Source organism: Miscanthus floridulus, chromosome 6, assembly GCF_019320115.1.
Source record: "Miscanthus floridulus cultivar M001 chromosome 6, ASM1932011v1, whole genome shotgun sequence".
Classification (NCBI taxonomy): Eukaryota; Viridiplantae; Streptophyta; class Magnoliopsida; order Poales; family Poaceae; genus Miscanthus; species Miscanthus floridulus.
In genome coordinates this window covers 132,473,583-132,544,358 of record NC_089585.1, presented here as the reverse complement: position 1 = coordinate 132,544,358, position 70,776 = coordinate 132,473,583, and the positions used below count along the sequence as shown (strand labels likewise).

The 70,776-nt window shown below is 46.5% G+C and overlaps 5 protein-coding genes and 2 pseudogenes across 6 annotated transcripts; 4 read left to right on the top strand and 3 right to left on the bottom strand.

The window, feature by feature from the left end:
- The first annotated feature begins 6,651 nt into the window (after positions 1-6,651).
- On the top strand, positions 6,652-8,385 carry LOC136459680 (uncharacterized; annotated as a pseudogene).
- A 2,838-nt stretch (positions 8,386-11,223) lies between these two features.
- Positions 11,224-12,475, top strand: LOC136461265 (formin-like protein 5). The gene is made up of 2 exons (XM_066460632.1): positions 11,224-11,862; positions 12,284-12,475. The coding sequence occupies exons 1-2, from the start codon at positions 11,224-11,226 to the stop codon at positions 12,473-12,475; spliced, it is 831 nt and encodes a 276-aa protein (XP_066316729.1).
- A 4,661-nt stretch (positions 12,476-17,136) lies between these two features.
- LOC136461264 (male-cone protein 1-like) lies at positions 17,137-17,460 on the bottom strand. The gene has a single exon (XM_066460631.1). It carries the CDS (start codon positions 17,458-17,460, stop codon positions 17,137-17,139), a length of 324 nt encoding a protein of 107 aa, XP_066316728.1.
- A 3,556-nt stretch (positions 17,461-21,016) lies between these two features.
- LOC136459679 (uncharacterized) lies at positions 21,017-22,686 on the top strand. Its single transcript, XM_066459520.1, has 4 exons — positions 21,017-21,270; positions 21,696-21,878; positions 22,021-22,179; positions 22,523-22,686. The coding sequence occupies exons 1-4, from the start codon at positions 21,265-21,267 to the stop codon at positions 22,577-22,579; spliced, it is 405 nt and encodes a 134-aa protein (XP_066315617.1). The 5' UTR covers positions 21,017-21,264; the 3' UTR covers positions 22,580-22,686.
- Positions 22,687-30,560: 7,874 nt separating this feature from the next.
- On the bottom strand, positions 30,561-31,823 carry LOC136461263 (uncharacterized). The gene is made up of 3 exons (XM_066460630.1): positions 31,521-31,823; positions 31,070-31,421; positions 30,561-30,916 (listed from the first exon to the last, which is right to left on the bottom strand). The coding sequence occupies exons 1-3, from the start codon at positions 31,821-31,823 to the stop codon at positions 30,561-30,563; spliced, it is 1,011 nt and encodes a 336-aa protein (XP_066316727.1).
- A 10,471-nt stretch (positions 31,824-42,294) lies between these two features.
- On the top strand, positions 42,295-56,639 carry LOC136459678 (glycine-rich RNA-binding protein 4, mitochondrial-like). Of its 2 annotated transcripts, none has more exons than XR_010760248.1 (5): positions 42,295-42,573; positions 42,678-42,746; positions 42,868-45,011; positions 46,180-46,286; positions 46,363-46,389. XR_010760248.1 is itself a non-coding variant. In XM_066459519.1 (5 exons), the coding sequence occupies exons 1-5, from the start codon at positions 42,414-42,416 to the stop codon at positions 55,894-55,896; spliced, it is 429 nt and encodes a 142-aa protein (XP_066315616.1). In that variant the 5' UTR covers positions 42,295-42,413; the 3' UTR covers positions 55,897-56,639. The 2 variants fall into 2 exon arrangements, 1 of the variants encoding a protein (XP_066315616.1); XM_066459519.1 differs by lacking the exon at positions 42,868-45,011 and adding an exon at positions 55,888-56,639 and having other exon boundaries at positions 46,363-46,446.
- On the bottom strand, positions 53,434-55,741 carry LOC136457310 (protein NRT1/ PTR FAMILY 2.13-like; annotated as a pseudogene).
- Positions 56,640-70,776: the final 14,137 nt, after the last annotated feature.

Below are 70,776 nucleotides of genomic sequence, written 5' to 3'. Positions count from 1 at the left end.
GGTGCCCTGATTGCAAGCAATAGAACGAGACAGAGAGAGAGAGGGCCAGGGCAGGCAGGGCATCGGTGGGCACTTGGACGGGTGACAGATCCATCACACTTTAGGGAGCACGTACCTGCATCTTGGCCTGAACAAGCAGGAGAACAATGGTGACGGGGACGAGGCCGCGGATGCCGCCGCCGTCGATGCTCACAACATGATGAGCCTGGCCTCCTATGGTGAAGATAATGCTACGACCAGAGACGAACCGGCCAAGGAGATTGGATATGACCGAGAGTGGCAACTGTTAGGGCGGTAGATGGATTCGTGAGAGGGAAAATTTAGTGGGAAATATTTTCAGTCAATATTTTAGGAGGAAAGCTAAGCTTCCACGCCTCTTGATTCTGGATTTCTGGTGCTTATCCGTGCGCACGAAGTTGAAACACGTACATATAAAAAATAAAAAAACATACAGATCAAATTAGTTTGGCCTAAGAAAATATGCAAGTTAAATCCAAGAGTGTCTACACATTCTAGCACAATTTTAAGAAAAATTAATTCATTTAATAGATTCATCTGAATCAATTTTCCATTATTTTACATATCCGATCAGTATCAGCAGTAAAAAATTGATGGACATCCCATACAAATCCTTATATATCTAAAAAACATATAGTTTTCAAATAAAATATCTAAAAAATATATACTACTAGATTTCGCTATCTAAAAGTTACTTTATGAGTAATGACTACGTATATCGGTTTTTGTGATAATATTAATAATATGTACCAATTTAGTCTATTTTAAAGCAATGACTCATATTAATTTTAATATTAACATTAATTCATAAATGAAATTTATTTTTATATAACTAATCACATCAATTTAATGTGGCCAATTATATTACTTTTTATTTTTATTAATAAGACAAATATTAATAAAAATTAGTTTCTTGATACTTGGCATTCAACTTAAAAGTAAACAATAAGGGAGTTCCTATTTAAGGTGCTTGAATTTTTGGGCAACAGCAAGGACCCTCGACTAAGTCTTGAAGGGTTGGTTCTTTCGCTGATGTGCCCTGTCGCGTAATGTGGACCCTCGGCTGTGGATACCGGTGCGGCCACCTCAAGAATGCCCCTAGCGAAGGTAACATTGATTCCCTATCCTTGTAGGACCAAGCGCTACCTGCGAGGGCTTGACAGCCAAAGGGGACCCACGTGACGCCAACTCCACTGCACGGAGGAAGACGGAAAACCATGGTACCCACAAGCAGAGCTCCAAACGACACTAGAGTAGTTGGGATGATGGGGTGGAATGTTCGTAAGACGCTGCAAAGTGACGTCTGATTAACCTAGTTTTTGTTTTAAAATGAAAATGACATGATTTTGAATGACTTCAACTTCGGCTCGACTCGTTTAGCTCGGTTTGAACTACCTGTAATAATTGAACGAATAATTAGTACCTATATGTCAGTCAAGCTTCAGACCATATACAAAAAAACCAATCATACCCTAAGATATCCATACAACTACTTTGCTCAGGTATCCTACATAGAGCAAACTCGGTCGAAACATAACGCAACTAAAAAGTAGACTAAACAACTCTTACCAAAGTTTTAAGGAGTGTGCACATGTGTTGTGAGCATTGACGTCTATTAGGGCTAGATAAAAAGCTTGTTGAGCTAGTTCAATGATTCATTTTAAAACTGATCCGATTGAACTTTTTCTTTTCAAGTTCCAAATTAGTTCTTTTGAATGAAATTTAATTTTAGCTTGTCTCGTTAAGCTTGTTTGGAATTGGATATCCAAGAAGAGCTTTGTTATGGTACCTGCAAACGACTGTGACTCTGTGAGTTATTCATCTAGGCCCTCTTTGGCGTAGCTCCTGGAGGCTCCGCCTCCTCCGCCGTGACACTGTAGCATGAGCCGTTTCGGAAATCGAGGCAGAAAATGAACTGGGAAGAGCCAGAGCCGGTGAAGCCACGATTTCGGGCTCCTCCGGCTCTGTGCTACAGTAGCTTAGAAAATGAACAGGCAGTATGGACACATCACAAATTCATCAATGCGGTAAACAAATTGATATACATTGTTTTGACTAGTTTAGATACACATACACCTGCCAACATTACTTTGGCAGGTGGTGCTCGACTGGTTGTCAACATTGATGCACCGAGACTGTCTGTTGGCTTAATATTAGAAGCGAATTAAACCCATGGTTTGGCAAATGGACTTTAATGGGCTCAACCCACATGTGAGACATTGGTTTAATTTGGTGTAGGGGGCATGTGTTACAGCTAGGGATGAGTTGGTTTTACATCGAGTGGATGAATGGATTGGTATGGATTAAATAGCATAGCATGGTGGACATGGTTCGGTGTGGTTTTGGTTTGGACCTCAGCCAATTCTTAGAGCTAGGGTGTTGTGAATATTTGTTTAGGCATAATAATAGTTTTGAAAGTTGTCTTTGGGAAAAGATGAAGGCAACATATCAGGTGCAAACCAATCAACTTGTGCAAACTTGGAAACTACCGATCAGGACCACTAGATGCTGATCCAATGGATGAGGTGAGGGGGCTTAAGCGCAAAAAAGGCCGGCTGGTGGGGGGCTTAAGCGCAAAAAAAATCTCACCTCACCCTATCCATTGAATCAGCATCTAGTGGTCATGATTTGTAGTTTTTAAGTTTGCACAGATTGGTTGGTTTGCACCTGATATGTTGCCAAAGATGAAAGATACATCTAGCTCTGGTATGTACGCTAATTTAAGAAGTGAGATTTTTAATTCTTCTCTAAATATTGTAAGCTAATATTAATAATATTTTTGCAGTGCTTCTTCTCTTAATCATTGACTTATCATTGTTGTGGTTATATTGCTAGGTCATACGGAAGTACTTAGAACAAGATAATGGACATATGGCTGTTTACTTGAACATTATTTGACATTTTAAGCTACCCAATATATTTTTCCCATGTTAAGAGATGAAAAGAATCCGCTTGAATCCACTTCATGTCCACTCTTGTTCACTTTTACTCCGTACTTGCAGCTACATTGACATAGTTATTTATAGTAATTATGGCACAACATAAATTGAAATTGTCTTAGTTTTAGATGCTTTATTATTATTTTTCCAATTATAGTATAGCAACATTCTTACAATAGTCCTTTGTTTCTATCATTGCAGATTAATATTTTGTCACCTTGTTCCAGAGATCAAGTATGATGGATGCATGGTCGTGTAGTTGAACAACATACATGGATACTTATTTAGTCTCGAACTCTATGAATTCATATGCTATATGTAAATGGTCTACGTGATGGTTCATAGTATTCTTGATATCACCTAAAAAACACACTGAAGGGGGTCTCCAAATCACCTCATTCTTTTGTGAAGGCATTTTTTTTTGAAATTGCCTCAACTATTGTTCTTAGACTAACAAGTTGGTTCTTAGACACTGAAATTCCTTTTTTTTAATTTAGACATTTCAGAACATTAGTTCCGCTCAATTACGACCTTCTTAATTGCCTACCCGTTCTTACTCTAGTGTCATGTGAGGACCACGATGTGATGGCCTATTAGCTATGAAGACACTGCACACACAATGTGACGTCCTTGCAGCTTAGGAATTGGATGTTCATATGTATATATTTCTTTGTAACACTTCAATGGTAACATTATTTTATGTTACTATAGGGTGCATATTTGTCACATATTTCATGTGTTCCATTAATGTGTTACACTATAGTACCACTATTGTAACACTTTACTTGTAACATTAATTTTGTGTTACTATAATTGTTATTAGTAACACATTTTTATAAAACAAGTCATTTATGTTACAATCCATATTTGTAACACATACTTTTATGTTACTATGAAATATCTTTGAAACATATCAATGAATATGTTACAAGAATATGTTATAATATCCTTGTTTTGTAGTACTGCTCCCTCAGCACGGTATTACTCCCTCTCTATCCACAAGTATGTGATTGTGAACGCTTCACCTTGAGTTCGTTCAGAATAGAGAAACCTGCAGGTAGTTATAAGTTGTAAAATGAAAACAAAACGGGGACTTTTTCAGCATATTCGCTGGTTGGTTTCTGGACTGATAAATCTGACTAATGCTAGTTTGTTGTGAGAGAAAAACACTATTAGCTGGCTGATAAACTCTGACTAAAACCAGGCTGTTTTTATGCAACGACTAACAGTACGCTAAACAGCAGTCGAGCACATTATGATGGCCCCGTCTCACAGTGCGGAAGAACGACCCAATCATCGACGACATTATTAATTATATTATATATGCAACGATACAAGCATATGCATTATATTAGAGTGAGTGCTAGTTTTATTACTCAATAATACCAGCTTTTGTTCCTTCATCCTTTTCTAAAAAAATTAAAGTTTAAGCTATCTTATGCATTATATTAGGCCATTTGCCCTATATATAATATTGTTGGATTCATCACAATTCTACTACTCATGTCTGTATGTAGAAGACACTACTGCGTCAACCAACCTCTAGGCGGCCATGTCAACACGTCAACATTCATCATGTTTCGGACCTCCTCAAATAAGCTATGAAACCATCATTTTGCTGATTTGTTGATCTCAGACATGCTGTCTATGCTACTCTACCGCACTGCTGTCAACAATGGCATGACCATATTTATTTCCACTTGTACGGTGCGTTCGGCTGGCTGGCTGGGCTGGGGCTGGCTGGCCGGCGCACTCACATAAACACTGTTCATATAAACAGTGTTTTCAGGCAGAACAGTGTTTTTCTCTCACAACAATCAGCCGGGACAGTATTTTGGCTTATTTTTCAGTCCTGCCGAACAGCCTCGTAATCAGCTTCTCGCAAAGAAAAAAAGAAGAATGCCCATTGCGTTGCTTGTGAGCTTCTTAAATCACATAAGCAATCTAGGGAATAGGTCCCGTTCGGCTTACCATATATTCGGCTTGTTCGGTTTCTTTTTTCAGCCGGAACAGTATTTTTCTCTCACAATAATTCAGTCAGAACAGTGTTTTTTAGCCAGTTTCAGCCAAAATTCTGTCAGCCGAACGGGGCCATTGTAGCGCAGGATCCTTGTAATACTGTTTTTTGGTACTCATGCTTAATGAATTCCATGCCTTAGCACGTTCGAGAGAAAAAAAATATCAACCAAATTCCTCTAGTAAATTCAATCCACGACCATTAAAATCAGAACACTCTTTCTTTCAAAAAAAATCAGAACACTCTAGTTGGATTTCCCCCTCCGATGTTAATTGTGATACAAAACTTTCTAGTCACAATCATGGAGAACACATCAACTTGGAAAAGCTTAGAGCTACGACGATCCGGAGTTGAAAATAGCAACTTGCGGCGCGGTGGAAAGGGGTTAAAAGACGAGACGAGACACCGTGGCCGAGCCCCGAGCTAGCGAGCCAGTGGAACGGTTATGGGAAGGGTTCGTAAACTAACCACGCAGGCGTAAAGAACAACCGCGAAGGCGGAAGCCTCCTTCGGGCGGTGGAGGAGCCTTGGAGTTGGAGCGTACTCCATGCCCGGGACGCACGTGACGTGAGACGGGACACTCTGCCGTGCCAGACTGCCAGGTGCGTGCGAGGTGTCAATCCAGCGCCGCTCATGTCTCTTGCGAGTTGCGACGAACGGACCTGTGAGCGTCCGACGTGTCCGGGCATGAGCCGCTGGACAGGACTGCCACGGGACCGACGTGTCAGTAGTGAGCGTTCGCCACGTTACTCTCAGGCACGCCGGTGTAGAGAGACAAAGCCGCATGTTCTCGTCAGTGCCGGCAGTAGGGTAGGGCAGGAGGTGCAACTGCCGAAGTCCCAAGTGAAGGAGGGGTCCGCCCAGTATATAAGTTTCTAGGTTTTATAGTCTATTAGACATTAGTAATAAACTAATAAGAAGAGAGACATAGAACTGGATAGACGGTTCAAAAAGACAACATCGATATTTTTTCCTAGTTTCTTTTCCCCACGACCCTTGGGTAGAGAGGAGGCGAGGAGTCACGCTACACACAGCACACTCTAATCGTGAGTTCGCGACATGCGCCTTACACACGCGGAGCTGGCGAGCCGCGCCGCCGCGAAGAGCTAGACTACTGGAGACACGGACACGGCGCATGAGGACGGCGACCAGGCAGGGCTCCACGACGACAACATCTTAATTCTTGGCTTCTTACGAATTGCGATTACCGATCAGTTGTTTATGTCCAAGATATTTTTTTCTTTTTTATTTTTAATCCAAATTAATTATTTATATAGTATTCTAGACTTCTAGTACTTTGTGCCCATATAGTCATATTTTTTTTAATTTAGGTGTTAGAATTTTAGAATGTCGCCTTTGAAACATTTGTCATGGGTGAGAAAAAAAACGAATATATTGTTTTTTAATCTACATTGTTTCTCTATAATTATCATACATCTATAAATATATTGCTTAATCTATATTATTTCTCGATAATTATCAGACATGTTAAATTAAAAATATATTATTAAATTTGTTTTCGCTTTATAAATAAAATTAGTGTCTATATATATCATAAAATTTTATACATGGAAAAGGGCGCGTTGCGACGAGATCGCGAGAGCCCTTAAAATCCTATCACCGGCACCGGTTCTCGTCCCCTCGTCTCATCTCCACTCGTCGTCGATCCCTCGAGCTCTTCGATCACCTTCAGCTCCGGATCTGGAAGGCCGAGGCCGAGCAGTCGCATCTTGCATGGTAGTAAAAGAGAAACAGGGCTTTCGAGTCTCCGCCGGAGCTTCTTGGTGAGTGCGAGAGTTCGGGACCTGTAAGCCTCGAGGAGACATCATATCAGACATGGATGGGTTGCCTAGAGAGCTGTGCCTCAACATCTTCCGCCTCCTGGATCACCAGTCCCTCGCCTCTGCTCCCCAAGGTTTGACGCCTCGTCGCAACCCCACATGGAATTGGACGCAATTTCAGTTTCTCTGTAATTCTGAACTTCCCGTAGTGGTCTGAATTCTGAATGTCCAATTTAAGACGGACCCATAACTAACAAATCATAGTATTTGGTTTCCGATGACAATTCAGATTTTGATTGTGTATCTCTGTAGACTTGTTCCAAGTCTTATCTTAGATTGTCAGATCGGATCGGTCGTATATCCTGTGTTGTGTTGCGTACATGCTGCTGTAGCCTGAAAAAAAAACGTTCCAGGCGTACATGCTGCTCATACAGTAGTTTGTTCGGCCCGTTCTGGTCTGAAATTTGGCTGAAACTGGCTGAAAAATACTATTCCGGTTAAATTGTTGTGAGAAAAAAAACTATAACTGAAACGGGGTTCGTTCTAGTGAGTCACGCATACCAATAATAACTAACTGCGACGATGCTGCTCCTGGCTTCAGTTTGCAGGAAATGGAGGGCATTGACCGTGGACAATGAACTGTGACGCAAGCTGTTCAACGACAGGTGGGGAGCGGACGCCGCAGCGTTCTACGCGCCGGACGGCTCCAAGTCTTCATCGTGCAGGACCGATCTCACCGATGTGTTCCCAAGTTCCGATGTTGCCAATTGGCAATGGCCTCATGCTACTGCTGTCGAGCAACAGTTCAGCCGCTCAGGCACAAGCAGGTCCTGCATCTCCTTTCTCATCAGGGGTATCTAAAGATATGATTCCTTAAAGAGTCGCCGGCCAGCCAGTGTGGCCACGTCGGCCGCTTTTCGTGGCCGTCCGATCGGCCGCGCGGACGGCCCAGATAGGACGAGCCGCGGTCATTTTTCGAAAAAACCCTTCTGCTTTTCGGAAATCAACCCGCGCTCCAGATTCTCTCTCAGGATATTTTGCAAAAAACTCCTCGGATTATTCGAAAATCAACCCGCAGTCCAGAACGGATGGCTTCCGGATTTTTTGCAAAAAAACCCTTACCTTTTTCGAAAATCAGCCCGTGCTCCACGAAACCTCTCAGCTTTTTTTGCGAAAACCTCCTCGGATTTTTCTCAAATCAGCATACAGGCCAACTTTGATTATATCTTTTTTTCCCCCAAAAAAATACGTATGGCCAATGCACCGCGCGCATGGGCGCGCCCGAAGGATAGTCAGGATCATCAGGGAAGGCAAGGACTACTACTGCCTGATCTACCAGGGCGAGATACAGAGGTACCTGGGCTCCCGCCAGGACAAGGACACGGATGGTGACTGCGGCAAGAACGTCCTGCCGCGGACGAGCATCGGCAGATATCGGACGCCAAACATGTAAGGCCTGAACATGTGCTACCCTTGTGCCCCTGATCATCAGCACATTGTTCCACGCTTGTATGACTCTTGTTAATTTGCATAGCTCGTGCATAGTGTCGCTATACTACATGTATGTATAGTGTCTCACCATCAATTCATGTAAGTTGAAACTTGAAAATCATGTTTACATCCACCTGAAAGTATAATTCAAGTAGGGTCTTTTAGAGGGCAAACCTGCACTTTTCTGGCAGAGCCGGTTCGGACATGACAAAGGAGATGTTACCTTGTTTATGAGATTGAATATGAACCTATTAGATCAGAGAATACAAAATGTTGGGGAACTCAGCAACAAGTAAAAAAAAAAATGTGTACACTAATAGAAGTGGTTAGCTACCCAAATTTGTTGGTGACTTTGTCAATAGTTCAATATCGAGATTTTTTTGCTCGGTCTTTTGGAGGTGTTCATTAGAAGTAGAGTGTGTGTGAACATGTTTATAGAGGTGAGCATGTGTAGAATGTACGAATGTCAGTACATGTTTATAGAGGTGAGCATGTGTGGAATGTACGAATGTCAGTACGTTGGGGGGTGTCTAAATCACACACCAAGGCTAGCATGTCCAAGGGGGTTGCAAAACAATCTGCACGTAGCAAGAACGTGAGCGTGATCAACGAAACCGATCGAGAGACCAGTTACGCTGATGTTGAGCCCGTTCTCCTATTCTTGGCTGAAAAGACTCTCGAACTTCTCTCGGGAAGACCCGTTGGGGAGGAGCACGTGAAGGATGCTATAGGACCAGCAAGCCCGCCTAGGAATGCCGACAAATCTCGCCGGGAGACGTGCCGAACAGTAGGATGGGTTAGAAAAGGGGTAAAAGGGTTGGTAGATTGATTTTGTGTCGATTGAATAGTTGAGAACTCGGCCATGTACCCCTTATTTTATAAGGAGTACGGTGGCCTCGTTCTGTTGAAAAATCAACGTGGTACTATTATTATGTCGCTTTATAGTATTTTTCTTAAATTTGATCAAAACTAATCATAGGCCTCTTAAAATTGACACGGACTCAATTTAAGTGTCATCATATGAACCGAGTTGGGCGGATGTTCCGATCGGCTAAAAGGAGAGAGTCAGCCGATATACCTAATTGGCAAACAACGCCCGGCTCACCATCTTCTTGGCCACCAACACATATATGACATGCATAATTTGTTTTTTTTTGGAGATGCCTACAATTCACCCTGGGACATTTTGGGTGTCAACAGATTCATAAAGAAAAACAATTGTGTTAAATAAATCACTTGTCATGTCATGTCAGCTCGTACTACGTTCTACCGTGGCACAGCGAGAAAAGTCAAGTCCACTTGTCGTACGCACACGGCTGGAAGCCGAGGAGAAGACGAGAGGCTGCAGCTGCTTGTCCTTCACCTGTGCAGCACGGCCTGGGGCGGAGTTTCAGACAAACCACCTTCCTCCTGGAGTCCACACGGCGAATGCCCAAAATTCAGGTCCTCCTTCGCTTCCACCAAGCATTTGTCCATGATTTTGGCTGTGTTATTTAGTTTGCTACAGAACTTATCAACCTCTCACATTTACTTGCCAAAGCTATTGTAATTTTTTTGTCTAACTTTTGCTTGCAAAATCTTTAGCATGATAAATTTTAGTTGCAAACCAAGTAGATCCTCGCTATTCTACCTCCGCCTTAGAAGAATAATGTAATTATAGTCTACTCGGTATCAATCATCTCATCTATTGTTTGTTTGATCAAAACATCAATATTTATGTATAAAAATATACTTTATGATGAATATAATAATAGCTATTTAGCATTATAAATATTGATACTTTTTTTTATAAAATTGGTTTGATTTAAGATGAATAGACTTGATAACATGTTAGAATTGCATTCTTTTTTTTTATGGAGAAAGTACTTGTAACACTCTTGGTGTTACGAGCTTGTTTAGCACTACGATTTAGGCCTAAGAAAAATCTTCGAAGCGAGTTTTCTTGGATTTTGGATTTAAAATATACTTGAGGCGATAAACGAATCTTGTGTGACTCAGTTTAGTGGACTCACATAAACGCCGAGGTGAAATTATTCAGCGCGTAGAGATATTTAGGAATGTCTGACAATAATTCTAACAAATAAATAGCGAACGGTTTGTTCTATTAGATTACGCAGGAAAAGCAACTTTTATAAATAAAATAAAATCTATTAATAAATAGAACGATATATATATATATAGCCTTGGTCTAGTCACATGTTTACATATAGACTCGTTTTAGTCCCTACAATAATTTGGTAACATACCCGCGACAGCTGTCCGTCTGGTCGCTTCATAAATTCAAGTGATGGTGTGAAAGCACGAACTGACGAGAGAGAGAGAGCGCAACAATTTCAATTATTTTTCTGGCGTACAACGTACTCGTTGCATGGCAATTATTCACCGTCTCGTCCATGCCACTGTTGTTCCACGCCCGGCGCCTTGTGCGAGCATCCCTGCTGCTGCTACGCTGCCGCTGTCTTTTGCCTTTATGAAAGATGGCCGACCAGCTGCTCGCATCGTCCCATCGATGTGCAAAGCTGCCGAAGCACGTCGCGTTGTCCTGGCGTTAATGAAGTTGGCCGGGTCACTCACGTTGTTTTCTTCCTTCTTTTCTATTTCTGCCGCCTCGGTCTTGTCTTGCCTGGCTCTGCGGTCTGTCCTTGCTTGTCCTTGTCGCCTCTGCTTCGCCAAGCCGTCCAGCTCCGCTGCTCACTTGCTCTCAACTCTCTGACCTTGCTTGCCTTGCCTGCCTTGCGTGTCTCTGTATGTCTTGTTTGTTTCTGTCAGACTAGGCCAAGCTTTCCACTGTTTTCTCCTTTCTTTTTCTTCCTCTGCTGGTCGTGCCGAGACTCACGCCGCACCATCGCTCTGCTTCCCCTCCCTCTATCGTATCTGCTGCCGGGGTGGATGAGCCCCAGCTCTGCTCGTCCCCCATTCTCAGTCCCCGGGCTGGACATGCGGCTCCTCGACGTGCCCGAGCCGCAGCGCCCCCGCCATGGTTGCGCCCGCTGTTGCCCATGCCTGCGCCGTCGAGAAGACGCGCCTCGCCAGCCATAGTCCGCGCCGCTGCGCCGCGCCTTCCATTCGCAGTCATTGCGCTGTGCCAACCGCCGCCGTCGTCGGCCACCGCGCACGAGCGCTGCCCCTCCTCTTACTTCCCCGCTCTGGGCCAGCACCATGTCGCCTTCCGTCCACAGCGCTCCCGTCCGCCCGCGGCCCGCTGCTCCATGGCGTTGCCCCTCTGGAGCCGTCGTTGCCCCACGCGCCGTTCCGCCGTGCGCCCCGGGAGCGCCATCGCTGGACCACCATCGCCGCGCCTTCCGCTCCCGTCGCAGCTCCACCTTCATTGCCCAGCGCCATAGCTGTGCACAGCTCCGCCTTGCCTCGGGCGAAGCACCAAGCATCGCGCGCAAGCGTGCCGCACCACTATGTGGCCATCCCCGCCGACGAGCCGCCCCCTTCGGTCGGCGCAGTGCTTTCCGTGCGCCCGAGCCGCAGCGCCCCTGCCGCTGCACCAGGCCACCCTACTGTCATCTACGCGCGGCTCCGTTTCACCTCTGCCGCCATGCCATGGGCCGCCGAGGGCTGTGTCGTCGTTGACCACGTGCCAACTGGGTTCGCTGCGCCGCCCTCGGTGTGCCATGGCCACTCGCCACTGACCCGCGTGTCCTCCGGTAGGCCTTGCCACGTTGCGCCGCCATAGCCCGGTGGTCGCTCACGTGGGTGCGTGGCCAGGCTGCCTCGGGCCACCCATGGCCATGCCGCCAGCGCCCATGGGAGCGGATGGTGCCCTCGCTGCCCCTGCACCGTCTCCATCGCCGCCGTGGCTTCCTGGCCGGGATTGGTCGCCAGCCGGAGCTCCTCTGCCTGCGCTCTATTTTTGGAGTGGAAGAGAAGGGTAAGAATCCAAGTAAATTTTTGTACAGGGTTCTTAGTGTGAAATACGTGACTCATATTAATAGTGTTGACTAGTGTCTAGAGTACTGCGGGGTAAATTTAAGATAGTACAGGGGCCTTTCGCAAAGTGGTGTCGTCTTCGATGGATTCTTCCCCAGGGGCCGGCTTGCTGGGCCGGCCTGTCGCTGACTGTCGCACTTGGGCCACCCGCGCCGTTGTCGCGCCTTGCTGGGCCGCCCGCGCTCGTCCCCGCTTGGTCCATCCGCTGTCGCGCGCTGTGCGCCTGCGGGCTGAGCCAGCTCGCCGCGCCGCGGGCCATGGCCTGGGTCGTCGACCGCACGCCCTCCTAGACAGTCTTGTGTCTGTGCACCTGGGCCACCGTTCGCGGCGCGCTAGGTCACGCGCGCCGCACTGGATCCGCCTGCGCTGGGCCGATTTGGTTGCCGCCGGTCTTTCCATTTTTCTAAATGATTTTCTAATATAAGTTTCTAGTTAATTTGTAAAATCAATATAAAATAGTAGAGGAATCCAAAAATTATGAGACTAATTTTGTTAGTCTCCTAAAATCATGATCTACTTGCTAGTATACTTTGTTCACATAGTTTGATAATATTTTTGAAAGCTATATAATTAAATTGAGATACTTAATATTGTAAAAATATGAACTTGTAGGAATTGTTGTAATAAATTGGTAATAATGTTGGGTCTAAAATTTTTACAGTAGGTTCCTAGCAATATTAGGTGCTCCATGTAATTTTTGTAGCACCAGAATAATTAGTTTGCTAGATAGATAATGATGCCATATTTCGAATAAAGATTAAATCGATAGAATGAAATAAAGAAACACCTTGGAATTGTATAACTAAAATAATTATTGGGAAATAACGTCTTATTCGACAATATGGATATGTAGTCTAAGTACGATCGTCGTTAGAACTAGCTCGTTAACTTGAGAGACGTAAATCGTATTTTACGAGTCACGGTTGTAGTCGATTAATTATGTCTTTACATTGCATCGTATTGCATACCATAATAGGAACATCGATGGATCACGGAGTCATCGGGAGTTGCTGGTGTAAGGTCCTAATGGCTAGAGAGGGGTGAATAGCCTAATAAAAATTTCTACAACAACACTTAGCGAACCGGTTAGACAATTATGAGGCAAAGCAAGTGTTGCGCTAGCCTACTAAAAATGCAAGCCACCTACCACAATTCTAGTTGATATAGTTTCTATCCACACAATAGCTATGTCATTACACTAAGTTAATGTGCTCTCAAAGGCTAACTAAAGAGACACACTAACCAAAGTAACAAGCTCTCACAACTAGCTATACTAAAAAGCTTGACAACTAGTTTGCGGTAATATAAAGAGAGTGAGCAAGAAGGTTATACCACCATGTCGAGAAAGGAGCCAATCAATCACAAGAATGAATAACAATGAAGACCAATCACCTCAGAATCAAATGATGAACACAATGATTTTTACCGAGGTTCACTTGCTTGCCGGTAAGCTACTCCTCGTTGTGGTGATTCACTCACTTGGAGGTTCACGCACTAATTGGTATCACACGCCAAACTCTCGATAGGGTGCCGCACAACCAACACAAGATGAGGATCACACAAGCCACAAGCAATCCACTAGAGTACCTTTTGGCTCTCTGCCGGAGAAAGGTCAAGAACCCCTCACAATCACCACGATTGGAGCCGGAGATAATCACCACCCTCCGCTCGACAATCCTTGCTGCTCTAAGCCGTCTAGGTGGTGGCAACCACCAAGAGTAACAAGCGAATCCCGCAGCGAAACACGAACACCAAGTGCCTCTAGATGCAAACACTCAAGCAATGCACTTGGATTCTCTCCCAATCTCACAAAGATGTTGAATATATGATGGAGATGAGTGGGAGGACTTTGGTTAAGCTCACAAGGTTGCTATGTCAATGCAAATGGCCAAGAGAGTGAGCTTGAGCCGGTCACGGGGCTTAAATAGAAGCCTCCACGAAATAGAGCCGTTTTGCTCCTTTACTGGGCACAACATGGGGGTGATCGGACGCTGGACCTCAGCGTCCGGTCACGCGATGCGTGCCACATGTCCCCTCTCTTTAAATATTGATTGCTCGATCTCAATGGTCAAATGACGACCGGACGCAGCAACTCAAAGTGACCGGACGCTAGACCTCAGCGTCCGGTCGTTTCCAGTAAGCATCCAGAGACGACTTTTCTCGACCGGACGCGTCCGGTCATGCTTGACCGGACTCACACAGCGTCCGGTCACACGGCAACTCCCCTGTGCATGACCATGTCAGTGTGACCGGACGCAGCCAGCCAGCGTCCGGTCGTTTCAGCACCAGCGTCCGGTCAACGACCGACGCTGCACTTCTTCTGCTACTACTGACTGGACGCGCCGGTCCTTCAGAGACCAGCGTCCGATCACTTACAGTGACCACATTCACCTGAGTTTAGGGCGTCGGTGGCACTGTCAGACTGTCCGCACTCTACGGGCGGACACTCCGCCGGTGAAGTTCCTAACCCTTGCTCAAATGTGCCAACTACCAAGTGTATCACCTCGTGCACATGTATTAGCATATTTTCATAAACATTTTCAAGGATGTTAGCACTCCACTAGATCCTAAATGCATATGCAACGAGTTAGAGCATCTAGTGGCACTTTGATAACCGCATTTCGATACGAGTTTCACCCCTCTTAATAGTACGGCTATCGAACCTAAATGTGATCACACTCGCTAAGTGTTTCGATCATCAAAACAAAATAGCTCCTACCATTTATACCTTTACCTTGAGCATTTTGTTTTTCTCTTTCTTCTTTTCAAGTCTAAGCACTTGATCATCACCATGGCATCACCATCATCATGTAATGATCTTCATTTGCTTCACCACTTAGAATGGGCTACCTATCTCATGATCACTTGATAAACTAGGTTAGCACTTAGGGTTTCATCAATTCATCAAAACCAAACTAGAGCTTTCAGCTGGAGAAATGGTGCTTTTGGAGATCATGTCGCCACGATGGAAAGCTAACTTCTGATTAAATCTTACCCAGGCAAGCCCCGATGCATAACCCCTATTTTACTGCACTTTAAATTATATTTGTGCATGAAGTTTTCAGGAGTTGAATAAAATCCACTTGCATATATATATCTTTATCCTATGAGTCTTACTAGTATTACAGGATCGTGTAGAATGTTATGCTATAGGACTCCGATAGAAGTCGAGTGATTGTCTGTCACTCGCGAGAGATAGGAAATATATTACTGTATTAGTATCACTTAAAAAATATAAATGGTGGACACGGGGCAGAGATATGGTTTGGGTATTGGTGGGTGTAAAAGGTTGTGTCGCCGCGGACACAGGGCATAGCTTGGTTACACTGCTTTTCCTGTCCGTGTCGGTTAAGGACCGGCCGTTGCATAAGACACTAGGCAAGTCACAGACTTATTATCCCGAGCACATACTTGGGTATGGGCACTTGGAAGACTTATTGCTCTCTTGTCATGGGTTCTGGCTCTTTCCGGACCAACTGTCTTGGTGGTTTTTGGGTTAGAAGGTCCTTGCACCGCACTGAGTCCGGGACTCAGGGGCGGGGGCTTGGAGTCCCAGTTTGGACGGGGACCTGGACCCCGTGACAGGAGGGTAGTGGGTTGGTCCTGCTTGTGTCTTGGGTACAAGCGGGGCGTGTATTTTTGGGGTACCCAGCTGGAGGCATTGATTCGCGAATCGTAGGCGTTCCGGTATGACTTGTCTTAACTCTAGCACCGTAGTAAGAACTGGAGGATGAAAGATGGAAAAAGAAAATCTGATTGTTTACCACCTGCTTGAAAGTAGTATAGGTGCTTACATAGAATGGTTAGATAATGAACTAATGCGGCTGTTAATAAAAATCGAATATAAGGACGCGCGCTTAGTAATGCTTCCTGCAGATGCAATAAACCCACAAGCCAGATAGCCTTGCATATCCTTGGAGTCTTTTCTTTCCTCCTGTCAGGTAAGTCTTGCTGAGTATAATTGAGTACTCAGGGTTTTATTTCCCCCTGTTGCAGGTGACAGGTGGATGCTAAAGCTAACCCTTGTGTGTGGATTCCTCCTGATGGACTCAGAGAGGATTTTCTTTACGCTGCGATCATAGTTTTTATTTATAACTCTCACTAAATGTTTTTATAAATGAAAGTTTATAATCTGTTGTCTTAGTTTATTTATCAATACTTCATCATGCCATGAATAGATGTTTATTTTCGCTGTAACTCTGTTCACATGTTTATATTCCGCTGTTCAATTAAATTGTTTGTAACTCTGATAATACGATTACATTCCGCTGTTATAATAATAAATATGGTACTCTGATGTTGTATTAAAATTGATGTAAGAAATTGTTAAGAATGATGTAAGCTTTATTCTCTCATTTGTGATCCTGATGGCAAAATGTGGATTTTTGGATTCTCCTCTGGGGTGTGCCCGATGGAACTGCGTGATTTGGTGTCCTCCTTCGAGTGCTTAGTGTCTAATGAAATACAAGCGCTCCTGGAAGGTATTAGATTAGACGGTTCTGCTACAGTACTACACATGATTGGAACTGTGTTGCATTTCATGGCACAGACATGCGATTAAGTAGATTGTATTGTATGGTTCAGTTTGACAACGTGTCAACGTAGACCCACAGATCGAGTTTATGTTATTTCTTTCATGCATAGACTGAAATTATGAACAGCACACGTACAGACACAAACACAATGGACCGTCCGCCGGCCGGCAGGGCCGGCAGCAGAGATGAGACCAACGAGAACTCAAAACGATAACTCACACACAATTTAACGAGGGAATGAAAAAAAAATAACGGATGTCCAAATTATTAACACAATCATCAGTTTGGGTACGGATTGAGTTGAGCCAAATTTTGTCGATCGTGACCGGAGTCGAATTGAAGCTGCTGGTTTGCATTCATGCATGCTTGGTGAGCTGGCTCGCTCGGTGCATGCCTCCGTAGCTAGCCGCAGCAGCCTAGCACGAGCTGGGCGCGCCCCGGATGTTGCACCTGGAAGGGATGTCCATGGTGCAGTCGGCGTAGGGCGTGCTCCTGAGCGTGCCCCAGTAGCTGCGGCAGACGCAACCGAAGTCGGCGTATCTCAGGGCGTTGCAGCAGCCTTGGCTTGGCGTTGCCCCGCCGCCCCACCACCAGCTCGAGCAGGCGGACTTGCAATGGTGCATCACCGCGCCAGCGTCGACGTTGCACGTCCCGGCCTCGGCCGCCACGGCCAGCAGCGCGACCGCCATTATGGCCACGGCCACGGCGGCGCTGCTCAGCTTCTCCTTCCTCATGGCCATCGTCGGAACGTGGGTAGTATTGGCAGGCCGCACTCTCAGTACTCAGTACTCAGTAGTGTGTTTACTGCGTACGTAGCCTGCAGTTTGTGATGATCTGTGTTGTGCGTCACGACTCACGATCGACGAAGCAGGGCGTATATATAGCGCGGGGAAACGAGATGACAGCGTGGCCGGCGCCGTGCATGCATGTGCAAATGTGCTCGCGCGCAGCAACTCGCCAACTCGCCGTCAGGGGCTCATCGGTTCGAGGTCAACGGCCAGACCGCCGCAGCAAGTAGCCGCCGCTGCTCGTCCGCGTGCCGGCATGCGCGCGCGCATATATGTACCTGTGGGCTGTGGAGACGATACTACTACACGGCGAAGAATGTGCGCAGTACGCGTACGTGGACGTGGTCAGCAGCGGCAAGCGCGCGCGGTGCGTTCGTACACGGGCTGACGGGCTGGCGGGCGCCGTTGTAACAGCCTTAAATTTATACGTATCTGTACTTTGTAGGCGTACATAGAACGAGTTTAATACGGTTGACTAAGGACGTGATCGGTTGGGAATTGGGAATATTGGATGCTTCCCCTCTAGGCTCTACTCTCCTAATAAGTTTTTGGTTGACTATGATGAGCTGCGGCCTCCGGCAGAGCAAGACTTCGTGACTTTGCTCTGCGAAGTCCTTTGCCCCCTATATCTCCCGTACGATCCAACGAATCCAACCGTGCTGAGTGATTCTAGCCCCAAAAAACACAGCCAAGACCTAGCAATTTTCAGCCCATACGTGACTATCTCCTGTTTTTACACTACATTCTTATTATTCCACATCTTACACGATCCTTGCATTAGATTGTCCCGCTCTCTTTTGTTTTTGAGGGAAAATTCAAACTTTCATTAACTCTCTACTCCATCTGTCCACAAACATAAGTATTTCTAAGATTTTTAGGATAAATTAACCGAGATGACCAATGCCAGTAATCGCGTTCAGAAAAAATGGCAACAATGATATAATCAATGATTAATTATGGGGGAGGTGTGGATTATTAGGCTACAAATGCTTACGTTCGTGAGGTGAACGTGGGAGTAGCTTCCAGCAATCCGGCCACGGGCCACCCATAGTTTTTTTTTTCAAACTTGGAAAGCAACAAACCAAGCATTGCATGTCTGCAGAATTACAGAGACAATGCATGCAGAGCCGACTGAACCGTGGTCCCAAATGTCCGCTCGTACGTTCTGCCCGGCTGCCGCCCCCTTCGGCGGTTTTGGGCCCTTCCCCTTGCAGCTTGCACCAGCACCGCTCCGGAGTTTCACGCAAAACCACCTCCCTGCACTGCACTTCTCTGTAGTCCGTATGACACCCAAGATTTTGTACAGCACCGTCCGTAAATACTACTACTGGTTGTTGTTGTTTCCGACCAGATTTTGTACTGCGCGCAGGGCAAAAGTCAAAGAAACCGGCGTAAATTTCCGACCAGAGAGTACAGAGTTTATACAGTAAGTAAAATCTACAAGAACTGGAAGAGCGAGAGAGGATATAAGAGTAATACACTGCCACAACATGAAAAAGGTTTCAGAATCAACTGGATTCCCTTCAGATTCTCTTCTAGCTCTATGGTTGGCGGGCGTGAACTTGTGCTGCGTTCCGTGACCCAGACGACTTGCGATTAGTTACAGCGTCGACTTCAATTGTCCCGTCTGATGAGCAGAGGAAGAAGCTGGGAACGCCAGAAGGATGAAGCTTTGCCGCACGCAGGCATGGATAAAAAGCAGATCTTGACGCGTCAATTCAGCTGGGACGGCGGACATCTGCACTGTCCCTAAGCTAGCTTACATCAAAAGCCTAACTTAACCCAAAGGAGAGGCAGCAGCGAGCAAACACGCTTTTAATCAAAAGGAGCAGAGGGCCTGGTAAAAACCTGGAAAAAGATAAAGGGGCAAAAAGAGAAGAGGAGGAGGAGAAGCTCGCTATGCGGGCCGGGATTCAGAAAATTCGCCAGCTTCCTGGTGCTCCCGTCTTTTGTTTGTTTTTTTTCCTTCGTCGTCGTCAATCAAAGCAGTAGATTCCGAAAGGTTCTTAGCTGGCCCAACAAAAAGGCCCATCCGCATATGCGTGCATATACGCTTGTACCAGAAGCCCTGGTCCATCCTGTTTTTTTTCTTCTTTCTTTCGGCTGCACTCAACATAGCTTTAGCACACTGTGCCTTTGCATTATCAACAGGAACAGGGGCACCCGTGACCACTTTGAGTGAACTTATTATTATTATCACTGTCGCTGGTATAGCCTGGTACCTGTGATAATTTCACAGCAACTACTGGCCAGTCATCAGTGCGAAGAAAATTGTACTAGAGCAAAGTAATCCGTTCCAGTAAGCATGTGTGTTCTTGCAAAAGATTTGAAATCATACCAGTGATAACTCATAATAACGTGTACGTGTTCAGCAGTGACACACGGAATGACTTGTAGTAAAAGGGAGGTGACATGCACACACAGTAACAGAGAAGAGAAGAAAGGGCCCATCGGCCAGCGACTTTTTATTTTACATGCACGGTAACATGACCGACGACCGACCGGTCCAAGTCACGCATTCTTTCTCCCGTTTCTATTACGGTCAGTTTTCCAACGAAAAGCGAGCAGCAAATACACGATTAGACCGACGGGAGGGGTGGTTCGCAGTCGCACACGGTGCCGCGCCAGCCAGCCACTGCCCCTTTTCCTTGCTCGTCACCGGCCGATGGCGACGGCGGTGGAAAGCTCTCGGCGGCGGGGAAGTTAAAAGCGAGTCGCGCGGGCGCGGCGTGCAGCGGGGCGGAACCGCTGGAATCATTGTGGTTTTGCCATGGTTCCGTGCAAAAGCGGATGGCTTTTGGCGCTTTTCTCGCTCCCCACCATGCGCGGCCGGCCAGGCCTTCCTTGAGAGCCACGGCTGATCGAGGAGCTGCTCGGCTGCCGGGTGCCGGCCGGGGAGGGGAGGCTACTGGCGAGCGCGACGACCGGCGCCATCCGCGGGTGTGTGTGTGTGTGTTCGACAAGGGCACGCGCGCGACAGGCACGCACACACACACAACAGACACTCATTGTTTATCATGCGGTGGCAAGGACTTGGTGCCAAAAGCCGGCAACTTTACAGTCGTTACTGGAGATGGAGAGAGACGCAGACGGAGACACTACACAGGCGCGCAGGCAGAGAGACGAGACGGAGAGACAGACAGAGAGATATTGGTAACTAATCTGGTCCAGTGAGTGAGAGTGAGGCAGCGAGCACAGAAAAGAGCATCATCACTGCGCTAGCGCTACGGACACTAGTGCGTTGTTCGTTCGGCTGACAAGCCATGGCTGAAAGCGCTGTTGGCTGATTTGTTACGAGAGAAAAATACCGTTCGTTAACTTAAAAAAAACTCGTAAAGCAAGGGGTGGTGCTGGTGGCCTGTGCCGCTGTGCGCCTCTGCCCCTGCACAGCATGCACGGCGCATGAGTGACTCAGTGACTGTGGGGTGCTAGTGCTAGTACTCATTGCCTGCCTGCCTGCCCGGGCTCGGCTCATCAGTAACAGCTGAACGCTAGCTGCTGCTTTGGGCGCTCGCTTTGCCTCGACGGCTTTCTGAAAAGTTTGGGTACGTGTGCCCCCACATTCTCTTCGGCCAAGCCTTTTGGGCTTTGGGCGCTCGGGCGCTCAGCTATGTATAGAGGAGCAACCCTCTGCTGCCCAATTCCAACTCAGCTTTGACTCCCCTTGCATTGCTTGCTGCTCAGTTCTTTTCCCCCTGTTCTTCCTCCTCCTCTTCTTCCAGCACCTCGGCGCCTTCGTCGGCAACTGCGACCGAGATGGAGGTAAGCCAAGAATATTAGCCACTGCTTCAGCACCTTGGTTTTCTTCTCTTGTTTTCTTTTGTCAGATGAATACTAGCCTCGTCATGATATATGGGGATCTGCATCCTTTTGCAACAAACTATACACCATGTCCTTGCTAACAGCGAAACATGCCATGGCAATTGGAATATCCTCGTCTTATATAGGAGTAGTTATCTACTGTGAATCTGAAATATACTATGCTCGTAACAGTGTTTATTTTCTTTTTAAACAAGCACGTACGTGTCCTACATTCACATACTGTTTTTCTTACATATTGCATTGTTCAGTCGTCTGGGCTTTGTCCTGCCGATAATATCTCTGCTTCCTACACTCAAACTATGCACGTACTGTCCAGTCGCACACCAGAGGAGTAAAATGTTTCGTTTCGTTTCGTTTTCTGACAGGCGCAAGACGACTGCAAGTGGCGCCAGATCCCGGCGTTTGGCGACTGGAACCTGTGGGACGACATGCCCGTCACCCAGTACTTCCAGGCAGGGACCTTCTTCTTCGCCGCGCCGGCGGAGAAGGACGACGAGGATCTCTTCAAGGTGCCCCAGTTCCCTGCCAAGACCTACAGCTACAAGAAGGTGAAAGAACACTGCATTTCTTTCATCGACTCCGTTAGCAGTTTAGCACTGTTTCATACTATTTTCATTTCAAATTTCACTTCCATACCCAGTCTGCACTAGCTATAACAAAGATACTGACGATTCTGTGGTTGATGTGCAGTGCGTTGTTCGAGTGAAGGGGGAGAAAGAAAACGCTGTGCCGGTGAGGAAGGGAGGCAGGAGGCGCTACGTGAACGAGAAGCAGAAGTGGAAGCCCAAGGGAGCTGTGGACGAGGACCTGTACAAGATTTCCCCGCAGCTTCTGTGCAAGGTGAAGAAGGCAAGTACCCTGTAATGCCCGTTTGCTCTCAGATCAGTGCGTCTCTTGTTGCACCCACGTGTAGCTAAGTGGGTTTACTTTTTATCTAGTTCTCATCATGTGATTGACATAAACCTTTATCTAGCCTAAGCTGACCCTTTGCAAGTAGCTTTTGTTAGGATAACACTAGATAGAACAGCTATATTTGCCAAAGATGTGACCTTTTTTCAAAAGCTTAAGCACTTGATTTTCACACCAATTGGAGCTTTGTCAAAGATCATGAGCCAGATAAAGCTGGACTGTAAATGCCAGCAAGATTTTAGGTGAGGATTTTGTTCTCATGGTCTTTTGTTTTGTGTTGCAGAAGAAGCTGCTGAGGAATTTGCTGGGAGGGTGCCTGGGCCTGAGCTGCATCGCCTGAGAGATGCAGAGCTTAATAAGTTTCTGGGGAGTTTGCTTGGTTGGTGCTCTGGAGAGTTGTATAGTGTCTACGCTAATATGGAATTAATGGAAACTTACTACTGCTTTTGAACTCGTTTGAATGTAACACTTGCATTGCATTCCATCTTTACTGGTGTTGCTTTACTACCTCACTTTTTTACTAGTACATCTTAAAGCAGTTAGGACAAAGAGCGGTAAAAAAATCAAACAAGAATTTACAATATTATCTTATCTGATCTGATAACGTTAATTTTCTGATTCTAGAACCTACTAGGTACAAAATCAACCTTGATTAACTAATGCCTTCAGCAAGACTTGTTACGGCAAGTTCAATGATTTAGCCAAGCTTGTCTCTAAACCTATTCAAATCATCAATGTAATAGAGAAGCCATATAACGATACAACAATAGTAGTAGCTAATCTTAAAAAGTAATGTTACACTATTTCCTGGTCCTGCATCCGTCCCATTTATCTTTTCTTCTCTCTCCTTATCTATCACACTTTACTAGGCTAGTGGCACTGGCCAATATGACAAACCTGCCACAACCTCTCGTCTCTCTCATATCCCCTCCTTCCTTCAAGACCTTATCTTGAGCCGCTCGACCTAACCTGAGACTAAAAAGTCTCACTCTATCAGCACATAAGCTGGGTTCATGCCATAATTTTCAGACAATAGTGACCATGATGCTAGGCACGAGCTATAGTTCCCCCGCCCCCAAAAAAAAACCTGACCCAAACACGTACGTCGGTGGCGTGGGCAAATTTTTGGTGTGAGGCCCAGGTCAGAACGTGAGATTTGAGCCGGAGTAAAAAAAATCTGAGCTCCTCGGCTCGTTGCAACAATGCCATTGTCCTAGTGAAAATAGAATAAACCTGTAAGTAATTCCGAGCATAAGTGTGGACCCGACAGGTCCAATAGTACTGCTACTGAGAAGGCCATGACATCAAAGTGTGGAGAGAACCAGCAGCAGAATGAGCAAAATCTGGCGACAACGTCTGGTGCACTCAAGAGGTCCAATAGTACTGCTACTGAGAAGCAGGTGGCTTCAAATGAGGGTGAGTTGCATAAGCAGATGGATACACAGAAGAAGGTTCGTCGTGCGTAACTGTTAGATAAGCAGAATGAGGTTGCACAAGCCCATAGGCAGACAGAGAGGAGGTAACGAAATGTGGTGTCTAAATATGCAAAGGGTGCACAGGTGAACACATCCGAGTTTGTTGTCAACAGAACAGCAGGGAAGGGCAACAAAAGGAGGGAGACACCTTCAGCATGGACCAAAGCCAACCCTAAATTCAAGTATGGAGAGGCAATGATACGAGAAAAAGAGAATGACAGCTGTGGTGCTTCGTCTGTTGCCCTCCATACCTACTATCTTGCACCTAGTGCTGAACAGAAGGTTGGAATAACGGTTAATTTCAACCCTTCCCAGTTAGGGCATACCGAGTCGGCTGATGACTTTGTGGTTGGATTTAATGACTTGTATGGCCTATTCAATCTTGATGGGCTGGACATGTCCCTTTTACGCTGCTTCTCCCTGTAAGTTGAAAGCTCCCATTTGAAATTGTTGTATATGTTCCAACCTAATTCCTTTATATATGTGCTTCTCAGTGGCACAGGGCAGCAAGGTGCTACCTGAAAGATAGATTAGCTCATCTATGTGCATCATACGACACCCTAGCTTCCTGGTAGATGCTATTAGGACTTGGATTATATTTTGATGTCCACGCCATTAATTCATTTTTTATCCATTAAATTAAAAATTAGAAAACAAATCTGGTGTTATTAGGATAGGGAAACAACATACATGAATTAATTAATAAAGCCCCCTTTTGTTTTGTGTTCATTCAGGTACATGGTACAAAAGGTTATGGAAGATAGCTTGTCTGTGGGTATTATGGAACCCCAGGTGTTCTTGAAATCCAACATTCGTTGCAATGAATCCGTTGTTGTGGATTATGTGAAAAGTGTGTTCAATCGTTATGCAAAGGAGCCGGATAGCCTTATAATGTTTGCCCACAATACAGGAGATCGTTGGTTATTGGTGGTAGTCATCCCTAAGTGGAACAAGGTCGTGTACCTTGATTCCGATAGATCAAAACAACGAGACCATTCGTTGTTGAAAGCAGTGATTAACTAGTTAGTTTGTCTTGAGTTGCATTTGGCTACTGTACACATATATAAGTGGGGAACCAGTATACATACTGACACATGTCCACGTTGCATGATTGCAGGGCTTTTGTGCTTTAAAATTACGAAAAAAAAGGCAGCTAACAAGGCTCCACTTTCACATGCCACTAAATTCCCGGTAATTAATTTTGTTGTGTTGTTGAATTCCTTTTGAATCGGTACTAGTATCCACGTACTGATGTTTTCATGCATAACTTTTGCAAGTGCCACCGACAACTCAATGACCGCACTTGTGGCTTCTACACTGCACATCACATGAAGTTAGCAATGGCGGCCGCAACTTGTAAAGATCCTAGGGTATGTTTGTGCGAACCACGTTGATTTACTGTCGTCATACTAAAAGGCTGTCTTTATTCTTTCTTTATATGCAAGGATTTTGAGGTGGCCAGCACGATACTGGACAGAAGTGTGTTGTTGGGAATCTGAGAAGATATTGCCTCATTCCTGATGTCGCAATTCCCGAAGGCATGAAATGAGACGGGGCAATTTTATTTTGGACTCATCTAGGTTTCTTGAGCATTGATTTGTGAGACATGTGCTGCAGTTGGTTACTTAAGTTGCTCCGTATGTTTATTTGTCACACTTATATGCCTCTATGTAACTGTGCACACTTTTAACTGTTGTTGACCTAAAGATGGATTTGCATAAACATATGTGTTGTATTAGTTTTATTGAGTTGGTAATATTAGCAGTTGTTTTGTATGTGTAACATACAAACTGTGTCAGACATGCTGTACAAGAACCGGCCCGTCACCGAACCGTCTGTTTCTTAAATGAGACGAGTATATTTTAGCCGTCACTTTTAATACTGAGAGGGGTGTTGTAGCCGCCACAATTTTTTTTTGTTACAGCCGACTTGTTTTTAAGATTTCAGAGAAGGGGTTATACAACCGTCGCAATTTTTTATGGGTCACGAATGGTTTGAAACAAAAACCGTCTGTTTTATGTAATTATCTTAGACGGGTAGATTCTCTATAGCCGTCACTATTATTACTTATCAGAGACGGTTCGTGTAATAACCGTCTCTTTTGTCTACTTATCTGAGACGGGTGCACACCCGTCACTACTACTGTCCACGTCACAGATGTAAAATTTCAGACGCTTGTCTTCAGCGTCACTAACTGACATCACGAACCGTCACTAATTTGCTTATCTGGCGTAGTGAGTACTCTAGTGTTTCGATTCAACTTTTATAAGTGTATAGAAAACACCAGTAAATAAACTCAAACAAGAACACGAGAAGTAGCAGTAAGGAGGCTTATATTACAAAACATGACCTGCGACCTTGAAAGCCCGCCCGAGTGTCACGGAACAGCACAGGTAAACCACCCAGAACCCACCGCGACCGCGTTACTTCTCCGAGATGAAAGTAATTAGTTGATATAGTGCCCTTTTAAGATGGTTTTCACCGGTGTGAAGATTTTCAAGCTACAATGTACCACGTACCCCGCCCCCCTCTTCTCTTAAAACCGGATGTAAATCTCACTTGTAATCATGTGAATTGAGCCTACTTCCAATAAAATCTCAGGTGGGGAAACCCTCCTCCGTTGATTTTTTTTTTTAACTTTTAAGATGATTTGACTGTGATAGAAATAGAACGCTAGGTTGGTTGATAATAATGTCAACAAGTCAACTTAGAATTTTAAAAGCCAAATAGATTATTCAAAATAATATCATATAGTAAATTTTTATATAACACATATAAAATCACATATATATATATAGAAGGCATATACATTTTGCAGAATCTAATAGAATCTCGATATATACCGGATTCTATCAATCTACAAGAGATGGGAGGGGCTGGCTCCATGTTGGTCCTGTTCGCTGCTCTGAAACTTGGCTGAAACTGATTGAAAAACACCATTCCGGCTGAATTGTTGTAAGAGAAAAACACTGTTCCGGCTGAAAAAAGAAGTCGAATATGGGATAAGCCGAATAGGGCCGTTACAGTCGTGCAGCTAAGTTTGAGCAGAAGAGCGCTATGTACTAGTCCTGTTGCAGTCGGATTCGGATAGCGTGCCATAACTGCGAGTCTCCGTGTTCGGTCTTCCAATCCAACAAGGAGAAGAGGAGTCTCCGTGTTCGGAACGGTATCGAGATACGCGCAGGCACCGCCGCTGGGCGGATCTCCACGGGTCCGTGTTCGTGTCCACCGCCGGTACGGTGCTCGTGCGTCTCCCTTCGTACATATATACCTTGTCCGTGTACGCGGTGGACCGGACATGCACAATATCGCATAGCTCCTGCAACGCCTGATGGTTTTAGAACACACAAATCACAGGCCTGTATGCAAATTGGCTAGCCTAGAATCAAGAAGAACAAGTATGAACTCGCGATGCACTGGAACGCAGAAATGACGAACGGCAACTGTCAGAGGACAGTGCTATTTTCCACGGATTAATATGATCAGTACATCACAATTACAATAGAAGTTTTTCTCACACTCACAAACTCTGAGGTCTAAGCTACTTATACCAGTAACTCTTACACACGATACCTGGCTAAACAACCACCTAAGACACAGATACAATGGAGTAGAAAGCAACCGTCAAGCGACGTCGTGTCGTGGGCGCGCTCACCGCGTGCACAACAACTGCCTGAGTTCAAACATGTAGCTTCCCGCCTTCGGCTTGGTCAGACTCTGACACTTCCATGCTATGACAGAATTACACCAACATACTCCCCCCTAATTCTGACATGCACTGAGGTCACGAACGCCAAGTAAGTGCCTCATCATTGCCAACTTCACTGCTGGCAGCGCCTTAGTCAGAGCATCTGCCTTCTGTTCCTCGATGCTCACCCTCTTCACCTGAAACTGACATCTCTCAACACATTCTCTAATGAAATGGTATTTTGTATCAATGTGTTTACTACGCCCATGGAACATAGGATTCTTCATTAGAGCAATTGCTGAGTTGTTGTCAACATACAACTTTACTGTCTGTGGTGGTAACCCAGTGATCTCGGCCAGCAGACTTCTCAACCACAAACCCTGCATAGCTGCTGCAGTAGCTGCCATAAACTCAGCTTCACATGAAGATAAAGCTACTGTTTTCTCCTTGTAAGAATTCCAAGTGATCAAACTCTCATTGAGATAGAAAACCATCCCTCCTGTACTTCTTCTCCCAACAATATCCCCTGCACGATCACTGTCTGAATAGTCCACTAGCACCTCCTGCTTACCTTCCTGAGTATACACCAAACCATAGTTAACAGTTCCCTTCAAGTATCTTAGAATATGTTTGACTGCTCTTTGATGCATCAATGTTGGCTTCTCCATAAATCTACTAGCCATACCCACTGAAAAAGACAGATCAGGTCTTGTATGCAGCAGATATCTGAGACAACCAATGACTTTTCTATACTCAGTTGAGTCCACAGACACACCTTGCTTGTCTTCATCAAGTTTCACCCTAGGGCTCATTGGAAGTTTTGCTGAATTGCAATCTGCCATTCCAAACTGTGCTAGTACTTTATTGGCATAGCTAGACTGTTTGATTGTGATATGATCTTTCTGCTGTTCCACCTCTATCCTAAGGTAAAAGGACAACAGCCCCAAGTCACTCATATCAAATTCAGATGTCATTTGTTTCTTGAACAGATCAATCTCACCTGGATTTTCTCCTGTAGCAATCAAATCATCAACATATACCCCAAGTACCACTGCACTATTTCTAGTACCCCTCTTATACACAGCTGCTTCACTTGGACACTTCTTAAATCCAAGTTTCTTCAGGCTTTTGTCCAACCTGATATTCTAGGCCCTTGGAGCTTGTCTCAACCCATAAAGAGCTTTACTGAGTTTGAGTACCATCTTCTCTTTTCCCTTCTGCACATAGCCTTCTGGTTGACTTACATAGACCTCCTCTTCAAGTTCTCCATTCAAAAATGCAGATTTGACATCTAAATGGTGAACTTGCCAACCCCTATTTGTAGCAAGTGCCAGCAGCAACCTTATTGTATCAAGCCTGGCCACTGGAGCAAATACCTCATCAAAGTCCACTCCATGCTTCTGCACATATCCCTTAGCAACCAATCTAGCTTTGTGCTTAATCACATCTCCCACTGAATTTCTTTTTAGCTTATAAACCCATTTAAGTCCAATAGGCTTATGACCAGATGGTAACTCTGCAAGTTCCCATGTCCCATTTTTGCATATGGACTGTATTTCACTGTCCATAGCAGCCACCCACTCCACAGTTTCAGCAGCTTCTTGGTATGTGGATGGCTCTTCCATCATTGCAAGCAATGCACTGAATTCTGAGTCTGATGTCAAATCAACTTCGCTAGTTTCATCATAGACTTCATTTAAGTTTCTGAACCTCAAAGGTTCCTCATCATAGTCACTACCATTTCCTGGATCCTCAGGTTGTTGATCGCAACCTGCTCCATGTGCAAAATTTCCAGAATTCACTTCTTCTGTTTCTATTGTCGGTTCTGGAATAGTAACTGAATGCTCTTCAGATCCTGTACTGACTGAACCTGACTCTTGGACAGCTTCTCCTCCACTTGTTGATCCAACTACACTTGTTGACCCAACAAGAGAGCCATGCTGAGAGTTCTCACCCCATCATTTTCATCAGCAAATCCCACATTATGAGTAATGAAATGATCTTGCTTTTCTACTGTAAAATCTGCTTCTTCAGAAAACTCATTGCTTGACTTCCAATTCCAGCTCTTAGACTCCTCAAAAATAGCATCTCTGCTCACCACAAGTTTGTTAGTCTGAGGATTAAACATCCTATGAGCTTTACTCCCCTCCTCAACTCCAAAGTAGACCATTGGAGTGCTTCTGTCCTCCAATTTTCTCAGGTGTGGCATTGTGTTTTTCACATGACCCACACTGCCAAACACCTTCAAATGACCAAGATGAGGTTTTCTACCATTCCAAAGCCTTAGTTGGCAACCTATTCAACAAGTATACTGAATGTCTGACAGCTTCTCCCCAAAATCTTCCTGACACTCTCATGCTCTTTAACAGTGATCTAGACATCTCCATCACGGTCCTATTTTTCCTCTCTACTACTCCATTCTGCTGTGGTGTATATGGAGCTGTGAACTACCTTTTAATCCCAGCCTGTTCACATATATCTCTGAAAGAAATAGATAAGAACTCCCCACCTCTGTCTGATCTTAGAATTTTGATTTTCTGTTCTAAATCATTCTCTGCTACTGTCTTAAACTTAGCAAATGCACAACTAGCTTCATCTTTGGACTTAAGCATAAAGACAGACATCATTCTAGAACAGTCATCAACAATGAGCATGAAACACTTGTTACCTCCTGTAGTTGTAGGTGAGATAGGTCCACATAAATCAATGTGGAGCAACTCCAAAGGCTTGCTTGCATGCCACTGTGCCATCCTAGGGAATGCCATGCGTGTTTGCTTCCCTGCCAAACATGCCTGACAGACTTCATCAGTGTGATCAATCACAGGAACACCTCCCACCATGGATCTTTCTGACAACAGCTTCAGCGACCGAAAGCTTGCATGACCAAGCCTACCATGCCATAGCCAGGCTTCTTCAGACACCCTTGCCATCAAGCACACTGGTTCTGAACTTCTCAACTCTGCTTGGTATAGTCGATTTGCAGTTCGACTAACCCTCAACACAAGCTTCAGTCTTACTTTGTCATACACCTCCAACCAATTGTCATCCATGATCACCTTGTGCCCGGCTTCAGTAAGCTGCCCCAAACTGATCAAATTGCTTCTCAGCCTTGGGATGTAGTACACATTATGCAACAACCACTGATCCCCATTTCTGCACTAAAACAGCAGTGTTCCCCTTCCCTTGATCTCCACTGCAGATCCATCACCAAATCTGACCTTGCCAACCACTCCCTTGTCAAGATCTTGAAATTTGCCTGCATCACCTGACATGTGATTGCTGGCTCCATTGTCCAGATACCAGACATTTCCTGTCTTCTTCTCTCCACCAGTCAGATGTAGCTCGGGCATCACCTGCCTTTCATCTAGGTACATAGCAGAGTGCTGCATCCCCGTGATCACCCTTGGCGTGAACTCGAGCGACTCAGGCACCTCCGTGACCGCGAGCATCAACACCGGCTCGATGTTCTCCACTCGAGCATGATGAGCTTCATCTCCCTTCTTCTCATCTCCACCTGGACAACGATTGGTGTAGTGACCAGTCTTGTGACATTTGAAACACTTGATGTGGCTCTTGTCACGTTTGGCCCCGCCTTCCTTGTTGGACGCATCCCCACGCCCGCCGCGGCCATGGCCTTGCCCACCGCGCCCTCAGCCTCGGCCACGACTCCCCCCGTACTGCGCTCTCCCCTTCCCCGAGGACTCCCCGCCTGACTTCTTGTGTCGCGCCTCCCACTCGGCCTGCGTGAGTAACAGCTGCCCGCCGTCACCCCTGGATCCACCCGCTCCCCGCTGGATCCGCTCCTCGTAGGCCTTCAGACGACCAACTGCCTCCTCAAAAGGCAATTTCTTCAGATCGAAGAACTGCTCTATCCCGGCGACAACTGTAATGAAGCGATCCGGGACAGTGTCAAAGAGTTTCTTCACCATCGCCGTATCATCCAGAGTTCCACCCAGGTTCCCGTACTTCACCGACATCGCCAAAATCTTGCTTGCATACTGATCAACTCCTTCATCATCCTTCATGCGCAGTGCATCGAACTCACACTTCAAAGTCTGCAACCTTGCCTCCTTCACACGATCCGCACCAACGAACCGCTCCTTGAGACACTCCTAGACCTCCTTCCCCGTCTTCTTCTTCGCCACTTGCATGAGCAAATCATCAGGTAGGCACTGAAGGAGATGAGCCCTCGCCTTCCTGTCCTTGGCAGTTTTTGCCACAGCCGCCGCCTGGTCCTCTGCTGCCGCATCTGCCTCCTCCGATGGCTCTACTACCTCCCACACACCTTGATCCTCCATAATTGCTTGCACTCGGATGCTCCAGCTCATGTAGTTGACGCCCGTAAGCTGCGGATATGCATACCGCTCACCGCCGCCACCGCCACCACCTCCGTCGCCGCCAGAGCGATTTGATTCGCTCATACTCACATATTATGGTGGATCAGGCTATGATTACGGCTCCGATACCAAATGATGGTTTTGGAACACACAAATCACAGGCCTGTATGCAAATTGGCTAGCCTAGAATCAAGAAGAACAAGTATGAACTCGCGATGCACTGGAACGCAGAAATGACGAACGGCAACTGTCAGAGGACAGTGCTATTTTCCACGGATTAATATGATCAGTACATCACAATTATAATAGAAGTTTTTCTCACACTCACAAACTCTGAGGTCTAAGCTACTTATACCAGCAACTCTTACACACGATACATGGCTAAACAACCGCCTAAGACACAGATACAATGGAGTAGAAAGCAACCGTCAAGCGATGTCGTGTCGTGGGCGCGCTCACCGCGTGCACAGCAACTGCCTGAGTTCAAACCTGTAGCTTCCCGCCTTCGGCTTGGTCAGACTCTGACACTTCCATGCTATGACAGAATTACACCAACAATGCCGTCGTACGTGTCCTAGGCTCCTAGCCAGCCGCCGGCGGCCGGCCGCACAGCCGGAGCCGAGCGACCGCGTACGCACGTAGCAGGACCACCACGCCGCCGTACGTCGTCCATGCCGCGCGGCAAGATCGAGATGAGCCTCATCGGCGACGCACGGGATCGCGCCAAGGCCTTCGCTCGAAGGAAGGCGTGGCTTGTGAAGAAGGCGAAAGAGCTCACGAAGCTCTGCGACGTCGACGTCGCGCTCGTCGTCTGCGCCGGCCCCCACGGCGGCGGCGCGCCAGCCGTGTGGGAGTCGGACCCGGGCGTCGTCATCGACAGGTACCGCAGGCTGCCGGCGGACAAGCGGGCGAAGCACACGTACCTGGACTACGTCAACGGCCAGCTGGGCAAGGAGGAGCGCAGGCTCGACAAGAAGCGGAGGCAGGGCCTCAAGGCGCTCGCGTGCCCCGGCGAGGCGGTGCTGAAGGACATGAACCTGCAGGAGCTGCTCGCGTCCATCGACGCGGCGCTTCTGGCCACGGCTGAGAGGCAGAAGGCGTTGGGCGTCGCCGACAATGATGGCCAGCAGCTTGGGCAGCAGGTGTCGTCGGACGCCGTCGTGCCGGTCGCTGTTGGGCAAGGGAATGGTCCTCCGTTCGTCGGCGGCGATGACCTCGACGACATCCAGGCCTGGGTCGACGAGCTCATGTGGGACGGTGCCGAGCCGCTTCCGCTGAATAATGCCAGCATGATGCAGCCCGCGTCCGGCGTGATCCAGTACAACAACGGCAACGACGTGGACATGCTCAGCAACCATCAGTGCCAGGCGCAGATGCCGCCAGGCAATGGCGAGAACGGCTACGGTAGCCAGCTCCCATGGCACGCCTACCAGCCGAATACTACCGTCTCTTACCCTTATCACGGCTTCCCATGCACTGGCAACAACTACGGGGACATGGGCGAGTACTCAGATATGCCGGTGCCGAGCAATGCCGATGCCTACGACGGCTGGTACGATCAGGCCTGGTGGGGCGCGACGAGTCGTCATGCGACGCCGCCGTTGCCGTCTTGCCATCGGCGGCGTCGTACCCGTCCCTGGACATCGCCGGCAATCCTGCGTACATGCCACCGCAGCACGAGCACCCCAGCATGGGCATCGGCAGCCTCATGGATGCAGGTGGCCACGAGTATGAGACGGGGTGCTTGGCTGATTACTTGCAGTGCCCGGACGCCAGCCAGCATTTTGGACCGCTGCATTACCTCAGTGATATGGCACAGGGCATTAGCTACTATGATGATCTCGAAGCAGGCGGCTGCAGCTCTGGAAGAGCTCAACTCTTTGCTCAAAGTCACAGCTGCTCTAGGACACCACAGCTTAGTGGTTCAGAGCAGTCCCAGTCAGACGTGAACTCTGGAAGAGCTCAACTCCTTAATCGAAGTCACAGCTGCTATGGGACACCACAGTTTAGTGGTTCAGAGCAGTCCCAGTCAGACGTGGGACATCAGTATCAGGATCCAGGAGTACAGCATTTTTGGGTGATGGAAGGGCCGCCGGGTTCAACTGATGTCGCCACTGCAAGCGCCAGAGCCAGAGGGGGAGGGACATGGGCTAACAGTGGAGGTCTTTACCAACCATGGATTAAGCTAACAGGATCTGAACCTCTTGTACTAAGCATAAGCATTTGTTCTAGATGAACTCTTAATTGCTACAGTGTTGCAACCTGCAATAGTAATAGGGCATGGGCATGGCTATGTATGAAGAGCTAAACAACTTCACAAGAAACTAAGTATGAGATTTAGTTGAGAGGGCTAAGGATCATAATGTGATTGGAACTAAGTGGATCTTTCGGAACAAGCAAGATCAAGATGGGATAGTAATAAGGAACAAAGCAAAATTAGTGGCTCAAGGTTACACTCAAATTGAAGGTCTTGACTTTGGGGAAACATATGCCTCGGTTGCAAGATTGGAAGCAATTAGGATCTTGCTAGCTTATGCTTGTGCCAACAACATCAAGTTGTACCAAATGGATGTGAAAAGTGCATTTCTAAATAGGTACATCAATGAGCTTATGTATGTTGAGCAACCTCTCGGTTTTGAAGATGAAAAGAAACCCAACCATGTGTTCAAGTTGAGAAATGCTTTGTATGGATTGAAACAAGCACCTAGAGCATGGTATGAGAGATTGAGGGATTTTCTACTCTCTAAGGGATTCAAGATGGGAAAGGTTGACACCACTCTCTTCACCAAGAAGCTTGAAAATGACTTGTTTGTAATGCAAATCTATGTTGATGATATCATCTTTTGATCAACAAATCAATAGTGATGCTAGTGGCAACATGGTGGATCAAAAGATGTATCGGTCTATGATTGGAAGTCTACTCTATGTGACCGCATCAATGCCGGATGTAATGTTTAGTGTATGCATGTGTGCTAGATTTTAAGCCTCACCAAAAAAAGTCATTTGAAGGCAACAAAGAGAATATTGAGGTACTTGAAGCATACACAAAATGTTGGATTATGGTATCCCAAAGGAGCAAGATTTGAGTTGATTGGATATTCGGACTCCGATTATGCGGGATGCAAAGTTGAGAGAAAGAGCACATCGGGCACATGTCAACTATTGAGAAGATCACTTGTGTCTTGGTCATCAAAGAAGCAAAATAGTGTAGCACTTTCAACCGCCGAAGCGGAGTATATTTCGGCCGGTAGTTGTTATGCTCAATTACTTTGGATGAAGGCTACTTTGAGTGATTTTGGAATCAAGTTCAAGCAAGTGCCATTGCTATGTGACAATGAAAGTGCCGTAAAGCTCACCAACAACCCGGTTCAACACTCAAGAACAAAGCATATAGATGTCCGTCATCACTTCATAAGAGATCACCAATAAAAAGGGGACATTTGCATAGAGAGTGTGGGCACCGAAGATTAACTTGCCGACATATTCACCAAGCCACTTAATGAGAAGAGGTTTTGCAAGCTAAGGAATGAATTGAACATACTTGACTTCTCCAATATGTGTTGATGCACCCCCATTATATGACATGCCTCTCCTTCGAGCAATCCAAGGTAAAAGTTGATTGGCATGGCATACATCCTTGCTAAGGATATGATTAGTGCATCTAGACATATTTCACATTTGAATAGGCTCATTCATGAAAATCAAATGAATTTGATGCTTGTATGGTACCACTATTGCTTGTATGTTTGAAATGATCTAGTGGTAGCATATGACATGTTTGTGGGCTTGCAAACCTAGTGTTTGATTTAGAAAATGAGCTATAAGTGTTTAACTCAATATGGTACAAGATAACCCTTAATTGAAGGTGTGAAGAAGCTTGTCCTTGGATCAAACCGAGTTAAATATCCTTTGCAAGTAATCTAGATTGAACCAAATTAGGAAAATAATCCTCACTTCACATGATTTCACCCCAACATATCTATAATTTGAGGTCACCTTTTGTGCTAAATGTTGACATTGATAATCCTATCCTATCTACACTTTAAGCCTTTGTGGTCATTGATGACAAAGGGGGAGAAATAGTGTACAAAGATAGTGAAAAGACAACAAAGAAATAAAGGGGGAGAGATAAAACAAAGGGGGAGAGATAAAATATGACAAAGGAAGAGGATCAATTAAAATTTTGAGCATACAAATAGGGGGAGCAAGCTCATGAACTTGTATGGTAAATTTGAATGTGCATTACATATGTTTGCTTGCATGGCATAAATTTTTAAATTCAATATCCATGCTTGTGTGGTGTATACTAGTTGTAGGTTTGAATGTTGAAATGAAAAACTAGCATGCATAGGCTAAAGTAACTAGACCTATGTTCATTCTATGGAAACTAGACCCTTATTTGTAATATTGATCTCATAGGGTATTCTAGTTTTTGTGTATGTCTAGTTACTAATGGTGCTAAGGATGGTATGTTGGTGCACTCCGATTGATATCACGTTTCAAAGATCCATCTCTTATACCTTAGCATCATTTGGTAGAAATTGTCTCCTATATTTTCTATCTAATCATATGTGCAAAGCTTCAATCCAAACTCTTAGCACATATGTAGGGGGAGCAATTGCTATCATATGGAGTTCATGAAACTTGTCCACATCCTTTACACATGGTAAATATGCTTGGGCAAGCAACATGGATTCAAATGAACTTTAATTCATATCTTCGTATAAGGGTTGTCATCAATTACCAAAAAGGGGGAGATTAAAAGCTCTAGTTTGGTTTTGGTTAATTGATGAAACCCTAAGTGCTAACCTAGTTTATCAAAGTGATTATAAGATAGATAGCACTACTCCAAGTGATGAAGCAATGGCGAAGATCATGACGATGGTGATGGCATAGTGATGATCAAATGCTTAAACTTGGAAAAGAAGAAAGAGAAAAACAAAAGGCTCAAGGCAAAGGTATAAATGATATGAGCCATTTTGTTTTAGTGATCGAGATACTTAGTGAGTGTGATCACATTTAGGATAGATAGCCGTACTATTAAGAGGAGTGAAACTCGTATCGAAATGCGATTATCAAAGTGCCACTAGATGCTCTAATTCATTGCATATGCATTTAGGATCTAGTGGAGTGCTAACACCCTTGAAAACATTTGTGAAAATATGCTAACACATGTGCACAAGGTGATACACTTGGTGGTTAGCACATTTGAGCAAGGGTGAAGAAAATAGAGAAAGGAACTCAGTCTCACTGTTTTCACTGTGACCAGACGCTGACCTTGGGTGGACCGGCATGTTCGGTCAGGCGTAGCAGTGAAGATGCCAGCGTCGGTCTATTGACCGGACGCTAGGTCTGAATTGACCGAACGCTGGAAGTCCGGGTCTGGTCGAACTGACGGGTCAGCACAGTATCCAGGGTTTTGCACCGGACGCTGAGGTGTGTCCGGTCGAGGTGGACCGGACACATCCGGTCAAAGAAAACCTGGTTTGGAACCTTACTGTAAACGACCGGACGCTGGGGGTCCAGCGTCCAGTCATTTGTGCCGGAGCGTCCGGTCGCTACTTAGCCGTTGCGATTGGGTGGTTCCGGTTGAATGGACAATGACACGTGGCTTACATCGGTTGACTAGACGCTGGGTCTAGGGTCCGGTCAGCCCGCGTTATGCCCAGTGAAGGAGTATAACGGCTCTATTTGATGGGGGCTTCTATTTAAAGCCCCATGGCCGGCTCAAGCTCCAAGTCTTACACATTTTCATTGACATAGCAACCTTGTGAGCTTAGCCAAAGCCCTCCCACTCATCTCCATTATTGATTCATCATCATTGTAAGATTGGAAGAGAATCCAAGTGCATTGCTTGAGTGATTGCATCTAGAGTCACTTGGTATTCGTGTCGCGCTGCGAATTTCGCTTGTTACTCTTGGTGGTTGCCACCACCTAGATGGCTCGGTGCAGCGGTGGAGGATCGGCACGAGTTGGTGATTGTTCGTGGCCATCTCCGGTGATTGTAAGGGGAGTTGTACCTTCCCCGACGGAGTGCCGAAAGGTAACTCTAGTAAATTGCTCGTGTCATTGAGTTATCTCACTTGTGGGTCGGTTCTTGCGGTGTCCAATCGTGTGGACGAGGTTTGTGAAATACCTCTTAGCCGCCGAACCACCAAGTGTTGGTCGACACAATGGGGACTAGCATGTTAGCAAGCACGTGAACCTTGGAAGAAAAATCGGTTGTCTCTTGTCATTTGCATTCTTCCGGTAATTGGCTTGATCTTCATCTTGTAATTGGTTCATTCCTCTACACGACGGTATAACCATCCTACTCACTCGTTTATATTCTTGCAAACTAGTTGTAGCAAGCTCTTTAGTGTAATTAGTTTTGAGAGCTTGCTTTGCTATTTGAGTTTGCTTAGTGGAGCTCTTTAGAGTAGAAAGATTGAGAGCTCTTAGTGAGTAATATCATAGCAAGTTATGTGTCTAGCTATCATTGCAACTAGAATTGATTGGATAGGTGGCTTGCAACCCTCGTAGAGTTAGAGCAAGTTTGCATTACGCTATTTGTCTTACTAATCAAATTGCTCTAGTTGATTTGTAGAATTTTAAATAGGCTATTTACCCCCCTCTAGCCATATTAGGACCTTTCAGAGAGGGTGTTGGCGCAGCAATTGGAGGGCAAGGCTTCTGCATGGCAGTTGTGGGCTATGGTTTGGTGGAACCGTGTGCCAGTGGTGTCCACGAAGTTGGCAAGGAGGCCAGCGTGGGAGGAGGTGGCCAACAGAGATGTGTTGCTGAAGTGGCCTGCGTGGTGTGGCGGTGAGTGATTCCGCATAGCGGTGGCCGTTTCGGCGCAAGGAGACCCTTTGTGGCAGTTGGAGGCCCCATATTCGTCTTGCTATTTTCGGGGAAGCAACTTGGTTGCCGGGAGCTACGGTATATGCACCGGATCTCGATGGAAATGGACAACATGTGGATGACCAAAGGCAGCTGCTCATGTGTTGGGGTGACGGCTTGTAGCGGAGTGTGGCGGCTAGCCATGCGTGGCATGGGCTAGTCTGGCATGGGACAACGTCAAGTGATGGCGCAACAATTCTGATGGTATGGAAGCTACACAACTTGCAGTGACCTATGGTGGCTAGCCCTGCATGGCAGTGGCTGGCTCGGTATAGGGCATAGTCTGTAAAGATGGCGCAAGTGGTGCTGATGGCCTTTTCAACTTGCTGTCTTGATCGCTCAGCAACAGTGGCGCAATGTGGCAGCTGGCTGGTGTTGGATTGACATTTGCTGGTGGTGTGCTTCAGTGGTGAGGTGGTGTTGTGCCACGTGTTGAGGCCTTTTCCAATCGGTTGTTGTATTGTCGATAGATAGTTGCTTTTAGTTGTTGTGGTAGTTTCTTAGCTACGTTGCTTTGTTGTGGTTTTTACCCTTCGGGGTGGTTGATACGTTGTACTGTTCAGTCTGAGCTTCTTCTTGTTTTTAATATAATCTGCAGCTCTCCTGTTGATTCGTTTAAAAAAAGGTTCTATCTGTTTTGGGGGGAAAGCCGGAAACTTGTAAGGGGCAATTATGTATTTGGCACTCGAACAAACCAGTCTTCTTTATTTAGCACTAAAAATTTTGAACTTTCTTATTTGACATCGAGTTAAAATTTTCTTCCGTAAATGACACTACCGTCTATTTAAAGCATCCATCCATCAGTTGACTACGTTTGAACCGTCATGTTTCTTTTGAAGTACCAAAATGCCCCCGGCGGCTCGTCTCATGCCCAGGAGCTCGTGGACTCGCGAGGCAAGCGTGCAGGGCGCGGGCGAGGTGCTCCACCGTAGCTTGCTGCTCCTCGCGGCTGGACGCACGCTCTGCGCCACCGTTCGGCCCGCCGCCCTTTGGGCCAACACGCACACGTCGACCCGCGCACACGCGCCGCACCACCGTTCGCGTAGACCAGCACCGGGGCTCGCACCTCCACTCCGCTTGGCCCGCGCGCCACCGCTCCGGTTGTCAAGCACGAGGCACTCACTAGCTAGCACCCATACGTGCTAAGTGGTGGAGAGTGGAGATCGACAGGAGCCAGGGGCAGCCGAGGCCCGAGGAAGCCGCAGGGTGAGGACCTATATGTGCAGGGCCAGACTATCAAGTAGGACCACGTGCTCGAGGTCTCAGGCGAGCTGGCCACCGGTGCGTCCGTGCGTTGTTCCCTGGGGCCTGAGACGTCGCGCTGCTGTTGGCCCCGGAGCACTCCGTGCTCGGCTGGAGGCAGAACCGCCCAGATTGCGGGCCCTGTCGCCGACGCCGGCGCCACCGTCGTCGAGACCTCGCCGCGCAGCGCCGGTGCTCCCTCCTGGCCGCGTCTGGCCTCACCACGAAGGCACCGGTGCTCCCTTGTGGCCGCACCTGGCACCACACCTCCTCGTGGCCACGCCTAGCCGGGCGGGTCCGCGCCCGTGGCTCCTGCGTGCTCGTCAACGGTGGCGACCGGCAGCAGTCCGAAGGGGGCGCGTCCTTCCTGCAGCGCACAGCACACAAGCACAGGCGTGGCGGTATGGGCGGCAGCGGCATGGGAGGCCCTCATGCGTGCTCTGTGTGCCCCGATGTCGTGCCCTGTGTGCCCCGATGCCGTGTCCTGTGTGTTCATCGCCGTGCCTTGTGTGCCCCGACACATGGCGGAGCTTGCGCCGGACTCGGCAGATCGAGGCGCGGAGGACGCGCTGGGAGTCCCTCGCCCGCCAACGCTGGCCCCAGCTCGCAGCGCGGGGGCGCGGCGGGGCGGTCTCGCCCGCCGACGCTAGTGCCAGGCCGCGACGAGGGGGACACGACAGGGCGAGCTCCGCGACGGCCGTTCATGCGTAGCGTGCGTCTCGGCGAGGAGGAAGACGTCGTCGAGCAACTTCTCTGTCTAGAGATGACACGATGGCGCTGGAGCTCGACGCGACGCCGGTCATGTGGCTCTGGGCGTGGGACGAGCGGCGGCTGTGCTGCGCAAAACGCGGCCTCTCCTGCGCGCAGCAGCAGCTCGTGGCCTGGGCGGCGTGCGGAGGACGCGGTCGGCGTGCTGTTGCTGCTCGCCCGCATGACGTTGGAGCTCCCAGACCAACATGCTGCTTGCCCGCATGGCCATGTGGCCGCTGCCGCGGCGGCTCGCCAGCTCCACGCCGTCCGCATGCTCCGTGCGCCGCCTAGTTCACCCGCTTCGCGCCGGCCGTGTCCTTGGCGCGCCGCCTAGGCCGCGAGCTCCGTGCGCCGCCAATGGCGAGCTGCAGCAACAGCACGTCGGGCAAGCTTCGCGACGACAGTCAATGGTGAGCAACAGCAGCAGCAGCATGTCGGGAGAGCAGCAACAGCAGCACGTCGGGCGAGCTCCCCGGCCGCAAGCTCCGCGCGTTGCCCGGGCCGCATGCTCCGCCGGCCACGTGCGCTCGGCGTCAAACGCCGGTCGAGTCATGTCTTGAGCCATGATGTACGGTCATGATGGCATATACTCTCCTTTTCTTTTAGAAAACTAAAAGATAAATACCTTGAAAATATAAGTTACGTATTTTAACCCGTAGCCATCCTGAGCCATGCATCCTTGATCTATGGCCGAGATGAAAGGAAGAGTAAGGGGTATAATCTGTACCGGCTATTACCAATTTAAAATTTATTAATTATTTATTTGCAGTCTTCAATTATCAAAAATCCATATTTTAGTTCAAAGTATATTTATGATATTTATGATTTTCTTATTTGACAACATGTCTATTTATTTTTTTCCCTATTTAGCATCATGGACTTTTGCTACAATCAAGGGCATTTATATCATTTTGCTATCCATTTGACACTGTTACTGGTCTAAATTGACGACAATGTCATTTACGAAAGAAAAATTTAACTCGATGCTAGATAAGGAAGTTCAAATTTTCTAGTGCTAAATATAAAAAACCGATTTATTTTAGTGTCAAATACATAATTCTCTCAACTTGTAATCAAGCAGCTGAGCTTGGAGATACGGAAATTTTGTACGGAGTACAAGTATAATAACGGAATGCAATTTGATGAAATTATTACAGCATATCAAAATTACATTCAGTTCCTGCCATCAATATGACGAAAAAAGTAAATATGATGAATTCAACAGATTTTTTTTCGAAAAAAATAAACAATTTCCTTTGAACTCATACCAAATTGTCAGGTTTTGGTTTTGACGCAGTATGGTTTGACGACATAAGCCTGTTCGCTGCAGCAGCTGCTGCTGTTTACACAGTATCATGTGAGAAGCAGCTGCAGCAACAGCCACAGCAATAGCCGCTTATAAGGGCACCAGCAGTGTATAGGAGCACCCTTGGTTCTATATAGAAGCATGCTTTACTTTGTTCAAAATGTCACAATGTATAGGAACGGTATCATTATTGAGGTGTGGACCCACAATAAGAAAAAAGTTGCAATGTCTGAGAGGGAGTAGATAAGATTGGGAGAGAGAATAATATATTTTATTTGATCGGAGCCGGTTCAATCTATAGGAGCTGATTCTTTGTTTCAGAGTATAGAAGCGACGTGCGCAATGTATAGGACCAGGTCGTCCTGTTACAGAACCAAGGCAAATGAGCACACTGCGGACGCTCTAAGGGCTTCCGAGCTTTTGCCAGTACAACCATTGCACAAATTACCCGACTGCCATTCGCGACCACGGCCGCCGCTCGCCAGAAGGCCAGAATGACGCCTCGGGTGCTCCTCTCCCGCCTGCGCCTCGCCCCTCTCCTCCACGACGGCCACCACCTGCGATGCCCTCTCTCCGCCGCCGCTGCCAAACTACCTGATGAGTTGCCTCCTGGCGCGCCGCCGCCGACCTCCGACTCCAGGCTCTTCGTCGCCGGTACCGCTCTGCTCTCCCGCATCCGTGTGTGTCTCCCATAAGATTCCCGATTGCAATCATAGCTCTCACCGTACTACGTTACTGTTTAACGATTGCGGGTGCAGGGTTGTCGTGGTCCGTGGACGAGCGCTCCCTCACGGACGCCTTCTCCTCCTTCGGCACCGTCACCGAAGGTACGAAACAGATTCGCGCACTGGAACGGCACTGTTACTAGGAACTTATTAGGAATGTCCAATTTGGTTGTGTTTAATAACCTCTGCGCGTTGGGGTTTTTTGGGTTCGGTTCGAGGTCAGATGGTGCACGGGGTAGGTGTTCGGCCAAATGCCGTGGATACAGTGAGCCACTCCATCGTGCCCAGGCCCGCAGCCTGTTCGACGAAATTCCTGTTAGGGACATGGTCACCTGCTCAGCGGCAATCTACCGGCATGCGAGGAGCGGGTTGTTTCATGAGTCAGCTGGGCTGTTTGTCGGCATGATGAGGGCAGGTGTGTGCCCAAACTCGTTCACCTTGGTCGGTGTGTTGCTTGCGGCAGCTGGTCTGGGTGATGTTGTGCTTGCCGAGTGCATTCATGGGTGGGCTGTAAAGAGTCAGTTGGAATCCAATCATTTTGTTGCAACCGCACTGGTGGATGCATATGCAAAATGTGGGCGCCCCATGAACGCATTGGCGTTTTTCAGCGGTTTGAGGGATCCTAATGTAGTTTCCTGGAACGCGATGATCTCCGGGTTAGTGCACAATGTTTTGTTTGAGGAAGCAGTATTGGCGTTCAAGAGGTTGTGTTGTTGTTTTGGGTCAGTTCCTAATAATGTTGTGACCGTGATTAATGTCGCTCAAGCGTATGCTGGTTGTGGTGACCTTGGAATGTGCAAGAGTGTACATGCTTATGCAGTTAAGATCGGCTTTGATTTGGATGTCTCGGTGACAAACTCAATACTTGGCATGTACTTGGGTTTTGGGGACATTGAGATTGGAAGAGAGATTTTCAGGAAAATTATTGTTCGGAATGTGGTTACTTGGACAATGATGATGGGTTTCCTTCTTGAGCAGGTGCATGCTGGTGAAGTTATAAATATCTTTGTTCAGATGAGGTCAAATGGCATAGTTCCTGACAGGGTAGCAATGGTCAGTTTGGTGCAAGCTTGTGCACTTCTGGGTGATGCAAGGAGAGGAAAAATGGTTCATAACCAAATGATCACCCGTGGGTTTAGTAGTGAGCTTCCTGCAGTTAATTCATTAATCACTATGTATTCCAAATGCAAGGATTTAAGTTCCGCTAGAGTGTTGTTTGATGGAATGAGGAACAAAAGCTTAGTTTCATGGACTGCAATGGTTTCAGGGTATATAGGAAGTGGAAGAGCCCTAGAGGGGATGCATCTATTTGGTAAGATGAGGCGTGAAGATATTTTTGTGATTGATTCTGTGACATTAGTCAGCTTATTGACTGGATGCTATGAGACTGCTAAGTTTGATCTGTGTGTTCAACTTCATGGGTATAGCTACAAGTCAGGTTTGTATCTGTATAGACCTGTCCCTAATACCCTCATGGCAGTTTATGGTAAGTGTGGATATGCCAGTTTAGCTCATAAAGTATTTGATGACATGATTTCTCGAGATGTTGTCTCGTGGAATACCCTGATATTATCCTATGGTATAAATGGCCAAGGAGAGCAAGCAGTAGCACTTTTTAATGACATGGATGAATCTAGTGAAGAGCGAGACAGTGTAACATACTTGAACACAATGCTGGCATGCAGCCATTCTGGACAAGTTGATGATGGGTTGATCATATTCAGGAGAATGATTAATGAGAAACGCGTAAATCCATGCCAGGAGCACATTGGATGCCTAGTAGATATGTTGGCAAGAGCTGGTCGCTTGGATGAAGCAGCAGAAGTGGCTAGCTTGACTAGCAATGAGGGAGCAAATCCTTGGAAGGCTTTGATGGGAGGAGGTCACCTGCATAGTCACACAGAATTAACTGAAGTTGCTGCTGAGAAGGTGCTGAACGCGGACTCATTTGATAATGGTCATGTTGTGTTACTTTCTAATGCTTGTGCATCTGCTGGGAAGTATAGTGATGCTGAATCTATCCGATCCTGTTATTCGAAACAAACACAAAAGAAGATTCTAGGGCTTAGTTCCATTGAGGTTATGCTATCCAGCACAAGATAGCCACTATACTTCTTGCAATGGAAGGGAAAAGATACATGAGACAATTACCATACACTATCTGTCTGTCTCAAAGTATTGGAGATCTGTTTTAGGCATGAAAGATGGAGTTTTACTTTGCAGACAGCCAGGTCCCATGTGATTAAAAGTGAAACATCAAGAATGAGGCTTCAGATATCACATTTGTTGCATTGGTCTTTATATTGTGATAGACTAAGAGTTTTTCATCTTGATTCTAGTATGGTTGAATCAGGAGCCTTACGTCATGTGAGTATGGTGTTTATCTGGTCGTATTCTGACCCAATAGAAAACTTGTTGACTACACCATCAGTTCAATTGCATCTGTCATTTTGTGTTTCCTTAGTACTTTTACCTTGGAGTACTAACCATATCTGATGAAGGGCGGGCCTGGTGCAAGCGGTAGAGTCTTATCGCCTGTGACCGGAAGGTCCCGGGTTCGAGTCGCGGTCTCCTCGCATTGCACAGGCGAGGGTAAGGCTTGCCACTAACACCCTTCCCCAGACCCCGCACAGAGCGGGAGCTCTCTGCACTGGGTACGCCCTTACTAACCATATCTGATCTGTATCAATATCCTCCTCACTATATCCACTCTTTGAATACAATCATTTGCTGATTGTGAACATGATACAGCCTATGGTCCATGCTTCATTGCAAAGAGTTGGCACAAAGCCTGAGATAATCTGAAGTACTTGACTTTTGAAAAATATATTATGGTGCATCTGATCCATGTGACAATGTAACATTTTACTTGAAGTAGTGCCTAGGAAATTGCAAAAAGATAAGGTCGATTTTACTTGAAATATTTTATGAAATTTGTGCCTCATTTGTGCAGCCCTAGATCATGTTTGTTGCAAGAGTGCAAGTTTCTGCCATGTTTTGCATCTTATTTGTTTGTCCCTATTTTTTTTTAGGCAAAATGTCTGTCCCTATTTATCAGGCACTTAAAAGTTTATTGGATGTTTGTTCATGAAACTAATTGTTTGATCACACCCTTGTTTTAAAGTTTTTCACACTAACATCGTGTATGTTGCTGTGCTATTAGCCTACTACCAACAAAACCATAGTTAACAATGTTGACGCTAAAATAGCAACAGTTAAGAAGTGTTATGGTTGTATTACTCCAGGGGTAGCTATCATGTCATGGCTACACATGCATTCTGGCTATTGTTTCTCTTCATCTGTGGTATGTGATTATAGGTTAACCTAGTCAGGGGTTTACTCTTCCATTTCATGGCAGTGTTCATATACTTGAAAACCAATAGGTCAAGTTATTTTTGTGTTTACCTGGTGTTGAGCTAGTGCGATAAGAAATAACTTTTTATGCTTTTGGCCTATTTGCCCCCACGAATTTTTACCAACTTTGTATTTATAAGGTTTAAATAATTTAGTTATAAAAGGGCCTTTTGCTTTGCAGTTAGAATAATGTATGACAAAAACTCTGGAAGGTCAAGAGGCTTTGGATTTGTTAATTTCTCAAATGATCATGAAGCTAAGTGTGCCAAGGATGCTATGGATGGGAAAGTACAGCCTTATTCTTTCAAAAACATGTCAGTTATTGCAGTTAGAAATGAAGCATTGACCTATATTAATTCTACAGGTAATGCTAGGGCGGCCATTGCGAATAAGTTTTGCTCTTGGAAAAGTCCGTGGCGCATCAGTTATTGTTCCTCGACTTTCTACGGTGAGAAAAAAAAAAACTAGCAATGACATGTTCGTTCACTTTGTTACCGGAAACCGAAGCACGCCTGCTATTAACAAGTTGGTCTTTAGAAATATTGCTTCTACTGGCCTTTTGTCATCTGCATATATAAAATATTTCTAAAAGTTAAATTAAATCTGTGGAAATTGTAAAAATTGAGGTTCTTGCCTCTTGTTCATAGACCAACCCTCAGTTCAGTTGCTTTTTTTAAAAGTTGATCTGCTTGTATTGGCCCTACACTCCTACAGAAGCTTTAGAAGCTAGCTTGAGAGTGATTGATGCTAGGAGTGTTAGCAATTGGTTGGAAATGCCGCACTGAGACAGGCTACAGTTGTGTTTAGAAGAAAAAAATTAACCGTTTGATGGCTAAACGACTGCTGAGTAATCAACAAACTGCTTGCTGTTTCATGTTCTCTCAGAATTTATTTTCCTTTTTTATTTCTTTTCGAGAGAGATCTACTTGCATTTTGTATTTAGGTATGTGATACTGTGAACTGTGATAGGCGGCTACCCATACTGTGCGTACTCACCTAAAATTATTAAATTCGAAACCTGATATAATTTGGCAATTTACTTCTTTAGATGTTCACAGTATCGGGTTATATGTTACCGCAGCTGACTGGTTTGCTCAATTACTTCCTGTAACTGTCAGTTATGATTAGTTGTATGAAGTATGAACCCTGGTCCCAAGTACCAATGCAATATACAGGAAATCTAATACTATATGCAGTGAAGTCCGTGAAGAAATTGGTGCATTGCTGTGCTTATGTGTTACACATATTACATGGAGCCTTAGCTTCTACTCAAGTATGAAAGTGTTATGGTCGGTCAAGTGTATCAGAGGCGCAAGCGTGCACGTGGCTAGGTGCAACGCGCGCATGCGCCGGCGCTGGGTGACCGCGCCCAGGTTCAGTCCAGATTCGGAGTCCTAGTTTCTAGGATCTTGATTTGATTCAGTTCAAGTTGTTAGGCAGGGAGTAATTTTAGGAACTTTTAGTTGTAAGATTGGGACATATAAGCCAATCAATTATTCAATAATGAGACTAGCTAGAGATTGAGAAAGCTCTCTCTCTGGCCCTTGAGCCCCAGTCGACTCTCTCTCTTGTCTCTGTTTGCCGCCGGCCGTCAGGACGGCGTCGAACGTGCACCACCGCCGAGAGACTCGCCCCAAACCTCCCACGTCCCATAGCTACAACCTCCGGAGCATCACTAACGATCCTAACAATCTGGTATCGTGGTCAGGCCTGATGTCCGGAGTTAACACCACCACCGTTCCGCCCACCTCCGCCGTTTCCCCAACCACCACCGCCGCCGCAACCAATACCACCACCGTGACCACCACCACCGTTCCGCCCCCGCCACCACCCTCATCTCCGATGGACACCCTCGCTGCGGCCGTTTACGGTCTGCAGCGACAGATGGGCCAGTTCGCCACAAGGCTGTCGGCCATGGAGGGCCGCACTTCACCATCACCGGCCGGTCCATCGTCCCTCGTCTCGCCGTCCACCGCTCTCCCGTATGGGCTGCCGGGGTACGGCGGCATTCCACCGCTGCCTACCACGGACTCTGTCGTGGTCCATACCGCGGCGCAGGGGCAGCAGTCCGGGCCACCACCGATGCTGCCAATCCACCAGATTCCGTTCCCACACTTCGCCGTCTCCATTGCCGTCGTTCGACATGTCCCTGCCTCAGCAGCAACCGGCGCCGTACGAGGGACACGCGGACGCGTTGGGCGTTCCGCGCTTCCAGAAAGCTGAACTTCCCCACGTTCGACGGCGTCGACGACCCTCTCGGCTGGCTGAACAAGTGTGACCACTTCTTCAGGGCACAGCGCACGCCGGAGGGCGACAAGTTATGGCTGGCGTCCTTTCACATGAATGGTGTTGCGCAGCAGTGGTACTACATGCTCGAGCGCGACTACGGCGACGTCAGCGCCATCTCCTGGCCGCTGTTCAAGGCGCTATGTTACCAGCGCTTCGGACCAGCCCTCGCCACCAACCATCTCTCCGATTTGGCGCGGCTACCGTTCGAGGGATCCGTTCAGCGGTACCAGGAGGCGTTCCTGGCTCGGCTAGCGCACGCCGAGCCCCTCACCCCGATGCAGCAGGTGCGGCTCTTCACCGGGGGCCTACCCGAACCCATCCGCACCGATGTGGAGCTGCAGGGGCCTACTGATCTCCAGCGGGCCATGGGATTGGCCCGTGCATACGAGCGCCGCGCGGCTGCCCTGGTGCCGGTGGCGCCCAGCCGACCACCACGCCCACCGCCGCGACAGCAGCCGCTGGCCCTGCTAGCGCCGACGTCGACACATCTGCAGCTGCCGCGCGCCGGCCGCGACCCCGACTCCTCCACCTCGACCAGTTCAAACGGCTGTCGCCAACGGAGATGGCGGACTGCCGGAGCAAGGGGCTGTGCTACAACTGCGACGAGCCGTACGTCCGCGGACACCGATGCCAGCGCCTCTTCTACTTGGAGGTCACCGACTTCCACGACTCGGAGCCCCCCCTGCCGGATGAGGAGCAGTCCCCACCGCCGGCGGTAGACGAGCTGCCACCGCTCATCTCGCTGAGCGCGATCACCGGCATTCGGACGGAGGACATGATGCAAGTCCACATCGCCATCGGCAACTACGAGCTCACTGCCCTCATCGACTCTGGGTCCACTCATAACTTCATCAGCTCCGCAGCAGCTCGCCGCGTCGGCCTCCACTTCCACGACAGCAAGGGCGCTCACGTGGTGGTTGCCAACGGCGACCGCGTGGCGTGCCGCGGCCTGGCTCGCGCCGTAGCCATCCGACATCGGCGAAGAACACTTCACTGTCGACTGCTACACCATTCCACTCGACTGCTACGATATGGTCCTGGGTGTCAAGTACTTACGCACCCTGGGCCCTATCTTGTGGGACTTCGACGACCTGTGCATGGCGTTCTGGCACAACGGCAAGCGCGTCCTCTGGAAGGGGATCGGCTCCATGCGCACGGACACTCCACCAACGGGGCGGCTGCATGCGGTTCGCGATGCCAAGCCGGCATTGTTGGACCGGCTGCTGGACTCCTTCAGCGACATCTTCGAGTCCCCAGCCGGCCTGCCACCCGCACGCCCCTGTGATCATCGCATTCATCTGCTGCCGAACACCGCGCCGGTTGCGGTCCGCCCCTACCGCTATCCGCAGCTCCAGAAGGACGAGTTGGAGGCGCAGTGCACGACCATGCTTGAGCAGGGCATAATTCGCCCGAGCACCTCTCCGTTCTCCGCGCCGGTGCTGCTAGTGAAGAAACCGGACGCGTCATGGAGATTTTGCGTGGATTACCGCGCACTGAACGACCACACCGTCAAAGATAAGTTTCCAATCCCTGTGGTCGAGGAGCTCATCGACGAACTGCACGGCGCCAAATACTTCACCAAGTTGGATCTTCGCGCCGGGTACCATCAGGTGCGCGTCTACCCGGAGGATGTGGCCAAAACGGCGTTCCGCACGCATCACGGGCACTTTGAGTTCCTCGTGATGCCGTTCGGCCTTACCAATGCGCCGGCAACGTTCCAGGCATTGATGAACGCAGTACTGCAGCGGTTCCTGCGTAAGTGTGTCCTTGTATTTTTTGATGACATACTCATATACAGCGCCTCCTGGACCGAGCACTTGCAACATCTACGTGCGGTCTTCACCGAGCTCCGCGCGCATCAGCTGCGCCTCAAGCGCTCTAAGTGCGCCTTCGGCACCTCGTCGGTGGCGTACCTCGGGCACATCATATCCTGCGTCCGGGGTAGCCATGGATAGCGAGAAGGTAGCGGCTGTGGCGTCGTGGCCGCAGCCCACGTCGGCGCGTGGCCTCCGCGGGTTCCTCGGCCTCGCCGGGTACTACCGGCGCTTCATCAAAGACTTCGGCAATGTCGCAGCGCCCCTCACCAAGCTGCTGCGCAAGGACGGCTTCCAGTGGACCGACGAAGCAGCCGGGGCGTTCAACGCCCTCAAGGAGGCGCTGTCCACGGCGCCGGTCCTGCACCTTCCCGACTTCACCACTGGAGTTCGTAGTGGACTGCGATGCGTCGGGCACTGGGGTTTGGCGCTGTACTTCACCAAGGCGCCGGACCCCTGGCCTTCTTCAGCAAGCCATTCGCCGCCCGGCACTTGAAGGTGGCGGCGTATGAGAGAGAGCTCATTGGCCTTGTACAGGCAGTGCGCCATTGGCGGCCCTATCTGTGGGGGCGCCGGTTTGTGGTGCGCACGGATCACTACGCGCTCAAATACATGCTCGATCAACGACTCTCCACGGTACCACAGCACCAATGGATCAGTAAGTTGTTCGGGTTTGATTTCACTGTGGCGTATAGGCCGGGCCGGTTGAACACGGTTGCCGATGCTTTGTCTCGCCGTGAGCTGCCGGCAGAGCACCTTGCTGCCCTGTCATCACCCACGTTCAGCCTCTACGACGATCTACGCTGCGGAGCTCCAGGCTGACGCCACGCTGCGCCACCTGCGTGACACCATAACGGAGTCGCGTGGTGCGCCGTGGCACGTCGAGGACGGCCTGATCCTGCGTGGGTCCGCCGTCTACGTTCCGCCGACGTCCCGCCTCCTCGCCGACGTGCTGCAGCTGGCACACACGGCGGGACATGAGGGCGTCCAGAAGACCTTACAGCGGCTCCGCCTCAGCTTCGCCGTGGACCATGATCGCAGGGTGGTGCGCGACTACGTCCGCTCCTGTTCGGTGTGCCAGCGGAACAAGACAGACACACTACATCCAGCCGGCCTGCTGCAGCCATTGGATGTACCCTCTCAGGTTTGGTCTGATATTTCGCTTGATTTTGTCGAAGGGCTTCCCAAGGTGAACGGCAAAAGCATCATCCTCACGGTGGTCGACCGCTTTTCGAAGTATGCACACTTCATTGCGCTCGGCCACCCGTATACGGCATCCTCGGTCGCGCGCGCGTTCTTCACCGATATCGTCCGGCTACATGGGTTTCCGGCCTCCATTGTGAGTGACCGTGATCCCGTGTTCACCGGCAACGTATGGCGCGACCTGTTCAAGATGGCGGGCGTCCAGCTACGCATGAGCACTGCCTTCCATCCACAGACGGACGGGCAGTCCGAGGCAGTGAACAAGACCATCGCAATGTATCTGAGGTGCATCTGTGGTGACCGCCCTCGCACGTGGCTGGAGTGGCTTCCGTGGGCTGAGTTCTGCTATAACACGGCGTTCCACTCCGCCTTGCGCTCTACGCCTTTTCAGGTGGTCTATGGCCGGGCACCTCCCCCGTTGCTGCCCTATGAACCGGCCACGGCGCGCACGGCCATCGTCGACACACTCCTGCAGGACAGGGACGTCTTCCTGGCTGATGTTCGCGATCGACTCCTCCAAGCACAGAACTACGCCAAGAAGCACTATGATGCGCACCACCGTGCGCTGGAGTTCAACGTCGGCGATTGGGTGCTTCTTCGCCTCCTCCACCGCCCGGCGCAATCGCTGCTGCCTGGCCGTCGGGGCAAGCTGAGCCCTCGCTTCGCCGGGCCGTTTCCTGGTGCTGGAACGCATAGGCGACGTCGCCTACCGCCTGCAGCTCCCGGAGCATGCGCGCATCCACGATGTGTTCCACGTTGGCGTCTTGAAGCCCTTCCACGGCACCCCGCCCGCGACTACGCCGGCGCTTCCACCGCTCCGCAACGGTCGTATCCTTCAAGCTCCAGCCCACGCCCTGCGCGCCCAGCTCCGTCGTGGCGATTGGCATGTTCTCATCCAATGGGCAGGACTGTCGGCCGATGAAGCTACCTGGGAACCCCTCGCTGAGTTTCGTCCAAGCCTTCCCGGACTTCCAGCTCGAGGACGAGCTGTTTGTCGACGGCGGGAGAGATGTTATGGTCGGTCAAGTGTATCAGAGGCGCAAGCGTGCAAGTGGCTAGGTGCAACGCGCGCATGCGCCGGCGCTGGGTGACCGCGCCCAGGTTCAGTCCAGATTCGGAGTCCTAGTTTCTAGGATCTTGATTTGATTCAGTTCAAGTTGTTAGGCAGGGAGTAATTTTAGGAACTTTTCAGTTGTAAGATTGGGACATATAAGCCAATCAATTATTCAATAATGAGACTAGCTAGAGATTGAGAAAGCTCTCTCTCTGGCCCTTGAGCCCCAGTCGACTCTCTCTCTTGTCTCTGTTTGCCGCCGGCCGTCAGGACGGCGTCGAACGTGCACCACCGCCGAGAGACTCGCCCCAAACCTCCCACGTCCCATAGCTACAACCTCCGGAGCATCACTAACGATCCTAACAGAAAGACTTCATTGAATTTATATATACTGTCACACACTTCATGAAGTTCCAATATAATAGACCTTATATATTGTTGTTGTTTGGATAATAGACCTTATTTATTGTTTTTTTTTTAAGTTTTGTTTGGATAATGAAGTTAAGTTACCATGACTGGCTGAACTGTAATTCACTTGTTCTTCTCTAACATTCACAAGATACATATTACTATAAAGCATCTTACAACCTGAATATCAATTATCACTAAATCTGGATAGTATATAAATTACCCTTGAAAAAAATCATTTTCTATGCGCCTCTATCTATGTAGCTTCTTCTTTGGCATGACTTTTGATGGACTCTTCAGCATGGAGAGACATGACCTTATATTTATAGTAGCTAGAACATACAAGGAAGTAGAAAAGGTTCAGTGCTCCCAGTCCCAGGATGGCAATAAAATGATAGTAAAAATCAAGTTTGCCATTGTTAATATTGTCTGTTAACCCACTTGTGTGGCCATATCTGGCAGCAGTATTTTAAAGGCGGCTAGGCGTCCAGGCGAGTGCTGGGTACGCCCGCCTAGGCGACGCCTAGGCGACATGGCGCCACTGTTTTCCAAGGTGAGCTGGGTACGCCTGGACGCCTAGGCGACGCCTTTAAAACACTGTCTGGCGGTAACCTTTCTTGTGATGTTTACCAGCGGCTCAGTGCAGTACACAAATAGTTTGCTCTGGCTATAGCCTATAGCACAGAACAATAGGTATATGATCCTGCATTCCTGCTAGAGATTGCATATGCTCTGGAAACTGCTTATTATAAAGTTCTATTTGTCCAACTATGATGAAGGCTCAACAATATCCCATTAAAACCAATTGGGGTGCAAGCCACAAAACTGTCATAGGTGATATACCTCCATGAGACAAAGCTGAATTCCTCCTTTTATGCTCATCAAGTTCTGCTACCACCATAGAAATAGGAGAAATTACCAATCTCACACCTTGTTTCTGTAGAAGTGTAATTCCACCTTCCAGCCAAGTGAATTTTCTAGCAAGAGGTACCATAATTCGGTCGTAGATGGGGATGACCACAGCTAGGGTGATAAGGGATATGGATGTAACAGAGCCTGCAGGAATTTCAAAGTGTGGGCCTAGGTGACAGTCCATGGTAAATGCTTTCAATATTATAAAGGTGAATTGTTGAGGCATTGTAACAAACATAATATTCCAGAAAAATAAATAGGCAAAATAATTACCAAACATTTGACTTCCTCTATTTGCTGGATATTGCAAATTTCCCATGAGTTTCTTGCAGAACCCTCATCGTTTATATCACCATCCCGCATAATTGCACCTTTGTTCAGAAACCTGAGATGAATGGAAATTGTGATACACCAGATAATCCTAGCATATTCACAGCTTTTCTTTTCACTTCATTCAAGCATGTATGACAGTCCACATCCCTGCGTGCATAGAACATTGTCTATTCTCTATGTTGCCTGTATGTTATTTGCCTTTAAATGGATATTACCAATTTGATTAGCTCAGTCCGTTCAAGACTTCAAGTCCTCTTTGACTCGAATTTTGGTGCCAATTTCTTCTTATTTACAGTGCCACATAGTTCCTCCTAGACTGGTTGAGATTTTTCTTTTAATATCCTCAACTAACGAATGTTATGTCAGTTTGTTAATCAGACAATTACCCTTGCGAGCAAATATTATAATGTAGCCTCAATCATTGACAATAAATTTTGCTTGGGAGAATGAGGGTTGCTTTTTGGAATATTTTAGTATGAAACATATTTTCAGATATGTTCGATAGATTCATTGTAGCTAGTTCTTTTTGTGCATGTACTGATATACAGTATTCGCTAGACCTAGTCAAACCTTTTATATCTTTCCATACTGTTGCTCATATATGGGGGCAGGGTGATACATATTTCGCCTAAATTGTAAAGTGGCAGTCTGAAAATGCGGTTGCCCCTTGTGGGAGGGTTGTACAGCATCAGCACTTGTTGATTTATGTCACGAGGGCATGGAAACTTGAGTCTTCTCTTTTAAAATGATGCCACAAAGTTGCACAATTCCAGAGAAGATGCTTCCCTCTGGTGGTACATGGACATAAAGTCTGGCACCAGCTGATGTTGGTCTGGACGTGGGTATGCCAAATCCTAGTGCCCAGCTGAGGGTCTGGATGTAGAAGACAGTCATAGATAATACCAGGGCAGCGGTACTTGTGCTATAGTATTAGTTATAATAGCTATATAAGCCCGTTCGATTTCTTTTATCAGTCTGATCCAATTGGTCTACTCCGAAAGGTAAACTGCATGACCGGATTACTCCACCACCAATAGTTAGGAGCCCTAGGGAAAGGTATAGCACGCCCAGCTGATGTTGATCTGGATGTATATGACAGCCATAGAGAATACCAGGGCAGTGGTACTTCTGCTATACAAGTACCGGTTATAATAGCTATATAGGCCCTTTCGACTTCTTTCATCAGTCTGATCAAATTGGTCTAACTCCAAAAGGTAAGCTCATGGTTGGGGATGGCTCCAGCACCAATAGTTAGGAGCCCTAGGGAAACATATAGCACGCACAGCTGGAGTGTTGCTGAACTATTGCAGTGTCCTACTTGGGATATTTGATTGCATATTGGCGGTTTAAGAGCAGGAAGTGACACAGTCAAAGTCACTCCTAGTATCCCCTGTTTTTGTTGGAAATAAACACATTGATTAGAAAGAAGCAATGCACAACTCCATCTACTATTAATATTTCAAGCATTTATTCTTTTGAAAAAAGAAACTCGGAGTGCAAAATGTGCAATCCAGCTACATTATGCATCTTGACGTGAAAGAATCGAATTGTGTATCATATGCTTATTTGCACTTAAGAATCTACATGAAACACTGTAGGATGCAGCATGGTAGGCATGACCGCATGAGCATGAATGGATGCATAGGGTGGCTGTAGCATGATTTTTCTGGCAAATATGTTGACCTATGGTCTGTGACTCCTTACAGCATCTTGGACCAGTAAAATACCATCAGCGGCTATATCAAGTTCTGTGAACTAATAGAACCGACTTAGTCTAATCTTTTGCCTAGGATCCTTGTGCTTGCCATTTCGTTTTATTGAGCCTTATGCTAAAGATGACAGCTGATTTTCCGTTCCATTTTGTGTTGACGAGCAGGTGAAATGAGCAGAAGCCTTGGTCGTGGCATGGACTGAAGGACATAATACCAGGAGGGTTGCGTAGCACCCATAGGATATTGGTTTTGAACCTTCCAAACTAAAAATCAGAGATGAAGGCACCTAGCAATGGCGTGAAGTTCAGGGTGGCGAAGATGATGCTGTTGGTTATGTTTGTCGCCTTGAGTTGCTCGATGTTGAAGGTTTCACGAGGTACGTTGTCAAGTTTGCAGCCACCCCGAATGAGGCCACCTTTTCGAATGTCTCGTTTGCTGCATCCCAAAAGAGTGCCACTCAAGTTTTTCCAAAAAAAAAAAAAAGAGTGCCATTCCATATACACTCTTCTTAAATTGATTCTCATGTAAGGCCTTGTTTAGATTGCAAAATTTTGCAATATGGACACTGTAGCATGTTTCGTTTGTATTTGACAAACTTTGTCCGATCATGGACTAACTAGGCTCAAAAGATTCGTCTCGTGATTTACAACCAAACTATGCAATTAGTTATTTTTTTTACCTACCTTTAATGCTCCATGCATGCGTTCAAAAATTGATGTAACGAAGAGAGAGTGAAAAAACTTGGAATTTTAAGGCAATCTAAACCAGGCCTAAAGATGTGGTGGCAACCGTCACTGCTCACTAGTAGTATACAAGACAGTTACAAACTGGCATATTCTTCATATCGAAGTGAAGCATAGCTACAGCCTATATTTGGAATGGAGGGATAACCGTCCTTTCTGGCTGCAAACCAAGGGGCGGCTGCCTGCCTTGCGTACTAGTCGTGTCATCTCGGAGATAGCAGCAGCAGACCATGGGTGAACCTGGGCTTCGTTTAGATAGGCACTGTAGCACTTTCGTTTGTATTTGACAATTATTGTCTAATCATGACCTAACTAGACTTAAAATATTTGTCTTGTAATTTACAATCAAACTGTATAATTAGTTATTTTTTTATCTATATTTAATACTCCATATATGTGTCTAAAGATTTGATGTGATGAAGAGAGAGCGAAAAAAACTCTAAACAAGCGCCTGAGCGAGAAGCCTGTTGCAGCCGTCAACATAGACAGAGCGTGTCCTTTGCGTGGACGTTTTAGTCCTGTCACGCGCTAAACGTGGCCCTGGCCTCCGCCGGCATGTCGCGTGTGATTGTGTGCGTTGGGTCTCGGAAGCATCTGCAAAGCTGTGCCCGAAAGGTGCATGCGCACAAGGAGTAGACTGAGCACTGAGCCGGATTGTTTGCTCAGTGAACTAGTGTGAGCCGCTACCAGTTGGGCCTGCAGCAACAATTGGACTCAGTGTCAGTGAGGCGACTCATGCATAAGACCTTATAGGCTTATACGTCTTGAATACTGGGACAGTACTGGTTGACAAACACAGATCAGCTAGGTACTTATGCGAAACAATAACGCTCACTCTATCAAGAGATAATATAAAAAAACTCCACATATTATTGTTTTAATCTTATTTTAAATACAGTTTAAGCATCCTAAAAGATTGAGCTGATGAATCTCAAGATTAACAGCGCCACCACAAGTGTCTCGATGTCGATGGGTAGGTCGTCTACTATAGAAATAACAGTGCCGCTAAGGACTCAAATTTAGGTAGACAAGTTTTGCCATAAGAAACCTAACCAGACAATGTATATAGTTTCCAAATTCACAAACTATCAACGGATAATTTATCACTGAATTAATAGTGTCGTTTCTTGCTGTCCAGAAAAATGTGAGCGTTGATTGCGAGTGGACGGGTAGGGCATCCTTAACCAATCTTGCTGTTGTATCTGTTGGATTCGCTCGCCGTCACATTTGTTTTGGGACTGCAAGTGAGTGGCCGAGGGCGATTCCAATAGGAAATCACAACCGTCATGACTTTACCTAAAGCCATGTTCCATTGTTGAGTGCTCCTTGTTAATAAAAGAATACGGCCGGCAAGCCATTATTAAAGATCTTTCGAGAACAAAGCCACGCATGTCCCATGACACGGGCAAAGGGTAAAAGGCGGCGTCGTACGTCTAAACCGCATGCTAACAGCGAACAAAATCACTGTAATCAAGCGAGATATATAATGCCTGCAAGCTTGGTGTGCCTCCTGTTGCATGCATCCATCATGACGCGTGTATGCATGACAGCTGCCGCCTTAGACGGACTCCAACAACGCGACGCAACCGCAAAATTGCGTCCGCCACAGTGCATTTGCGTTCTCAGAACCGGCTCCAACGGACGACGCAGATCCAGCACGCATTTTGGGTGGGAGGAGAGAGGGGAGGCAAATTTGCCTTCTCCCAGACGTGCGACCCAAACCTGTGATCGGGCGTCGGCACGCCGGGGGAGCACGGGCTCCTCACCGTGCGGCTCTGACCGGAGCTCCGACGACGGGGAGGAGCTGGTCGAGGTCACGCTGGACCTTCTCGAGGACGACGGGGCTCGATGCCGTCACCTCGCTCCTTGCCGACGGCCTCGGCAAGGTCGCCGCTGGCTGCTTCTCCCCCACGGCGACAGCGACTCCTTCGAGCCAGCGGCCGCGGCTGCTCCCGCGGCCGGCAAGGCGGAGCGCGGCCGATGCGGCGTGGCGAGACGGATTCGGCCCCCACCGTCCGCTGCGCACCTCGCTCGCCTGCCAGGAGGGGTCCCGCACCGCCGGAGGGAGGAGATAGAGGGAGAGGAGAGGGAGAAGAGAGGGAGGCCGAAGGCAACGACACGCCGGCACGGAGGAGGACGCGGCCGGGCCGAAGGCAGCGCACGGAGGAGGACGCGACCACCGGATCTTTTGCGTTGTCTGTTGGAAAGGGTGATGTTTTGGGTCCTAACCCATTGGCTGTGCGCGACGCAAAGGATGAAATGCCTTTCGTTTTTAGGTCCCCACGGTTGGAGACAGTCTTATACATCTAGAGTCTGTTTGTTTGAGCTATAGTTTTTGACTTAAAAGCTAGCTTTCTAACCCTCTACTTTTTATTATTGACTTTTGTAATAAATTTTTAGCTTCTCAGCGTTCCAAATCGGAAAAACACCTCTCAATATGCTTTTCAACTTTTAGCTTCTCAGAAGTTAGCTTTCTAGCTTTTTAAAGTCAACTCAGCAGCTAAACTGTTTGTTTCGGCTTCTGGCTCTAGCAAAAAGTTGAAACAACTAGCCCCCCTAATCCTCGATCAAGCTTTACACTATATGTCGGTGTTTCGAGTTACCACCAACAAGTAAATTTCTAATATTGTGCGTCTGGCTCGGATGGTGTGCTTAGAGGACCTGAGATTTATACTGGTTCGGGCAGAATGTCCCTACGTCCAGTTTATCGCTGTTGCTCGTGTTTGAAAGTGCGTTTGCCCCCTATGTGGGTTTTGGTGTATTGATGACATCCAAATTAGGGACTAACGTGATCTTAATGAGATATGTCGTAGCTATTAGTCCCATTAAAGATTCAAAGAGTTGATAAAGATGAAATGGTATCCCTCAGTTCTTAAAGTTGAAAAGGCGACGCTCTCCAAAGGTTTTAATTTTGTTTTTGAGTTTAGGATCCACCGCACTATAAAGAGGGATGCAAATTTAGTTGGTCTAAGGAAGATAGAGTGCTCAAGCATTAAAATAAAATCAAAAGAGAGACACTCTAGCACTCCACGAGCACGTAGATTATTTTTCTGTGACTGTCGGTGTCGGAAGTCCCGACGTAAGCCGGAACTCCCGACAGTCGGAAGTCACGACTCTTGCCGGAAGTTCTGACTTTCAGTCACTTAGCCTGCACAGTGACTGTGGACGTCAGAAGTCCTGACCCAAGCCGGGAGTCCCGGCATCGGTGGTTCTGCTGGCCGGCTGTCTGCGCTCGTCGGAACTCCCGACGTACGTCGAAAGTTCTGACTGTCGGAACTCCCGACCCAAGCCGGGAGTCCCGACATCAGCGGTGTTGGCTAGTTGTTTAACTGCACACATCGGAAGTCCCGACGTATGTCGGAAGTTCTGACCGTCGGAAGTCCCGATGCTTGTCAGGAGTTCCGACATTGACTTGTACGCACGGACTTCTGACCCTATGTGAACAGTGTTTTCTGTTAACGTCAGAAGTCCCGAGATCTGCGTCGGAACTTCCGGCGTAGATCTGAACGGTTAGATTTTCACTTGGAGTATAAATACCCATCTCTTCACTTCTAACCGTTACGAACTCATTTACAGCTGACCCACTTCGTGCTAAACAGCTCCCAAGCAACCAAAGCACCCCTCTCCTTCCCCCTTTGCTCTAATCTTCGATTTCCTTAGGGTTTTGAGTGAAAGGAGAGTGGATTAAGTGAGAGCATCACTTTGGCAAGCTTGAGCACTTGATTTCTTCGTCAAGCCGGTTGATTTTGCATCTATTACTCTTGGGGCTTTGCCCCTAGCCGGCTAGGCGTTGCCCAAGAGCTTCCATCTTGTGGAAGGGCATTGGAAAGTTTGTATTACCCTTGATTTCTTAGTGGAAAGCTCAAGTGACCTTTGTGGTCGCTTTGAGAGAAGCAAGGAGGTGGAAGAGACTCTGACCTTGGTGGCCACCTCAACAACGAGGACGTAGGAGCTCCTTTGTGGGGTTGCCAAACCTCGGGATAAATCCTTGTATCCCGTGTGCTTATTGTTGTGATTGCTAGAGATTATTTGTATTTGTTTGTCTCTTTCTCTCCCAAACTTTATTTTAGGGTTTGGACTCGATCTACGGTTTGGAGGCATTACGGCGTCAAGGGAGTGACCCTATATCTTCACCAAACCACTAGGAAGTGGGGTTGTAAGATTATTTATCCGCAAAGTTAAATTTGGCACTGCTTTTGTAGTTCACGTAGGCATCGGGACTGCTGACGATTATGTTGGACCTTCTGACGATGTCGGGAGTTTCAACCCAAACGCCGGGACTGATGAGGACATGGCACCTTCGGATACGAACAATGATTATAAGGTGCGCTCATTCCTACATTTGTATAGTGGCTTTGGTTATAATTCACTTGGTTCCACATGTACATGTCACTATTTGATTGTAGGTTCAAATGTGTTTCATAATAGAAGTTCATCAAAGTTGAACTTTCGGTTCGTCGGCAGCCCGATAGTGCCTCATTGGAAAGGCCATAACTCATCCATCTAGAGTGCGATCGAGGTCAATGAGCACTTGATGGAAAGCTTATTTGATAAGATTTCAAATAGATCTAGTTCCATCTCAATATCACGTCGGCAAGGCCTCCAAATCACCAATATATTCTGTCGCTATTTCTGGCGGGAGCTACACTATCGTCATGGGCTTGTTAGACATCCTTAGGACCTAGGCCTAAGTTGGAGCATGCCCTAAGAAGATGGAGAACGCCTAAGAGATGGCCTTGGACATCCTCCTCCTTGGCCACCACCTTAGGAGGCTAGCAAGGACGTCCAAGCCAAGCCAGAGGTCCAGTCCAATCCGAGTTCGAGTCTGCCTCGGCCGTCAGGACCAGTCTGCAATAAAACGGACGCCCAAGACGCATCCGAACTCCGTTTTTGATGATCCACATATCGATGGAAAGATAATTTCATAAGGAAACCAATGAAAGTGGTCCCACATCAAAATTCCATCAAAATCAATGGGAATCGTTGAAACAAGTTGACATCCAGAATCTGTCACGGTGCTGCGTCGTCGTCTTTTGGGCCGTTGGGCCTTGTAACGTGTTGGGACACCTTTAGGACGTGAAGAGGGATCCTTGGATGTCCCTTAGACTATATAATCAGTAGCCACCACCTACATTAGGTTTTGGGGTTTTGTTTTAGATTAATCTGTCATTGAACAGTCGCCGTTATCGGTTTGCAAGACCCCAACTTCGAGTGCTTAATCATTCATCTGCAATAGTCACTTTAATTGAGTTGCTTTTTATCTTGTTCTTGCTTGTGTTCTTCGATTCGCAGCAGGGATTAGCCTTCTTGGCGAGGTCAACCGGATTGTGACATGGTTGATAACTAGAGGAGACGTGGTGCTAAGGTTGTAGGGTTTGGGTCTTTGTGATCTGAAGCCGGATCGGTGTGTCGCTCTCCGAACAAATCGTTGTTTATCTTGAACCTGACGGAAGATCGAGACCCCCGTCTACATTAAGTGATAATCAGAGCTTCAGGTATACCATCAAATTCATATCTTACCCTTAGTTCGAGTGTTTTTGCTTTTATCCCATAGTCCAATGCCATATCTGTTTCCTATCCTATAACCATCCGCGCCATAGCCTTTGCATGATTCAGTTTCAGAGTCCGCTTTGTTGAGTTTGTGTCCTAGGACAAAGTCTTGTTACTGGTTTAGATTGTGTTCTTTTCTAGTTTGTGTTGATACCTCCACCCGCCGCTATTCCGTATCACCATCGGTTTGCATCTTGTGTCCACTAAATCCCTGATTCGAGCAGCTTCTTTAAAACAATCATAACTTTTGCATCCGAACTCGAAACAGGAAAAATTTTATATCTATGGAGAACGCCAGAAAATTTTAGATCTATTTCATCCTAGCTTTTCTAGGTTCGCAAAAATTAGATTTGCGAAATTCGATTAGGAAAATTGAGTTTCTGGGCCCACAAGTTTTGATATGCTTTTTAGCACAGTCCTAATTTTCTAGAGGCCACATCTTTTATTCAATTGAGCTCAAATTTTTTGTGGTTTATTCTTGTGTGCTCCTTGCTGAGAAAAAATATCAAAAGAGCAAAAGCAAGAAAAAAGATTGGACAAAAAATAAAAGAAAAAAATAGTAAAAGAGAATAGAAGATATCGAAAAGGAACACATAAGGAACACTCAATAGCTCTATTGTTTGTGATACCTTTTGCCTTGTTTACATCCGTTGCTACCTTTAATACTTGTTTCCTTTCATCCTTGTTTTCTCTCTTGTTTATCACAACTGGTGATAGAAACACGTATAGACCAGCAACTAGGACAAGTGCTCTGGATATTTATTCAATATTGTTGTCTGTCACTGACTTGTGTGCCACATATACATATTTGTTCTTTTGCGTGCCTCCCAAGCTCCACATATACTTCAGATCGGTACAGAAAAAGACCCTTGCAATCTCGGTACCACTGCCTCACAGGTATCATGAACCAGCCGCCGGTTGTACCGCCACTACTTGCATTGGTAATAACTTTGTAAGAGCTTGGTAAGACGCTTCCACTTGCTGTGAAAAGTGACACCACTGCAACCACATAGTCATTTGATAGGGATAACTTTCACCGTTTGTTCCTTGTTTTTGTGTTTACAATGATAGGTTGTTCGTATCCACCGACTTATGATGGTATAGGTGCTGATGAGTACATGGAGTAGGAAATTGCCATCAATAACATATTTGCTACTCGCTTTATGTGTCCAAGGAGGAAGGTAAAAAATGCAGCTAGTGTTTTCCGACATTCTGCTTTATCTTGGTGGGAGTCTTTAGATCCTTCTGATAAACCTCAAACTTGGAATGATATGAAACTTCTTATGCGAGAAACCTTTGTTAATCCATCTCCTATTTTGACTTCGTATGCTGAGGTGCACCATTTAGAGGAAGAGTCTGTTGTTATTCCTCTTGCTATGACTAACCTTCTATAGGATAATGTCCATAAGCGAGAGGATGACATGGAAGAAAATGAGGAGCTCACAACCTCATATGCAAATTCAGAACCATCACTTCACCATGCACCTATTACTCCTGCTGAGAACACAGGTAATGCCCATGGTCCTACACTCACGGAAGGTGAAAATTGTCTTAATGTACTAAATTTTTCCACAAACCATGCTGTCATAGAGCAATTGTTAGTGGAACCCTCTCTTGATTTATCTTTGTCCCATGATAATTTGCTTGATGTTCCTTGTGACAAAGATAAATTGGTTGAAGATGCTTTAGTTTTACATGTTTTGGAACCAATTACTTATGCTGAACATAAAAATTTGCTTCCCATTGCTACCGAAAAAGATGAAAAGAAATTATTGTATTCTTCAAATACTTTGGGTTATATTGAGTTTGATACTTTATATGCTCTTAGTAGTTTAGAAGAGAAACTTAAATGTGTTGAATTGTCGTGGTTGTCTACTTGTACATATCACTTTATTGGCAAATATAATTGTAAACGAGAGTATATGGTGCATCGTGTCTATATTTGTTCAACTCTGAAATCTCCTTTCATTGTGCAAAAATATGATCAACTAGAGGGCACCAATAGCGATAATGTTGTCATGTCGAAATCCCCAAGTTTTGTAATGAGGCAACAGGTTAAATTTCAAGAAGGGGAGCAATGTTGGCTACTACCAACAACTTGTCCTCCAGCTAAGCTCAAACCGAGGACGGTTTATTGTTAAGAAGGGGAGGATGATGAGGACATGGCACCTTTGGATACGAACAATGATTATAAGGTGCGCTCATTCCTACATTTGCATAGTGGCTTTGGTTATAATTCACTTGGTTCTACATGTACATGTCACTATTTGATTGTAGGTTCAAATGTGTTTCATAATGGAAGTTCATCAAAGTTGAACTTTTGGTTCGTCGGTAGCCCGATAGTGCCTCATTGGGAAGGCCATAACTCATCCATCCGGAGTGCGATCGAGGTCAATGAGCACTTGATGGAAAGCTTGTTTGATAAGCTTTCAAATAGATCTGATTTCATCTCAATATCACGTCGGCAAGGCCTCCAAATCATCAATATATTCTGTCGCTATTTCTGGCGGGAGCTACACTGTCGTCATGGGCTTGTTAGACATCCTTGGAACCCAGGCCCAAGTTGGAGCACGCCCCAAGAAGATGGAGAACGCCTAAGAGATGGCCTTGGACGTCCTCCTCCTTGGCCACCACCTTAGGAGGCCAGCAAGGACGTCCAAGCCAAGCCAGAGGCCTAGTCCAATCCGAGTTCGAGTCTGCCTCGGCCGTCAGGACCAGTCTGCAATAAAATGGACGCCCAGGACGCATTCGAACTACATTTTTGATGATCCACATATGGATGGAAAGATAATTTTATAAGGAAACCAATGAAAGTGGTCCCACATCAAAATTTCATTAGAATCAATGGGAATCGTCGAAACAAGTTGACGTCCAGAATCTGTCACGGCGCTGCGTCATCGTCTTTTGGGCCGTTGGGCCTTGTAACGTGTTGGGACACCTTTAGGACGTGAAGAGGGATCCTTGGATGTCCCTTAGACTATATAATCAGTAGCCACCACCTACATTAGGTTTTGGGGTTTTGTTTTTTATCAATCTGTCATTGAACAGTCGCCGTTATCGGTTTACAAGACCCCAACTTCGAGTGCTTAATAATTCATCTGCAATTGTCACTTTAATTGAGTTGCTTTTTATCTTGTTCTTGCTTGTGTTCTTCGATTTGCAGCAGGGATTAGCCTTCTTGGCGAGGTCAATCGGATTGTGACATGGTTGATAACCAAAGGAGACGTGGTGCTAAGGTTGCAGGATTTGGGTCTTTGTGATCTGAAGCCGGATCGATGTGTCGCTCTCCGAACAAATCGTTGTTTATCTTGAACTTGACGGAAGATTGGGACCCTCGTCTACATTAGGGACTTCCGACATTGACTGACAAATTTGAACTTAGCATTTGCAGTTAATTTTTAGATATGCCTATTCACCCCCCCTCTAGGCATTGTTAGATCCTTTCAATTGATATCAGAGCTAGGTCTTCTCTTTGCGCTTCACCGCGTGAGAAGAAACAATGTCGGAGTCCGACAAGATGCAAGCCGTTGCCACCGAGATGGCCAAGAAAATAACTGAAGAGTTGATGGGTGCTCAAGTCAAGTTCTTTCAAGATGCAAGATGAGATGAACAAGATGAAGGAAGAATTGAGCAAGAAGGTTGATGATGCAATAAGTGGCAAGAATGATACAAGTGACAAGAATGAAGCAAACAAAGATGCCGCTAGTGATATTGGAGCCGGTGAGCATGCTCATGGAAAGGAAATATATTCAAACATGAGTTTTGACTATGGACAACTCATAAAAGGTTCAACACTACATACTCCGTCCGTCAACATTGGTAAGCCACCTCACTTTGATGGAACAAGATACACCAATTGGTCTTACAAGATGAAGATGCATCTCATTGCAGTAAGACTTTGGGAAGTTGTGGATGTTGGTGTGATGATTCCTACCGATAAAGATAGAGAGATAACTCTGGAAGAAGTGCACAACCTCCATCAAAATGCACAAGCCGTAGCATTGCTTGTGTCAAGCCTAGCTTCAGATGAGTTTAGAAAAGTGAATGGAATGGAAAGTGCAAAACAAATTTGGGATACTTTGAAAGTGTCATTTGAAGGAGATAAAAGTGTGAGAAAAGGCAACATTGAGTTACTTCATGGTGAATTGGAAAAGATTTGTATTCTTGCAAAATGAAACAACACAATCCATGTTTGATAGGCTCATGGCATTGGTCAACCGCATAAGAGCTCTTGGAAGCACCGAATGGGATGACAACAAGGTTGCTAGAAAGATGCTGAGAACCTATAGAGCCAAGAACAACATGCTAGTGTCCGTGATCATGGAAAGGCCCGGTTATGATGAGATGACACCTCAAGAAGTTATTTCAAAACTCAAGCATCATGAGTGTCTAGATGAAGATGCAATCAATGCTCACAATCAAAATCCTAATACAATGGGATTCAACAAGAGTGCAGCCCTTAAAGCAACTCAACAACATAAAGGTCAAGGTTTAAGTCAAGAAAAGAAGAATAAAGTGAAGGATGATTCCTTAAGTGGAGAAGAAGATTCCGATGCGGAGGTTGCATTTGTGATTAGAAATCTTAGAAAGTTTATGAAGAAGAAAAGCAACCGCAAGACCTATGGTGATGGAAAGAGAAGGTTCAAAAAGAAATTTTGCTATGGATGTGGTCAAACCGATCACTTCATAGCTGATTGTCCTAATGAGAAAAAGAAGCACAAGCATGACAAGGATGAAGACAAGAAGAACAAAGACAAGAAGAGAGGGTGAAGCTCATCTTGGAGAAGAATGGGAGTCAAGTGATAGTGACTCAAGTGATGATGAGAAGAAGAAGAAGGGAGCCGCAAACATCGCCATCCACCACTCTTCTTCACCAACCATGATCTTTCCTGACTCAACTTCACCACCAAAAACTCTTCCCCAACCTCATCGACAATGACTACTACACCCCAACTTGTCTCATGGCAAAAGGGGAGAAGGTACATACTACACCCGTTTCATCTAGTGATGAGTATGATAGTTGTGATCATAACATAGAAGAAATTGAAGCAACCATGATAAAGAAATTTGGTAAAAAGGCCTTCACTAAAATAAAAACACTAATGAAGAAATTATAGAAGAGGAATAGATGCTTAGAGATGCAAGGAGATATAATCACTCAAGAGAGAGAGAGAAAAACCTTGCTCTTGAAGCATCTATCGCCGAGGAAAAGATGAAGGTTGAGAAGTTAACCGTTGAATTGTCTTTAGCCAATGACTCAATTGGGAAATTGACTAAGGAACATTCCTCGGTTAATGATCAAGTAGCTAGCCTCAAGAATGAGAAGAGTATAGCTCAAGAAAGCCTCACAAGCTTGGAAGAAAAATATTGAAATCTTGAGCTAAACTATAGTACTCTTTGGGCTAGCACTTCAACTTCTCCTAAGGCAACCGAAGACTCTAATGTCTCCACTAGTAATGGTTCTAAAAGATGCTATAAAATTGATATAAACATATATACAACTAACCTTGTTGAGTTAGAGAAGAAAGACAAGGAGATTCATTGGTTGAAGATAATCTTAAAGAATGGGTGCAAGTGTCAAGAGCAATCCAACAAGACTTTATACAAGTCATCAAGGCACCCATCAATCAAGGAAGGCATTGGCTACAATAGGTATGATGGAAAGGCCAATGGAAGGAACATGATCAATGGTGTGCCTTGTGTGAAGTTCAACAAGGGCGTTGCTCTTGATGAGCTAATATACAAGGCCAACAACAAGGTCTACATTCCAAAGATCCAACCTACAAGTACCAAGACAATCAAGACAAAGCAATCCGATGTCCCCAAGCCATAAGCACCACTTCCATGGTGCTATGCTAGTGACTATATGTGTTGTTGGGGCAAGGATGGCAAGATTGTGGTTAAGTTTGTTGGTGCCCAAAAGAGAAAGGAAATTATGAGGAGTGTTTGGGTGCCCAAGTTTTATGTGACTAACCCCCTAGGACCCAAATCTTTTTGGGTACCTAAAACAAAAGCTTAATTTATCCTTGTAGGAATATTCCTTCGGTGGAACAAGTTGGGTGTTGGATAATGGATGCACCAATCATATGACCGGAGAGAAGGACATGTTTATATCATTCCAACCAAGTCATGATCAAAGTGGAAATATTGTGTTTGGTGACAATGGAAAAGGAGAAGTCCTCGGTTTGGGTAAAATTGCTATATCAAATGATAATTCCATTTCAAATGTTTTACTTGTGAATTTGTTGAGATACAATTTGTTGTCCGTCTCACAACTTTGTGAGATGGGTTACAATTGTCTCTTTATGGATAAGGGTGTGGAAGTCTATAGAAGGGAGGATTCCTCTATTGCATTTACGGGTCATTTAAAAGAGAAACTCTATCTAGTTGATTTTACATCAAATAGAGTAAATCCCGAGACTTGTTTAATGGCAAAATCTAGCATGGGTTGATTATGGCATCGCCGACTTGCCCATGTTGGAATGAGGAACGTGGCTAAACTTTAAAAAGGCGAACACATCCTTAGACTAACAAATGTTTCTTTTGAGAAAGATAGGATTTGTAGCGCATGCCAAGCGAAAAAACAAGTTGGAGCTAAACATCCTGTCAAGAATGTTGTGACAACCGAAAGACCATTGGAGTTGCTTCACATGGACATATTTGGACCCGTCGCTTATATAAGCATTGGTAGTAACAAATATGGTTTTGTAACTGTTGATGATTATTCTCATTTCACTTGGATATTCTTTTTGCGTGAAAAGAGTAAAGTCCAAGGTATCTTCAAGAAGTTTGCAAAAAGAGCCCAACATGAGTTTGATGTCAAAATCAAGAGAGTTAGAAGTAACAATGGGACGGAGTTCAAGAACACCAACATTGAAGAGTTTCTTGATGAAGAAGGAATCAAGCATGAGTTTTTGGTTCCATACACTCCACAACAAAATGGTGTTGTGGAGAGGAAGAACCGAACGCTCATAGAAGCCGCAAGAGCAATGTTGGATGAGTACAAGACTCCAACCAACTATTGGGTGGAAGCGGTCAACATGGCATGTCATGCCATCAACCGCTTATATCTTCACAAGAAAAGAGAAAAGATCGCCTATGAACTTCTAACCGGTAAAAAGCCTAAGGTGCACTACTTTAGAGTTTTTGGATCCAAGTGTTTCATACTTAATAAGAAATCCAAGAGCTCTAAGTTTGCACCAAAGGTTGATGAAGGTTTCATGCTTGGTTATGGTACTAACAAACATGGATATCGTGTTTTCAATAAAACCACTGGTTTGATTGAAATCGCGGTAGATGTGACTTTTGATAAAACCGACGGCTCTCAAAAAGAGGAAGTCAATGTTGAGATTGCAGGTAATGAAGAAGCTACACATGAAGCAATCAAGAAGCTTGCCATTGGTAAAGTAAAGCCCATCGAAGATGAAGATGAAGACCATGTTGTGCATGATGATCTTGATCCAAACATTCATCATGTTTCATCCAATAAACATGGTGAAGCTTCCGCAACAAGAAATAATTAAGATGGGAGATCAAATAAAGCACAAGGTCATTCTCATGAAGATGGTGTCAACAATGAGCAAGTTCAATCTCAACTCAATAATGAAGAAAGAAGTGAAGTCAACCCTCCACAAGCTCATGATTGTGATTCTCCAATCGATCATGACCATGATGATGACGACGATGGTCCCATCCAAAGATCAACTCAAGTGCCACATCCTAGAGTACATCAATCCATTCATCGGGATCATCCCATTGATAACATATTATGGAGCATTCGACGAGGGGTAACTACATGTTTTCGTTTAACAAGTTTTTGTGAATATTATTCGTTTGTTTCTCCGTTGGAACCTCGTAGGGTGGAAGAGGCACTTGATGATCCGGATTGGATGATAGCCATGCAAGAGGAGTTGAACTACTTCACTCAGAATGAAGTCTGGTCCTTGGTGGAAAGACCCAAGCAAAATGTGATTGGAACCAAGTGGGTCTTCCGCAACAAGCAAGATGATCATGGTGTGGTAACAAGGAACAAGGCAAGGTTGGTGGCTCAAGGATTCACTCAAATTGAAAGCTTGGATTTTGGGGAGACCTATGCACCGGTGGCTAGGCTAGAATCAATTCGTATTCTACTTACCTATGCCGCTCATCATGATTTCAAGTTATATCAAATGAACGTGAAGAGTGAATTTCTCAACGGCCCCCTATCCGAGTTGGTGTATGTAGAGCAACCACTGGGCTTTGAAGACCCCAAGTATCCAAACCATGTCTATAAGCTCGACAAGGCGCTCTATGGGCTCAAACAAGCTCCTAGAGCTTGGTATGATTGTTTGAAGGATTTCCTACTCAAACAAGGTTTTGAGATAGGAAAGGCCGATGCTACTTTGTTTACTCGCAAAGTCAATAATAATATATTTATTTGCCAAATATATGTCGATGACATAATATTTGGTAGTACTAATATGGCTTTTTATGAGGAATTTAGTAGGATTATGACAAATAGGTTCAAGATGTCCATGATGGGAGAGTTGAAGTTTTCCTTAGAATTCAAATCAAGCAACTCAAGGATGGCACGTTCATAAGTCAAACCAAGTACACCAACGACATGTTGAACAAGTTTAACTTGGACAAGTGAAAGGTCCTAATGGCTAGAGGGGGGTGAATAGCCTAATAAAAATTTCTACAACAATACTTAACAAAAGGTTAGACAATTATGAGGCGAAGCAAGTGTTGCGCTAGCCTACTCAAAATGCAAGCCACCTA

Excerpts from the sequence above, each read along its gene's own strand:
- LOC136461265 (XM_066460632.1), top strand. The coding sequence starts at position 11,224 with ATGGTTGCGCCCGCTGTTGCCCATGCCTGCGCCGTCGAGAAGACGCGC. Across the intron at positions 11,863-12,283 it reads GGTTCGCTGCGCCGCCCTCG|GGGCCGGCTTGCTGGGCCGG; the intron begins GTGTGCCATGGC and ends ATTCTTCCCCAG.
- LOC136461264 (XM_066460631.1), bottom strand. The coding sequence starts at position 17,460 with ATGGCCATGAGGAAGGAGAAGCTGAGCAGCGCCGCCGTGGCCGTGGCC.
- LOC136459679 (XM_066459520.1), top strand. Across the intron at positions 21,879-22,020 it reads AGACCTACAGCTACAAGAAG|TGCGTTGTTCGAGTGAAGGG; the intron begins GTGAAAGAACAC and ends GTTGATGTGCAG. Across the intron at positions 22,180-22,522 it reads TTCTGTGCAAGGTGAAGAAG|AAGAAGCTGCTGAGGAATTT; the intron begins GCAAGTACCCTG and ends TTTGTGTTGCAG.
- LOC136461263 (XM_066460630.1), bottom strand. The coding sequence starts at position 31,823 with ATGAGCGAATCAAATCGCTCTGGCGGCGACGGAGGTGGTGGCGGTGGC. Across the intron at positions 31,422-31,520 it reads AGAAGAAGACGGGGAAGGAG|GATGATGAAGGAGTTGATCA; the intron begins GTCTAGGAGTGT and ends CTGCGCATGAAG. Across the intron at positions 30,917-31,069 it reads GAGAGCGCAGTACGGGGGGA|GTGGAGATGAGAAGAAGGGA; the intron begins GTCGTGGCCGAG and ends ATCGTTGTCCAG.
- LOC136459678 (XM_066459519.1), top strand. The coding sequence starts at position 42,414 with ATGACGCCTCGGGTGCTCCTCTCCCGCCTGCGCCTCGCCCCTCTCCTC. Across the intron at positions 42,574-42,677 it reads CTCCAGGCTCTTCGTCGCCG|GGTTGTCGTGGTCCGTGGAC; the intron begins GTACCGCTCTGC and ends TTGCGGGTGCAG. Across the intron at positions 42,747-46,179 it reads CTTCGGCACCGTCACCGAAG|TTAGAATAATGTATGACAAA; the intron begins GTACGAAACAGA and ends TTTGCTTTGCAG.